This window comes from Cynara cardunculus (assembly GCF_001531365.2).
Source record: "Cynara cardunculus var. scolymus isolate 2C chromosome LG 10, CcrdV1, whole genome shotgun sequence".
Classification (NCBI taxonomy): Eukaryota; Viridiplantae; Streptophyta; class Magnoliopsida; order Asterales; family Asteraceae; genus Cynara; species Cynara cardunculus.
In genome coordinates, this window is record NC_037537.1 from 25,231,359 (window position 1) to 25,294,823 (window position 63,465).

General features: G+C 33.0%; 6 protein-coding genes across 7 annotated transcripts in view; 1 reads left to right on the forward strand and 5 right to left on the reverse strand.

Moving 5' to 3' along the window:
- Positions 1-3,404, forward strand: part of LOC112519461 (protein WVD2-like 4) — a 5,052-nt gene extending 1,648 nt beyond the window's left edge. Inside the window, exons 4-8 of the mRNA XM_025127591.1 lie at positions 127-207; positions 317-386; positions 462-533; positions 611-718; positions 2,790-3,404. Of these exons, the coding sequence (XP_024983359.1) occupies positions 127-207; positions 317-386; positions 462-533; positions 611-718; positions 2,790-3,200 (742 nt within the window). The 3' untranslated portion in view covers positions 3,201-3,404. The remainder of the gene's footprint in view (positions 1-126; positions 208-316; positions 387-461; positions 534-610; positions 719-2,789) is intronic.
- Positions 3,405-9,865: 6,461 nt separating this feature from the next.
- LOC112519554 (fasciclin-like arabinogalactan protein 16) lies at positions 9,866-12,358 on the reverse strand. The gene is made up of 3 exons (XM_025127748.1): positions 10,897-12,358; positions 10,292-10,427; positions 9,866-10,184 (listed from the first exon to the last, which is right to left on the reverse strand). Exons 1-2 carry the CDS (start codon positions 12,215-12,217, stop codon positions 10,372-10,374), a joined length of 1,377 nt encoding a protein of 458 aa, XP_024983516.1. The 5' UTR covers positions 12,218-12,358; the 3' UTR covers positions 9,866-10,184; positions 10,292-10,371.
- An 11,332-nt stretch (positions 12,359-23,690) lies between these two features.
- LOC112519802 lies at positions 23,691-24,954 on the reverse strand. Its single transcript, XM_025128081.1, has 2 exons — positions 24,002-24,954; positions 23,691-23,741 (listed from the first exon to the last, which is right to left on the reverse strand). Exon 1 carries the CDS (start codon positions 24,550-24,552, stop codon positions 24,067-24,069), a length of 486 nt encoding a protein of 161 aa, XP_024983849.1. The 5' UTR covers positions 24,553-24,954; the 3' UTR covers positions 23,691-23,741; positions 24,002-24,066.
- Positions 24,955-27,721: 2,767 nt separating this feature from the next.
- Positions 27,722-31,608, reverse strand: LOC112519430 (sucrose-phosphatase 1-like). Of its 2 annotated transcripts, none has more exons than XM_025127540.1 (8): positions 31,572-31,608; positions 30,854-30,934; positions 29,868-30,167; positions 29,129-29,230; positions 28,567-29,052; positions 28,275-28,461; positions 28,027-28,073; positions 27,722-27,915 (listed from the first exon to the last, which is right to left on the reverse strand). In XM_025127540.1, exons 2-8 carry the CDS (start codon positions 30,911-30,913, stop codon positions 27,820-27,822), a joined length of 1,278 nt encoding a protein of 425 aa, XP_024983308.1. In that variant the 5' UTR covers positions 30,914-30,934; positions 31,572-31,608; the 3' UTR covers positions 27,722-27,819. The 2 variants fall into 2 exon arrangements, with proteins under 2 accessions (XP_024983308.1, XP_024983309.1); XM_025127541.1 differs by lacking the exon at positions 31,572-31,608 and adding an exon at positions 31,440-31,500.
- Positions 31,609-32,673: 1,065 nt separating this feature from the next.
- Positions 32,674-38,406, reverse strand: LOC112519507 (ABC transporter G family member 22-like). The gene is made up of 10 exons (XM_025127661.1): positions 38,043-38,406; positions 36,835-36,902; positions 35,745-35,983; positions 35,501-35,656; positions 34,975-35,158; positions 34,587-34,895; positions 34,167-34,454; positions 33,756-34,040; positions 33,388-33,495; positions 32,674-33,112 (listed from the first exon to the last, which is right to left on the reverse strand). The coding sequence occupies exons 1-10, from the start codon at positions 38,404-38,406 to the stop codon at positions 32,900-32,902; spliced, it is 2,214 nt and encodes a 737-aa protein (XP_024983429.1). The 3' UTR covers positions 32,674-32,899.
- Positions 38,407-52,928: 14,522 nt separating this feature from the next.
- Positions 52,929-60,391, reverse strand: LOC112518899 (calcium-dependent protein kinase 20-like). Its single transcript, XM_025126682.1, has 7 exons — positions 59,527-60,391; positions 56,905-57,048; positions 56,646-56,798; positions 54,599-54,714; positions 54,296-54,463; positions 53,169-53,393; positions 52,929-53,083 (listed from the first exon to the last, which is right to left on the reverse strand). Exons 1-7 carry the CDS (start codon positions 60,389-60,391, stop codon positions 52,997-52,999), a joined length of 1,758 nt encoding a protein of 585 aa, XP_024982450.1. The 3' UTR covers positions 52,929-52,996.
- Positions 60,392-63,465: the final 3,074 nt, after the last annotated feature.

Consider the following 63,465-nt stretch of genomic DNA (forward strand, 5'->3'; position numbering starts at 1 on the left):
TTAAGGAAAAATATCGTTTGGTTTCTCCTAGTTATTTATTTATGGTTTTGACACACTGATATGCCGATGGAGTTACACCAGTTATTTGATAACCATAAAGATTTTGAGGTTGTTTTGCAATTGCAGATCAACTGATCAACAGTTAATACCAGTGAAAACTGCAGTGCCAGTCAGAGAGGATGATGACGCTCGTTCCACTGCCTCATCGTATATTTCTCTATTTAGTTGTCGCTTTTCTTAAATTGTTTGACTTTCTATTCTGGATTTCAAGAAATTGACTTTTCTGTGGAATTTTCTTTTATGACGTTGCTCCAAGTGGGCAACGCAGGAACAGCGCGTCCGGCTTTTCTTTCAGGTTGGATGAACGTGCTGAAAAGCGAAGAGAGGTACATATGGTGTTTCTTCAGTTACTTACTTAACAAAAATGGTAAAATCAACCATGTTCGATGTTTGTGCACTAGTTCTATTCAAAGTTAGAGGAAAAGACTCATGCAAAGGAAGTGGAGAAGACGAATTTGCAAGAAAAGTCAAAGGTTTTGGATCTTGAACTCTTTGCTCGATGAAATTCTTGTCAATCGATGATTTTAACTTAGTGGGGGTACGAATGCAGGAAAGCCAAGAAGCAGAGATCAAGAAATTGAGGAAGAGCTTGACATTTAAAGCTACGCCAATGCCAAGTTTTTACAAAACCCCCCCTCCGAAAATGGAGCTGAAGAAGGTATCTTACCATGGATTTGTTGTGTGGCTTAGCTTCTAGTTTTGAGTTATATTATACAAAGTCCAATTTCATGTCCTAAAGATGCATCACCCCCAACCCCCACCCTCACCCTCACCCTCCTCCTCCTGAAAAGATGCAATATAACTTTTAAGGTCAAATAAACAGGTTTCCAGCTTTTAAATTCTCATAAATTCCTTAGATATCATAAGAGCATATCTGGAACAGATTCTCTAAATCGGAGAAAATGGGGATTTCGGGCAAATTTTTTGCTCCAAGACTCCAAGAGATTCTCTAAAACTTCCTCCAAAATGGAGAAAGTAGGAGAGGAAGCTTGAAATTCTCCAAAAAGTCAAAACACACATAGAAAGTCTTGAGCTTTTCTGTACGTTCCTTCTCAGAAAGCATTATATTTGACCTAAAAGTCTAAAGTCGTTTACTGGACACTTACCCGGGTAAGTGCTTACCGAAAATATTCAACATTATCACTTCTTTACCGGGTAAGATTTTAGTCCACCAAAAAAGTATTCATGCAACAATTTACCTGGTAAGGGCTACCCGTGGTAAGAGTCGTCGCTCTCACTTACCGGGTAAAAATTCTTAGCCTTTGCCATATTCATCGGTAAGGTAATGTGACTTGTTAAGCGCATACCCATGTAAACATTTGGTAATCGACCCCTAAATCATCCCACTGGAAATTGTTGTATATAGGTTAAGAAACTTGATATTGATGGCAAAGTCTTCTTGACTCTTCTCACTTAAATGTGGTATCTATATCAATATTTGAGTTTTTGCTTTTATTGGCACATTGGAAAACTATACTATGTATATTTTGCCATTTTTCCCTTAACCGAGCCTTGCATCAAATTGCTATCTTTCCTTCTGCTATTTTGTGACTTGCACATTTGTGCGAGAATGGCTAGGTTTAGTCCTTAAATTGAAGGGTATGTTTGGCAACCATAAATTAACTTATATTAAGAGCTTTTTGAAAAAAGCTTTATTTGGTAAGCCATAAGCTAACTTATAAGCGAATTTTTTGAAAAGTCACTTCTGGTAGTATTAAGCTCGAGGTTTTTTTCCACCTTTTTCCAATTATGCCCGTTATATTTTACATAAATGTCTCGTAAACCTTTCACGCCCAATCATGGACCGATCCATGGTTTATATAATAAAACCTACAAAAATATAAAATTATAATGGTCAAATTTACTTACCATAACTAATAATAATTAAAAGGCAATAATTAAAAATTATAACAATAATTAGAAGTTGATAACTAATTTATGTTGGTAGAAGTTGGTAATTAATTAATTTTTTTTTATAAATCATGGGACGGTGGTATGAGATTTTGTCATTATGTTAATATTATAATGAATATAATAGAGGTGTCTCCACATTTTTGGTTGAAAGGAGCGGTCCTCGCAGAGCAAGAACCCATTGGCTTAATGATATGGAATATATACCCTTTTTGTGATTTACACATGTATGTAAGAGAGAAGATGTATATAGGGGAGGGAGGGAGCGTGGAGTTCAAGAGACCCTTGGTGATTTACTCATCTATGGGTCTGTTTGTTTGCAGCTTAATGAACTTAATGGGACTCGGCTTATTCGGTCAGCTATACATGACTTTTGGTAGTGGCTTATTCAGTTTCGGGAATATCCCCATTCATAGGTGAGAAGATGTATATAGGGGAAGGAGGTAGGGAGCGTGGAGTTCAAGAGACCCTTGGTGATTTACGCATCTATGGGTCTGTTTGTTTGCAGCTTAATGAACTTAATGGGACTCGGCTTATTCGGTCAGCTATACATGACTTTTGGTAGTGGCTTATTCAGTAAGCTTCTTAAGGGGGAAGCTTTATGTAGAAAGCCAAGTTTTTTTTCTTCCAAACATGTCCTTTCAAATTAAAATAAAACACCTCCTATCTATGAAAAACCCTCCGAAACAAAAATCTTCCTATCTACACAGACATATTAATCCGCACATAGCTTTATCGATACAGTTATTAATGGAAAACTAATCAAACGTCCCCTATGTGTATTTAAAATCATTTTGTGGTTTTATCTTCTTATGTAGATACCAACCACTCGTCCGAAATCTCCAAAGCTGGGGAGAAATAAGAGCTCTGTGGCTGCTGTAAGCCGGTCCCTGGAAGGAACCACAACTGGTGCGAGGCCACGAGTTAGGGACCAAACTACATCTTCATCTTCAAGTAAGGCCAATCTTGAGAAAGACACTGCTACTTCCAAGAAACCAATCAGAACATCCAAAACCAAAAGCCCACCTTCCAAGATTCAAATCGAACCAGAAGAAGATGAAGAAAAGGATGAGAACTTTGTGGAAGTTGCAGTCCCATCTGTAAATCCTATTGAAGGTGAAGATTGGATAGAAGTGAGTGCTGAAAAGAATGCAGCAGCAGCAGCAGCAGAGGAAGCGACCAATCAAGATATGACAGGTGGCGACAATGGGGTGGTCGTCGGAGGTTAGCATCATGTTTGAATAGGTGTAGTAAATAGGTTTTTGGTGTGAAGGTTTCTTCTGTGTTGTGAATAGAGTGAGGATTGTTTCTGTATAAGGAAAGGGGAAGTTTATATCATGATGTATGATGAATCTTTTGTTTGTTGATCTGCAAAAGCAGCAGCTTGTTTCTTGTTACTTCTCACAGGCATCAAAATTCTAACTTTTGGTTCTCTTGTTTCCGTTTGTTGGTTCTCAAGATTGATTCTTTTTCTTGATGAAATTAATACAATTCTTCTCCTTGAAAGTTCTTTTTCGAGTGTTGTGCTGGTAGACTTGTTATCTTAAAAGGGTTTAGACGCTTGTCGATCCTTACGCAAATCTCCGCTGCATCACTTGGTATCAGAGCATGATTCACTTGCCATTTTCACTAACTATGACAGATCAACAACCGTCTAACAAAGCAGATTTAGTCGAGATCACTGTGGCCATTATCGCGTCTCCAGGTGAAGGCTTCGCTCGACTCGACAACGGCCTTGGCCGGGGAAGAGAGCTACGTGAAGATTTAAGGGATGTTTGATTAAAAGGTATTAAACAGTAATTGATGAGAATGAAAAAAAAATTGTTTGATTTTATATAATATAATGGGCTCATTCTACTAGAAGCCCAATTTTTTATTCCAGATTAACCCAAAAAAATGAAAATTCATTCTCATTTTTATTCCTCAATATAAACTAAACAACTCTTTTAGTTTTTGATAACAAATATAAAATAACAATAAATTGTAAACCATAAAAACATGCAAAGGAGTACCCCAAGACAATTTAACCCAAATTTATTATCTTTGTAAAATTATGTTTAAAAAAATCCATGTGAATTGATGATTTAAAAGTTTAATTATTTTTTAAAAGAAAAGAATTAGAGATGGAAAAAAGGAGAGAAAAAGGAAAAGTAGGACAATTATTGTCCAATAATTAAATTAAAATATTTTTTCCTTCTAAAGTAAATATATTAATTTTGTTTTTTATTATCTTAATTAAATATAATTTTATTTATATCCACGTTTTGAAATTCTTAAAATAATTAATTTTTATTAAATTATGTTTTACACTTTCGTTAAATTGTTTCAAAAGTAAAATTTAAACGTTTTTAGTAAAATCTAAATCTTGATTTTTTTAATATCTATGCTTCTATCCTATATTAAAAACTAACAGATATTTTGAATTTTTAAGAGGTACAATCAATTAAAGATGTTGTAGAAGTTCTTAAAACTCACAATCTCCCATAATTTTCCATCAAATCATTTTCAATTTTAAATTACATTTCATACCCTTATAATCAGCGATTTGATTTTACTTTATATCTCCTACTTTTTTTCATTTTCATACACTTATCATATTAACATAAATAATCGTATATGAATTAAAATGCATTTATTTTTTGCAAATTATAATCATTTCGCTAATACCTTCAAATTGAGTTTAATATTGATTTTTTAATTTAAAAATACTATTAAATATCATGAATATTTACGGATTAATTTGTTTTATATTCATACATTTTCATTTTACACGTTTATTATATTAAAAATGTATAATCATATATCTATTATACACATAAAGCAAGGATAGTAGTTTCCTGTTGAGATTTAAATGGTACAAAGTTTCAAGCATCATGTACAACTTGTTAAGCTTGGTTAAACCTTAACGACCACCCCTTTGAATCTCTCCCGCCCTTGAGTACCTCCTAACCCCACGACCACATCCTAAAAGCTGCTCATAAACCCCACATCCCTTCCCTCAATTGTCCCCCTCCAATCAGCCTCCTTCAAAACCGCAACCCTCCTTAATGTCTCTCCATACCCACCACAACAAGAAATTGAGTGCTCTCTCTCTCTCTCTCTCTCTCTCTCTCTCGATACTAGTTCAGTTCCCTTCTCTAAGGTTCCGTTTTAGCTGCATGTCTGCTTCTTAAATCTTAACACCAAGGACTTGAAGGGTTAACTTGCTTTCTTCTCTTATATCTATTAATTTTTCCTGGTTTATGTACTAAAAGTTTGCATGCATTCCTACACATTAATTCTGATATGTAGTCATTAATTACCCTACAGGCAAACATGCAACCCTAATCACCATCGACACTCTCTTGATTACCTGTTTCTGACTGCTTACATAAAGGAAACAAACAAGTCCGAAAAGGGTCACTACATGAACAATGTTGGTCAATGGCAACGGATACAGATAAGAAGAAACCTGAAAACAAGTTTCCAGATCTCGTTGATGTGGTGTTTTCTTGGTCTCTTACTGATGTGCATGTCACATTTAACACAACTCCATTTCTTTTTCATCTATTCCTTGCCTGTTCGCAGAAATTCCTAAGACATTTTCATCTATATCTGAATATACCAACTCATTCATTTATCCTCTTATTGAGGAGACACATGCAGACTTGCTTTCAAAGATAGTAGGAGTCAAACGTTCTCCTACTGTAGAGATCGTTAGAATGCAAAGATCTAAAGATTTTAAGCTTCCCGGAGAATTATTTTACATCATCTCGCTTAAGAGGTTGCGTCAAGAATTTTTTTATACTTCTTAAATTGTTTGTAATTTGTTATAAAACCATCACAAACTGCTAAAAAACTGTTCTCACAAATGGTTGAGTGAAAGACCTCATAGTTATCGCCTTGGAATACATGTCTCGGGTCACGCTAATCCGGAAGAAGGATAATCTGATTGTAAATGTTATTTCTTAATTGCAAGTTGTAAAAACTATAAACCGCTAATCAATACATAAAGTCGACCTTAAAAAGTCAAGAACAACAAATACTTTGGGTTAAAAACATTGTTATTGAATTATTCTATTTCAAAATATTTGACTATTGAACATTTTAACTTTGAATTTATAAATCATATGATTTATGATTTAAAATCACATTAAACTATAAAATTAGCATCGAGAAGGACAAAGAATAGAATAAAATTCAAAACAATATTAATATATTATCTTGTTATCGACTTCATAATCAAAATGATTTACACAACAACACATGGATATGTTACAGTAACAATTAATGGGTATTGATTTCAGTTCATTTATTTTTTAAAATATATTTAATCAATTCAATACTTTTATTTAATTTTGTAACAAAATAAGAAGTTATGTAAACAATTCATTAAATTATAAAAATATATTCAAAGGTCATACAAATTATACCAAATTCGATATAAATTTCTCCTTATTTTTTTTAAAAAAAATCATGTTTTAAATTATATATTTCATTTTTAAAAAATATTTAGAATCAGAAGAAAACTTTACGATAAGGACCATTAACAGACACTTATTCAGTAAATGTTATTGATAAAAGTCATCTTACTTTTGTCGGGTAACATTTTCAACCATCAAAATAATTATGGTAAATATCTTTTACCGGATAAGATTCTTGATCTTTGTTATGTCTTTTACTAGGTAATATTTTCGATCATTACCATGATTATAGATAAAGTAAGTGACATCCATTCAATCGGTTATTAAAATAATTTGTATATATAGCACTAACCTAGAAATAGTTTGCTTTTTCTTAAATAAATTTTATGTATAAAAAGGTAATATTTCTTATTTTTAAAGCATTTTAAATTAAAAGAAAATTGAACGAACCTTGTTGTCCACCGACACTCCAAATTATTTAAATTAAAAAGGGATTTTTTAAAAAATTAAATATTTGGTCACTTTCTTTATGCCAATCACTCTATTTTGTCTTTTTTATTTATTTTTGTGTGATTATAAACATTATTTATTAATAAAAAATAATGAAATAAAAGCATTATTTATGAGGTTGGAATTAAATGAACGTAATTTGATCCATCTTTAAATTGTTACTTTGCATCTATTCAACCCAATTATACTCATACTTTTCCCTCGTTTCCTTTTTGGATTTTACCTTTTTACTTGTAGAATCGCTTCTTTTTTAAATATACGAGATTTTAATTATTTTTAAATAATAAGATTTAAAGAAAGTTGTGAACGTAAGCAAGTGGTTAAACTATCATATTTGATCTTTGTTTTTTTTTTAATTGTGATTATATGTGTGATTATAAATCCAATCTTATATAGGTGGAGGTACAAACGAGAACACTTTCATTTTATGAAAACGGAAAGAACGGTTTTATCACATGTGATAATACACGTGAAAGAACCTGGTGGCATGCCGACAACGTATCTTGTGACTTAGGTCGCGTCAAAGATTGTTCGTGTCAGTATCACATCAACAACACTATTATCTCATGTGATAATAGTCGTGAAGAGACCTAGTAATGTACAGACGACTTGACCTGCAAGCTAGGTCGGGCCAAAGGTTGTCAATAGTCTCTCGTTTGAACTCTTCCCTATTATATGTATGTGTGTGTATATATATATATATATTTATTTATTTCAGTTTAAATGATAAGATAATCAAAGTAACAAACCAATCACATGTTATTATATATAAGAGAGTTGGGGTTAAATTGCACACATATCCTTGGTTTTACCGTGTGCTTTGACCGTATACGTGTGTTTGTGTTTTATTACTTTCACCTTGTTTTCATTTTAGCAGCCCCTCTCTCTCTCTCTCTCTCTCTCTATATATATATATATGTATATGTATATATAGGGTATATTTCAAATGCAACCATRTCCATTTGTACAACCAATKYAACCCAATTAATTGAGATATTTATGGAAATAATAAGAGTTCATTTAYTATGATTTGAATATTTATGGAATATGAATATGGTTCATTAATTATGATCAATACTTGATATTAGAAAACAATCAAAACTTCTATGAAATCACATATTCATCAAATTAAATGGACGGTTAAGATTGGGTTGTATTGGTTGTACAAATGTAAATGGTATATATATATATATATATATATATATATATATATAGAGGATATATATATATATATATATAGAGGTTGGTTCAAATACTAACCCTTTTTTTGTGTTAACTATGCTAACCAACATCAACCAATCATGTTACATCTTTTAGTTATGTTCAAATGTAACTCACATATTAAGTGTAAGGGTATTTAGGTAATTTGTCATTTTTATGTAACTCCCTAATATTTTAATTGGGAGTTACAAATCTTAAAATATCACTAATTGATCTTCATGTAATAATGACATGAAGTTTCATATTTGTTCATCTTACTGATTTTTACATTTCATTCTTTCTACAATGATTTTGATATTGTAAATTTCAAAAAAGTTTTTTCTGTAAAAATTCCGTTATAGTCCGAGTAATATGAATAATCATAGAGTAAAACAGATCGACGACAATGAGAATGAAAAAGCTAAAAGCGTCTACGAATACATTCGGAATTCGAATTCCGAAAGTGAAGAAAATGATCAAACCGTTCACGCACATGTTCACTCAAGCGTCGACATATGTGTTCAATTGGTTCACACAATATGTCCATTTGGTTCACACACATGTTTCAGTTGTTCATTAGGTTCACACATTGTTTTGATGAAGATTATGAACCTAATTTTTCAATTGTTTATTAGGTTCACACATTGTTCATTAGGTTCACACACATGTTTCAATCTTATATGGATGCCGTCGCCTAGTAACCCTTCCAAATCCTCCATTGTTTTGATGAAGATTATGAACCTAATTTTTAGCTACTGATTTAAGATATTGATCGATGAGATTGACGGTTTCTTTAAGATCATTCACTTTTTACAATTCTACCATCTGAACCATTGTGAACTTAATTTTTTATTAATATGGTAATTAAATAATTAAATTTTTAGTCTCAATAAATGACAACCGTTGGATGTTCAAATCAACGACTAAGATCGGATAACAAAATTAACACGATAATCTTGGTTAATATTTGAACCAGTCTTATGTATATATATATATATATATATATATATATATATATATATAATTTAATTTTGCAATAGAAAAAGTGAAGGTATTAAATAGAGACACATGTAGCATGAGGTTATAAAGTGATGGAGTTAGCTTATAAGTGAAGTTGTGTTGATTTCCATGAATAAAAGGTAACATGTCATTGCCATCACAATCCACAATTATTGCCATCAAAGCCATCCACCAATCACTTTTCTTTCTCTTTCTTATTAATCAACAATTATTAAACATACAAATATAATCATCCAAGACAACCTTAAATATATATATCAAAATTTGAGTCATTATCAACCAAAACGTGTACACATTTTAGTTTGGTTCCCTTTCTTTGTCGATTAATAATGCTATATTTTGACAACTTCGACTAATATAATATTACTTTAACCATAATTTGAATATGTTGTTTGATTGGTTTTTCATTAAGTTTTGCCTGTATGAATTAATATGTCTGTATAGATTGAATAAAAATATTCTTTGAGAGTTTATAAATAAAAGGAACATGTTTTTTAGTTGAGAATGACATGTTTAAAAAAATTAGTTTTCTCTATAAAGTTGCAGAAAGCTCCACGTATAAGCTTATTGAATTAACATTTTTTTTTCTATCATTAAGTCATTACCAAACGGTCATGTATAACTAATCGAATAAGTTGTACGTCTCATTAAGCTGCTAACAAAGAGACTCTTAATCATTCTTAGTAAAACATAAATATGTCTTTCTTCATTCAAATTTATATCATGTTGGCACACTGCATTGCAGGGATACACAAGTAGTGTAACGCAAACAAATAAATATATCGATTACTACTAATAATCTGATTATGTTTTATTACAACTAATTATCTGATTATGATTATTCATTATCAGATAATTATTTTCAAAATACACCTCACGAGGAAAGATGGTATATTTATGCAAAACAAATAAATAAATACAACAAAAAATCATTTATGGTAATTACAGTATTTATAGTAATATAATTTTAAAAAAAAGAAAAAAAAAAAAGCAAACTTTGTTCATGTTTGGGGAAATGCAATCTTCACCGTCCATGTCCCTTTTATCTGTGGTATTTGGACAGAATCTTCCTATTAAAAACTGCAATAAAAAATAATATTTATTTATTATTTCGTGGTAAATAAATAATGAAAATATTATTATTTTTTTAATAGAAAAAGCATATTTAAATACAAATAAATACAAACCTTTTGCTGCATCTCTGTATTTGATTTCTTTTTCCCCCTTTTTGTCTTTGTGTAATTTTCACGAAAATAAAAATAAGACATCAACAACTATGTCCAAGTGCTCCAGCTATTTTACATCCCATTTCCATTAATTTCCCTGCATTTAATAAAAACAAAAATACAATTTAGAAGGATTATTCATCGATGCATGCACAATTGTACCACTAAATTAATAGAACATGACTTTTGTATCGTCTCAATGCACAATGAATAAGTCTTGATACATAAAGTACAAGACTTGATGCACAATGAATAAGTCTTTGATCCATAAAGTACAAGCCTTTATGCACAATGAATAAGCCTTTGATTCATAAAGTACAAGCCTTTATGCATAATGAATAAGCCTTAGGCACAATGAACAAGTCTTGATGCATAAAGAACAAGTATTGAAGGAGTATGAATGTGTGATATACAGCTGGGATTTGGGTGGATTTTTGGGGTGGTGATTTGTTTTCTTTTAGTAATGTAAATGTACAACTATGAATGAATGAAGTACAATAAACCACTGCATGAAAAAGGGTCCTATTTTGACTTTTCATAGTCAAAGGATCTCGAAAGAAACATACCTCTCCTTTGCTTTGAGACAAGCTTACGCGCCGTCGTCGGTGCAGCCTTGCTAGATGGAGCCTCCGCTGTGTCCTCTACCGGAAAAAGAACACCATCAATACCTTGCACCGATATCCTCCCGTCGGTATAAATGTCCGGGTCAAACAAATATGCTGATTCCTCTCCTTGACCAAACTTCACCGACCCATCGGCCTCCTCCGCCACCATCTTATGCGGCAGCCGGAGAGTATCATAACGGACCTTCCCGAACCGCCGTACTGAGTTATACATACTTTCTTCTGTCTGATATTCCGGTATCAAATGGTAGTACATTATCTGCTCCGGCGCACCAGGGTCACTGAGCTGGTCGGTGGTCAGCTTAGCCATGGCTTCGTCGTTCGGCGCTAAGACCGTTAAAACATAGCCCTCCGACACTAATTTCCCCATCTCCGTCGCTAACGACGTTAGATTCACCAAAATGTCTGCTAATTCGTTGTATCCGCCGTAATGGAGGAGGGTTTGGATGAAATCTTTCACCTGGCTCTCGCCATCGAAGTGGCGGCGGGCACCGCCGGGACCTGGGGCTGGTGCCGGAGCAAGAGATGGACCTGGAGCCATTGCGTCGTATACCGGAAGTGCCGGTGGAGCACCGGCGGGAGAAGGACTAGCCGGTTTTTTCAAGCGGTGGGTTCTCGGATCTACAACCGGAGCTCCTTCGGGTAAAACAGCGGAAATAGAACTCAAGCTTCTTCTCCGATTGAAGTTTTCTTGTACTGATCGAGGCACCAACAATCTCTCAATCCCATGGATCAATCCGTCGGGTCGGATGACATCGTCGGGTCGAACAACTCTAGCTAAACCACCGACCATTTTCTCGCCGGAATTTCCACGGGTCAGCGGCAAATGGTTGTCTGATTCATCAACACAAAGTGTTTTATGATGAGCAACATCTTTTCCGGGCCATTCATTTGACCCGACCCGAGATGGAATGATATGGTAAAGCAATAGATTCTGCAGAGACTTCAAATTCCGTGGCTCAAGTAAGAACCGTTTGAACTCAGGATCCATTTGTCTCTCAAGAGCTTCATTGTTTGGTGCAAAAATGGTGATATTATGATTAGAAACCGCTTGCTCAAGCGTCTGTAGAAGAAGGGCTTTCTCGACGAGCTCCGACAGCTCTGTGTAGTGCGAATCGAGAAGAGCTACCAGAACGGAGTTGGAATTGATCTGTGTCGAGTTTGATTTGGAATTCTGTGACGGCAATGCGTTTACATTAATGGCTGCCGGAAAAACCAGAAAGAAGAATATGAGATTTAATGCACCATAGACCTGAGAATCCATGGCGCTTAACTGAGAGAAGAAGATCAAGAAGTACAGTTTCTCTCTCTAGATGAAGTAAAATGTGTGATGGATCGTTCGAGTTTCTCTGACTAAAACGTGATGGAGAGTAGTTTCTCTCTCTAGGGTTTGGGTGGGATTAAAACTGGGAGAGAAGACAGGTGGTGGGAAGAGAGATGAAAGTGAAACGGCAAGCGGTGATGTCGTTTTATGAGTTAAGTAGAGGAATGCACAGGCTGGCTGGGGGCCACACGGTGGACAAAAAGACTTGTTGCGGTTCTCATACGGCTTGGCTTCACAAACGGCTTAACTACATTAGCCGCGATCATTCTCCCATTTCACCTGCTATGCCACTATCATTTGTGAAAGAAAATAAGAAAATTAAATTAATTTTTTAACCCTTGTAAACATAATAAAAAAAGCAAATTATGCTTTTTGTCATCGTGGTTTGTTAAAATTGTCATTTTCATTTTTATGGTTAGGGACGGACCTACTTTGGTGGTTAAGGTGGCACGTATTATTCCTCCGTCGAACGGTAAAAAAAAATTATGTTCATGAAATGTGCAACCATATTAATCGGTTGTGTGTCATCGTATGTATTTTGAAACTACAATGAGAACAAATTTTATTTGGTACAGTTTGCAAGGCTTTTATTCCACCCCATACCCAAGTTCGAATCGTGTTAATGTCATTTTCTTAGTCAAATAGTGTCACCAATTGAAAAGGTTTTGTGTCACCGTTTGAAATAATTTATGGGTCCGTCCCTGTTTATGATTTAGAAATTGTAGTTTTTTTCTCTATGATTTTGTTATTATTTTCCGCCCTCATAATTTATAATTTATTATTGTTTTGGTCTCTGTAATTTACAATTATTTACTGTTTTATCCTCTCTTATACTTAAAGATACGAATTAGTGCACAGATGAAAATAGGATAAAATACAAACTATAAAAAAATCCAAATTATCAACAAACCAACGGGACGAAAATCGTAACTTACTCTACAAGAAAATAAGGAAATTAAATTAATTTTTCAACTATAGTATTTTTATTATAAAGTAATTTCAGAATTTTTTTCCAAAAAGTTTAAAACCCTATTGTCTTAAATCTATAAATTAACTATCATTTTAATACATAATTAATTAAAAATTTAAAATATAGTATAATAATAACAATACATTAATATTAAGTTTAAATAACTACCATAAAATAATAAGCTTTAAATAAAATCACAAGTAAAAACGTTGAATAGTCCAAATCATATGTATAGAAACAAAAAGTCCCTATCTACACCCTATTTAATGCCTTTTATTCCTTGTTTATAATATTATATATTTATTTTTATAAATGTAAAATATTATTGTAAGTTAAAAATAAAGAAGTAATATAATTTAACATAAAAGTCATGAATTTTATAAAATATATATTATATTAGTATAGCTCTGTGCTTATTAGGGGGTGTTTGAGATTGTTTATTTAAAGTAACTTATGTTTTTTTTTTGTAAAAGTGCTTATTAATTTATGTGGTATTAAACTGGAGTTTTGTAAAATTTGTTTGGATTAACTTATAGTGGTACCAAAAAATAATAAGCTGATAAGTTATTTTTTAGTGTTTGACAAATTTTGTTTGTATATGTAAAATGATCAAAAAGAACAGTCTTACATATTATTGACTTATGAGAGTGTTTGGGATTGCTTATTAACTTGTTTGATTTTTTAATATGTAAAAACTTATTTTTCATCATTTATAATCATATATTTGACAAAAATTTATATCAATAAGATTAATAATTTATATCAAATAAGATTAATAATTAACAAACATTAATAAAACATGGATAAAATGGTAAACTGGTAATAAGCAGTTTTTCATAAGTAATGGAGGATTAACTTATCAAAAATTGCTTATTACCGGTTTGGCATTAGTATAAGCAGTTTTATTTTTTCTCATCCAAACACTAGCATTTAGCTTATCACCGGTGTCAAACTGAAATAAGTCAAAAAACACCTAAAATAAGCAATCTCAAACACCCCCTATGTATTAAATGTATTTATAAGTTAGTTTTATGGAGTTCAAATATGAAGTTTAAAAACTAAATTGTTACAATTTTTAATTAATAAAAATAATTTTACCCTTTATTATAGAGAGATAAATTTTCTTTATCACATAATTAAGGGTAGAACAAAAAAGTAGACATTTATTTTTAGATAAATATAAATAATAATATAAACATTTATTTTAAGGTGGAGAGAGTAAGGGGTCGTTTACCAAATGCCTACCCGAATAAACGCTTACCAAATCACATTACATTATCGGATGAATATGGTAGGGACCAAGAATCTTACCTAGTAAGAGCAAAACAAGGACCAAGAGTCTTACCCGGTAACTGAGGGCAACAACTCTTACCACGGTAAGTGCTTACCAGGTAAATTGTTGCATACGATGTCGTTTCGATGAACTAAAATCTTACCCGATAAGTAAATGATAGTATTATTTTTAGTCGATAAGCACTTTTCGGGTAAGTGTTTGATAAACAGCCCCTAAATGGCATAGATTATTGTAATTATTAAACTCAAATTAAATGATTTTCAACAACTTCTAATTATAGTTAATTACACTTATTTTAATATATATTACTTTTTGGTAATTTAATAAACATATTAATCAGTTTGACACAAAAAAAAAAAAACAATTTAATAAAGATTGGGAGACGGCTTGGCTTGAGCCAATATATGTGAGACCCGGCGTACATAATTGCGTTAGCTGTAAGGCGAGCTGTTCCTGTCGTCAGATTTATTGATTCTATTTTTATTGTATGCCAAGCCAAGCTACCACTTGCTTTACACCATTAGAAGCGCGTGTATCCAAAATTACAAAAACCACCCTTCATCTTTCAGCAAATGACATTAATCATCTACTTATGAGAATCATTAACATTGTATTCTAATGATATTTCATTTGATGGATTTAGGTATCTTAACTATTTCGCATCAAACTCCTAAACAGTTACAGATTTAGGTATCTTAACTATTTCGCATTTGCTATCAGATCTTTAAACAAGTGATCGTGTTGCATAAAGAAGTCAATAACAGTAATCCTAAAACAATAGCAGTTAATCAACGTTATATCATAGCATCCAGTTAATCAACACCATATCATAACATCCAAATGAGTCAAATGTTGGCAAACCATTGTCGAATACTAATAAAATCAACCACGCATGGTTGACTTGAAATAAACTAGCAAAGATTAATGAATATTGAATTTGAAATCGTTAGAAAATGTGAGCGAACCCTGTTTTAAATCCTCCTCTTTGTTGTTCTTGATGTCCATGTATGATGAAAAACGGTTTCTTCTAGTCCTTTTATACCCGTAGTGACAAGTATCGTCGATTTAGTGGGGTTAGGGCTCAAATTGGCGAAACTTGACAACTACCACGACCTAGCCTAGGGTAGTGCGGTCTTTCCAAATAGATGTAAAATCAAGCCCCATTACTTACATTGTGGCTAGTCTCGTACGGGAAGCTTTTTGGTCCAAAACCACCCCCTTTTCAACTGCTACACTTGTATGAAAGAAACATTTCTCTAAATAACTCGTAATGGCACTGAGGCTTGACTTCGCCGCCACGTTAACCCTTGTTTCTCCACTCTAAGGCTTGACTTCCGTTGTAACATGTTATGACGCAGTATTTTGTAAGACATGCGTTTTTTTACTTCTTTTAAACTCATAGCTTGCATTCTTCATATTATTTCTTTACAAGCTTGATATATTTGATAGAAAAGTTATCATAGGGATAACCGACTTGTGGCATAAATGGTTATTCTTTCCCATTTACTTTTATAACTTTAAATGAATTCTAATTGTTCTATGCTATTATTCAAAACATTAGTGCACACATGTGTATAAATATACATATACGTGTATACATGTATCGTCTTAGAGCACGCTTGAAAAACGTTGTGGCTTCGTTGTAACTTGTAAGATCTGAGGTCTGACCTTACCGTCACACTATACTTCACGTCATTTAGAACTTTGGAAAAAAAAGACAATTTCGGTGTTTTATCAACATTAATTTGTCTGCAAAGGGACATTTATCATTAATACATGTAACTTTGTTTACTTAAATTTCAAAACACTAACGATTAGTGATTTTTTTTTATTAACCTGTATATCTAACCCGCTATGCGAGTCGACTAATCTCAGGACGACCATCCGTTATGCGGGTAGTCCAGAGTCACTGCATTCGAACTTCTGTCACCACAAAATGGATTTTTATTCCTCTTTGGATTCGAACATGGGACTTTCAGCCACTTTTGACATTTGGAGCTCAAACTAAAACCAATCGGATACCATCTTTGTGGTTTTGAGTTTTGATGTTTAATCAAGTAGGAGTTTTAAAATTAAGAAAAAAAACACAAAAAAAAAATCTTTGGAAAATTCAAAATATTAATAAGAATACATTATTGAGAATATAATATTTCAACTTCCAAATCACAAAAATGATTTTGCAATTATTAATATTATTTACAACTTAAAATTATAAAATGATGGAAAATCAATGAGTACTCATTCTCAGTACCAGCGACCGACACATGATATTTTTTTTAATATCTGAATTTTTATATTATAATATTATTATTTATTAAATAATAATAAATGTAAAAATAGCTTTTACTTGAGTAAAGACGTACATGTCCCCCACCAACCAAAAAACAAGGGACTTTCCCTTTCATATTCAACACAAATCGGCCCAAAAAATATCTCTAAATAATTCACCTCCAACCAAATATTTTTGATCAAAGTTGTCTTTATGAAATATGTAGAATCACAACTTCAGAATTGCTGATTGGTTTGAATTTAGCTTCAAAGATTAAAATTATCTGAAGGTTTTAGGTTTAAATTCAAGAAAGAATAAAAATCTCTCTTGTGACCACGGAGATTTAATTGTGGTGACTCTAAGCTACCTGCAAAACAGATAGTTGTATTGAGATTAGTCGATTCACATAACAAGTTAAATATTCAGGTTAATAAAAAAAATTATTTTGGAGAACAGAGATAAATTAAAGTGTTGTTAACTGTTTTTTTTTATTTCTTTTCCAATTTCCAAAAAAAAGTGGCATTAATTACCTTTTGTACATATTTATAAAAATAATTGTTGAGAGATTAAAATAAAATGGACAAATTGCATGAAAAAATAACGTATTTTAACTTGATTTTTATTTTGAATAACAAACTTTCAAAACTTTCATTTTGGTATCTAAGATGTAAAACTTTAAACACATAAGTACCCGAGTAACCGGTTGAAGAATTAACCGGTTATCATGCTAATGTGATGAATGATGTGGTATCCAACTCAATATTATTTGTTGACATGGTTAGTGACACTGATTTTTTTTTAATCTAACATTAATCTTTTTTTTAATTTAAAATTAGTCTTCAACCTGTTACCCAGATACTTAAATGTTTAAAATTTTACATCTTAGATACCAAAATAAAAATTTTGAAAGTACGTTACCCAAAATAAGAATCAAGTTAAAATACGTTATTATTTTCATACAATTTACCCAAATAAAATTGATATTTTGTATTATGATTAATGATAACGTATTTAAAATGAAGAAAATATCGAAGCTCTTTTTTAAATTTGACTCTAAAATGAATAAATCATTTATGATTTTTTTCTAAAATCTTGGACATAATGCATGACAATTTAAAGAAAACATGTACACCATTTTATAATAATCTTGCAATAAATAGTTAATAATAGTTGTATGATATTTCAAGATTGTTGAAAAGCAATTTGAGATCGTAACCGTGGCTCAACAACCACCGATTGGTCCACGCCATTGTCGGTGGCCATAATGCGAACCACAAATGTGAAAATAGACCCCCTGGTTACTCTCATGCCAATAAGTGGGGTTAGTTGTTAGAGAATCCACAATTTATGCTAACTTGAAAGCACTGAAAGCTTATCGACCACATAAAACACATTTTCATTGTGCAATTACAAGTACACTTTTAGTTATTGGTTTACTTTTTTCTTTTAAATTTTTTCCAACATTCTGTATGTTTTTATTAATGATTTATCGTAAAAAAAACGAATTAAAAGATGAAACCCCTCTTGTAAGCGTCCTTGGAGGTGGGTTTCGTTTGGGACCAATTGAGGTTGTCGGTAATCAATTTTTGTTCAAGAAGATGAAAAAAACGAACCAAAGCTGCCGATTGCTGCTGCTGGGAAAGAGGGTTAAGAACCGGTACAAACCCGAGTATCATAGCGGGGTTGTGGGCCGAGGTTGGGCTGGGGTGTGGGCCGTTTAAGTCTTCCTACTGGGCTAATTATTTGTTTGGGTCGCTGTATTTTTAGTGGGCCGAGAATGAGCCCAGATCTGTTTCCAAGTGTTAATCAATTGATATCGCTATGATTAGTTTTAGTAGTTTGTTTAAATACGTAATTAGTTGAATTAATTCCATTTCTACTTCATTAATTACGTAATTAATTGAATTAATTTCATTTCTACTTCAATAATTACGTAATTAGTTGAATTAATTCCATTTCTACTTCATTAATCATGTAAAAACATCCCGTAATTTCTATTCAGTTACCTAATGTTTGTACTAGTATTATTATTCGTTTTATTTTGTCTTGGTCGATATTATTATACAGTTTTATGTGAATTTGAGAAAACGATGATGTTTTTATTTTTGAATAATATACAAATATGAGATATCATAAAAATTTATATATTGATATCAATACCAAACTAATTTTTTTTTTTGTGTAATCTCATTAATTCATTTTTTTTATTTTTGGTTTAATAATATAATTTTTTATAAAGTTAGTAATTAAGTATTTCTGTTAGAATTCAATGATTATTCTAATTATATTTTAGATTTTTTTATACATAAAATGAGATGTTTATCCTCTATGTGATTATTTTTACCTGTAGTTAGTTACACGAATTCAAACATGAAGTTTTAATAGGTTATACTTACGCAAAATTTACTTGTAATCTTGAATTTTAAGTAATTTGAATCAATAAACAATACTTCATGGATAAAAAAAATGTTTTTTAAGAGGCGAAAGGGGTGATCTCGTAGTTCTTGGTCTGTGAAAATGTATCGTTAGATGCTCCGTTTTATTTTCCCATTGAGGCCAAACCTTATTTGAATACCGATGTAAAGGCAACTTCCAAAATAAAATAAATGAACCTATCTACTGGGCAATTATAATAAATCCTATTTGGGGTTCACTCAAAATATAAAAGTTTATTGGGTTTTTTCTGGGTTTTCGTAAGTTTAAGGATTTATTTGTTAAAAAAATAGTTTAAGAACTTAATCACTCAAACATATGATAGTTCATTGGGTTTTTTCAAACTTTTTTTAAATAATCGCAAACATTTAGACTATTTTTATATCAGGCGAAGGATCGTGTGAGAAATATAGTTAAGGTGAAAAGCGCGAGAAAAGATCTGGATCTTTGATCATCTTTAATCTCAACTCACTCATGAATCGCGTTTGATATGATGATTAATCTGGTGCATCTCATCCTAATGTACATCTAAAGATGGATATCACTTTTTACACTTCTCACCTTAACTCTCATTCTCATCGAAACCCGATCTTTTTATATTAATTATTGTTTGAGACGAATGTTAATTTCTATTGCTTGAATTTTAAACTGAAATATATCATTATTAATGTATTGTATTATTTTATTTAGTAGTCATAGCTTGTAATTTTGAAATGTAAGAATACCCTTCATACTTGAACTTTTACTTGATAACTGTTATAAGCTACAGTTTTTTTTTCCCTACATCATACAGATCGATCCTTCAGACTTTCTTTTGTTTCCCCTTCATTTTGTTTAATATATCTGCTTTCTTTTTGAAAAAAACTACTATAAGCTACAAATCAAGCATGATAGTCTAACACCAACAGGTAGGGGTGCTCAAAAACCCGACCAACCCGATTAACCCAACCCGAAGTAACCCGATGTCTAATCGAGTTGTAAAATTTTTAAACCGTAGGTATTAGGTTGATATTTGGTTGCTATTATTTGAATCCAACCCAACCCGATGAACCCGATATCATTTTATTTCTTGGATTTAATATGATTGTTGAATTTATATTAATATATACATTAAACAATTACACTATCACGTATGCTTTTCATATACATATATTTTCAATTTATTCATATCTCTATATAACTCATTTACATGTTTAGTAAATGTGAACATATATATGTAAATTGAGAAATTGACTGAATGTGATATACGTAAGAAATATAGATAAGTTGTATCAAATGGTTGATGATGAAAAAAGAAATTATGAGTAGAGAAATAACATATTCGAGGTTAAAAGAATATTTTAATATACCAAAGTATCAACCCGATTAACCCGACCAACCCGTACGGGTTGGGTTGTGTTGCACTTTGGTTTAGGTTGGGTTGGGTTAAGATTTTTCTAAACCGCAAGCATTGGGTTGAGTTGTTCAAATGTGTTCAACCCGATCAACCCAACCCATGAGCACCCCTACCAACAGGATTAATACAAACCGAATTAATACAAACTTTTTAAAACATGTATTTTTTCAACAACTGACCTTTTTATCTTTTATTTATTTATTATTATCGACCACTTTTCATGACGTAAACATGGTTCATTTTTGTACAATCGACTTTAAAATATGACTAATCTTATAATATAAATGTTTTGATATGTCTGTTTTTTGACAAAATTTAACACGTGGTCGATTTTTTAGATGCGCTTAATTTTTAAAATGTGACTGCTTTTCTTATTTATTTATTTATTTATGAAAGCAATCGTTTAGAATGTGACATTTTTATAATAAGATTTTTTTTCTTCATAATAACCGAGTATTTTTATATATGATTACAGGACTATTTGATTGATTTTTCATTAAATTTTATAAAGAAAAAAACTATGTTTTTTGTATTTTTATATGATCGTCAAACCTAAAAGATTGAATCTCTTAATTTGATTTAGCCTATCACCTCATTTCATATGAACTGTGTTATAGTTAGTCCATAACTCAAATAAGTTTTTAGTAACTAACTCAAATAAGTGTATGGAGGTTTTAAGTTCGAATCCAAGGAGGAATAAAAAATCTCCTTGTGGCCATGGAGGTTCAAATGTGGTGGCTACGGGCTACCCGCGAAGTAGGTGGTCGTCCTGGGATTAGTCTGACTTGTATAGTGGGTTGAATATTCAGGTTAATTAAGAAAAGAATAGAAAATGTGTTATCATAAACAGATACATTCATAAAATTACATTATTGTTATATAATAATCAAACTGTTTAAAAACATCAGACTATATTGATTCAAACGTTTAAACTAATTGTTATATGTGTTATGTAGGATTGTATTTGAGATGCTAATTCATAAGAATACAACAACTAATTTTAGTTTTGCTGTTGTTTAAAAAAAAACACTGTTGTAAGATAATTTGCTATAAAAAAACACGAAGATACAACTATGTAACAATTGTATATACACAAAATCAAATTAACATCGTTTTAAATTCCGTTATGTTTTTGTATATCAGTATACACAAAGCAGAAAGTAGAAACATGACATCTTCTGTACCTCTTTGTATGTTTTTCTTGGCATAAGGTTAGAACTGCGTTGAGAAGCTTTTAGTATAAATCACTGCGTGCATTTATAACACGGAACTAAAAAAAGCCAACCAACTGGATAATTGTCGTTTTAAAAAAAAAATCGTGTTACAAATACAACTTCAAGAGTTATACTCACACATCTTTCATTTCCCTCCATACACACATATACGATAAGATAAGATAAGATAAGGGGTAGGCTAAATAAACTCCTATATATTGCTAAATGCACACTATCTACTAATTTTTCCTTTACACACACTAACATCAAGACTTAGAGGCCGTTTAGCAAACACTTATTAGGTATCCGCTTATTGGGTGTTGGTAGCCTTAGCAGGTGGCTTGACAATGACCAAGAATTTTATCCGATAAAAAACATAGCAATGACCGATAATCTTATCTGATAAATGAGGGAGAAAACTCTTATTTACCAACAAGACCTATAATCGGTAAGCACTTACTCCAATAAACAATTGATAAACGTCTGTATATGATTTAATCTGATTATAACATAAAAAGGCATACATGTACCATTCTGGGATGATAAAGTCGTACACTTGATGATGTGTTAAGCCGACAACCAAGTTTTTGAGGATAAACACATGAATAAATTCAGATATCTGAATGCTTAATTTCAACAAAAAACAGCCAAAGTTGGTTTTATTTTCTCATCATAACCAACTGTATTAATTAATGTTGTTGGATTTCTAGAAAGTAGAAATACTTTCAAAAGTCAAACATGCAAAAAGTAGCACAACTCTCATATCTTAATTTAATCTTTATCTAATAAGCCATATATTTTATCTATATCTTAAAATATATATTTTTTATAATATGATTGTTTTATATATATTTAGTTCATAATATAAAATATTTTTATATGTAATTGTAAAAACAGATATATTGTAAATAACAAATATATATGAATTAATATTTTAAATCATATTTTTAAATGAAAAAAAAATCATATATTCTTATACTATGAGTTCTATAAACAACTCATTTTTATCATAAATAGTTTTTGAAAACTATTTAAATAGATTTCTTTGACGCAATATCATGGTTTCTAGAATTCATTGACATCATGTTAACTTCTGTAACAACTGTTTAAGGCTACGCGTATTATATTGCATGAGTTTTATTTTGAAAGTTTATCTCATTTTTATGTTATTATGAGTTCTTTAATCTTTAAAGAAACGCTTTTTGTAAGCGTTATATCATGATATCAAATATATGAATTTCTTATTTTATATAAATTTTAATTCTTAATGTCGTTCATTGACTACATATATGTATATATATGACGAAAGATCGTGTGAAAATAGGAGTTCGGATGATAAATGTAAAAATAAATTTGAACCCTTAATCACTTTTAATCTCAAACCAATTCATAGAATTGCGGTTTTAGAAGAAAATTGATTTGGTGCTTCTCTGGCAGGGGGACCTACTCTATATAGCATATGGTAACATGGGACATCACTTTGTTGCTCCACCGTAATGTAATAAAATTACAGGGTCGTGAAAGGTGCTGCAACATCATTTTGTTGTGTGCGAGTTTGAATCTTGTTTGGCTCATTTTATTAATTTTTTTGTAATAAAAGACTCGAATACTGGATCTCATACACAAAAAATAAAGAACAAACCAACAAGACAATGATTTTATGAAAAATATAAATTATTTTAAAGTCCATTTTAAAATGTTTGAAGTTATAATTAAATGGCGTGTGATTATGAGTATAATTATAAATTTCAACCATAAGGGTGATGTCTGATTGATTTGAGCTTGACTCCAAATGTCAAAAGTACCAGGAGGTTTCAGGTTCAAATCCAAATAGGAATAAAAATCTTCTTGTGGCCACGAAGGATCAAATGTAATGACTCCGAGCTATCTGTAAAACAGGTGGTCGTCCTGTAATTAGTCGGCTAGAAAAAAGGGTTGAATATACATGTTAATAAAAAAAAAATGAACTTCTAATAAAATAGATATAAATTCCAAATTTGATAGGTGACGTGAATCGGAAAACAAAAATCCTCTATTTTTGATTTAGAGACAAATCCCTCACTTGAAATTCAAAGAATCTAAAGGGCAATAAAGTAAATATGTACATGAAAAAAAGGGATATTTCCTGCATGCAGTGCTGAATCGTACCGTACAATTCACATGTGCATGACTCATCAGGAGGTCGGCATTGATGTCGTTTCGTGATCATCAAATCAATCGACTCTTTGTGAAGCGCTTCTCCAAAACCCCGTTCCGTAGAACTTGTCCCACATTTCATTCTCTATTTCAATCACGTCACTATCGGCCGCCATCATAAATCTCTCCGCCGGAGAATCGATCAACACCTCCGTCACGTCGTACCTGATCGCCTCATGGATCAATAACTCCGCCGCGTCGTAGCTACTACTCCCACGGTGACTACTTACATCGCCATCCTGGACCAACAATCCTTTCTTCAAAAGCCTACGGCGGCGCTTCTTCCTTAACGCCTTCCGGCACAGCCCTGCCGGAACTCCGTACACCGCCAGAACCAACAAGTTCACCAAAGCGAACGGACAGCAACAACAGACCGCTGCACACTCAGCCGTCGTTCCACCAGCGACCTCCGCCAACCTATTGTGACTTGAATATTGTACTTCTAACAACGGCTGCGGTCGTTCCACCGTATACTGATGGATCACAATTTTTTGAATCGTCATAAGAATCCAGATTCAAGCTACCGATCTCGTTCTTCTTCCTTATGCAAACAGCGATCAAATCTAGATCTCAGAATTTGATGAAAGGATAATCCGGATCCGATCTCCTAAATCGCCGGAAAATGATTCGTCGCTGGCAAATTGAAGGATTCCGTTTCGAGATTCTCTCTCGTCTTCTTCCTCCCAGTCTATGCCATTGTGAAACCTTAAGGACTTATGGGGACCATGGAGGAAGGAGGGTATGAATGTAATAATGGAGTGGTCGTCAGGGCTCTTATTAATCTTTTGACTAAAATTACACTTTTAGTCCTTGTGGTTTGTTAAAAATTATGGATTCTTCCCTATGGTTTCAATATTTCGATTTTCATTCTTATGGTCTCAATTCATTGCTATTTTCATCCATGAAATTAGGGGTATGTTTTTTAGTAGCTTAACGAGCTTAATAAGACTCACAATTTATTCGATTAGTTATACATGATTGTTTGGTAGTAGCTTAATGATATCATAAGTAAGGGCTTGCTTACAAAAAAATATTGGGTAAGTACTGACTTAGATTGAAATAAAATGACTGACTGAATTAAGTGCTGATTAGAAACTAGTGTTTTACTTGATGTTTTGGTATTAAGTTTTGATCGAATAAAAATGACAAATATACCCTTATACAATTTAAAATAAACATTAATTTAAAGTATTTTATTTATAAAAGTATCGTTTTTTGCTTAAAAATATTAACTTCTTTCTTCCAAAGACCCGTATCCCTCTTTTCCTCTAATCCTCATCATTCTCGAGAGTACTTTAGTGAGAGTATATGCGTGTGGCATGGGAAAGAAGTTTGTACGGCTAGGTGTCATTGTTGTGAAAGAAAAACGAAAAAAAAAGTTGTAAGCGATGTAAACGATTGCAGGGTGTCACTGTAGTGAAAGAAAATGATTTTTAAGCGATGTAAAAGATCGAGGGAAAGGTAATTTAAGAATGTAGACTGCTGGCTGGAGTAAGCATGGGTTCTACCTTTTACTCCAGGCAAAAGCACAGTCATCAACCAAAGACAATTTTCATTTTATTAAACAAATCGCCTCTTAGATTCCAACCGGTAAGAGGTGTTAAAGCTTAGTAAACAACCTTTAACTTATTCAATAAACTTTTAGAGGGGAGATTTATACAAAAAAAAATCATGTTTTTCTTCATACACGTCCTTCCCTATTAAAAAAAATAGGCTCATTTCATCTATGAAAAAACCCTCCAAAATAAAAACGTTATCAATCCACACATAATTTTATCTATAAAAGATTTAATGAAAAAACCAACCAAACAGTTCCAACCCTTACCTTTAAATAAAACTTCAAAAAGTTGAAAATAATAATAAGTCATAAACCATATAAACGGAAAAAAAAAAAATTAAATCATAAACCGAGAAAATAACGAAATTATAAACTATAGGGATGAAAATTATAATTTTAAAAACATAAGAATGAAAATAGCAATTTTCATCAAACGACAGGGGTAAAAAACGAAAGTCAGTCTGCCATTTTCCGTGGAGTCCAAAAAGGACAGAAAACTACAAAAACCGTCTCGCTCGCTTTTTGTCCATATCCACGTTTTAAATTTTTTTTTTTTTTATGTTTTTCTGTTGTAACATCCAAATTTTAATCGGATATGCTTAGGATCCGATCAAATCAAAACCGAAAAATACAAGATATTGGTGTCAAAGAAAATTGGATCAATCTGAGTCGGTTCGATTTCGTTTAGATACGATTCGGCTATGTGATGTAGATACGAGCACATGACCTTTTTTATTTGAAAAATATGAAACAAAAACGAAACGACCTTCTTTTACGTATAAATGATCGATTAAAAATGATGTAGTTATGATTTTGAATCTAGAGCCCTTTTTGTTTACGTCTATTTAGAATTAGCCGTTAAGAATTAAGAAACAAACAGATTATAATCGGTTCTGATTTATACATTGCTAAATGCATATCTTATCTATTAATTTCCGTCTCACGTGTCATAATGAATTTTTTTATGTTCCGAATGTATGATTTGACTTGATTTTAATATAAATGATTGTGCATATAGCAAGCCAACACCATGTTGCCACCATGAATTTTTAATAACAAAATAGCCTATTGGTTCATGGTTGTGTAAATATCAAATTCACTTATAACGGTTTATAAGGATATAATCATAGTATATAGGCTTCGTTCAGCATTCAAAGGTGCCAGTTAGGTTATTCACACGTTTTGTTTGATATACCCCCTATTACATTGTTTCATGTATTTGACATCGGCTTTTTGGCAAGTCTCCTCTTCATAACGGTTCGATAGTCTACATTAGATGTGACAAATCAACTCTTTTATTTAGTAACGAGTCGTTTGGTATAAATTATATCTCTAGGTTCAAATTAAAAAATAAAACAAGTGAAATGGTTGAAAGTCGTTTAAAATGTATTCAAATGTTTATAGAACAAAACAAGAGAATATAATTTTGGTAGTATTATATTTTAATCATATTTAATACGTTAATTGTTTATAAATTCTTTTAAACATGGACAAAAAAAGCGTTCACATGTTGTGACAACTCTTTGCCAATGGAGATGCTCTAAAGACTGTTCCTTGTTTCGGTTCTCATGGATCCGATCCCAATGGTCAAAAGACTATGGTCCTTTACTCCTTCCCATGACAGTATCAGTTTTTAACCGATTCTTGGCCTAAAAACTAGAGATCGATTTAGACCAACAATCCTAACTTCTAGTGACATCCTTTGACTTTATCTAAACTACATGCATATGTTGCTTTCTTTAAACAACATCATCTTTATGGTGCATAACATTCCAATTGAAATATTTTATGGATGTCTTAAAGAAAATTGACTTCACTATTCTTTTCATATGCAAAAAGTAGATATAAATTGTGAGATCATGTGAGACCAACTTGTTCACCTGGGCTGAGACCCATAAGACCAGAAAAAACACTTTCACAACAAAACCTTGTGAAGGCACAGAAAGACATTAAACTTTCATAACAAAAACACTACGAAAGTTTGTTTCTATACCTACAGTGTTTTTGCTTTGAAAGTTAACATGTGTTTCTGTGCTTTCACAACTGATCTAACGAAAACAGGATAGTCTCGCACAAACCCAACCTCATATACATTGTAATGCAACGGATAATATGTGATAATAAAACTAAGAAAACAAATAATATTGTACATTTATTTTTAATGTAATTTATTGAATCTGAAAGGCAGGTGAGGTAGGCAGAAGGTACAACCTTAAAAGAACCAATCATTGCGACTATTCTTTGTCGTGCCCTCCATCCATGTCTGATGCACATGAAGCCAAGTCAGCCCTTCTGTAGGTTTCACTCCCTGATACCAACAAAACTAAATCACATCAACCATTGACCTCCACATAAACTGGGATTTACCGGTAACTCAGACCCTTTGGTATAAGAATGGTTTGCTTTTAAGAAACCTTACCTTTGAGCTAACTACAACTGTGGTCAAGCAACCCTGCTGCTCTTGACCTACACTTTCCACAATGGTACAACTTGTATCAAATGCTTTTCTCATAACATGATCACTGTTTTCAGATTTACTTCACAAGTGAATGATAATTGTTTTCAGATTTAATTCATAAGTGAATGATAACTGTTTTCAGCTTCACTTCACAAGTGAATGACAACTGTTCTGAAATTTACTTCACAAGTGAATGATAGATAACTCACCAGTTTGCTCCCACTTCTGGAACTTCACAAGCCACGTGTCCGAATCAATCTGTGAAGGGAAAACTTGATCAACCCAGACTCGATATTGTTCCTCCTTTTTATCGCCACAGCAATCTTTCAATTTATCAATGCAAACATGAAGAGATTGATGAACACCCAAGGGATGAACAAATACGCCAGAAGGAGACTGCATAAACAGAAAGATAATGGTTCAAAACCCTCAAATGAATACCTTACAAGTTGTATAAAGAGAACGAATATAAACAGTAGTTAACAAGATGAGTGAACATACGCAAACAGATTTCAGATTGCTCAGATAGACCTCGTGATTTTCAACTTCTGCACGTCTCCATCGCTCATAAAACAAGAAAAACTTCACTACTTCATACGCAGGATCAAAATGGTCCAACTTAGCATCTGAAAGATCCGTTACATCTCTGGACGATATATTTGGACCCAGCTTAAAATGACCAATAGCTTCTATGATACCTGCTGCACACCTTTCATTGGCATGAATAATCTTAGGGTTATTTTTGGCATTTTCAGCATGCCACTGCAACAATTCTTCCTGTGCATTCTTGACTATCACACCATGCACGTCTGGAATGGTGAATAGCTCGGCATCATTCCCAGAATCTCCACACGCAAGGGTATTTTTTGGTAATTTTCCCTTTTCCTTTAATTTTTTATGCAGATAAGCGAGAGCTTGTCCTTTCCCAGCACCTTTTGGCAATATATCCAAGTCCATCCCGCCACTGTAAATTATTTTGATATCTAGCTGACAACCAACAAATTCGTTAACCAACACATTCCTCGTTTACAGCTAAGATTTGAAGGAAATTTTCAATTCTCACCCCTCGTTTGGCTAGACGTTCAGAAAGAGTCTTCATTACTTCCTGCGCGTTTTCTTTTTTAACGTAGAAGCTAGCTTTGTGTCGACGTTGCTCAGTTTCTGACTGCATAAAACAAGACACATCAAAAAAATACCAGAATTTTCCACGTTCACAAAACACCAAACGAAACGAGCCTAGTATATCCCACCCGGAGGTGAGGTGAAAAGAGGTGGGGGGGGGGGTAGGCAGATATGTTTTCTATCCTCTACCTCTCAAGTCCCTTCCAGCCATCTAGATCGCCAAAAAACCCTTGTATTTAATTTAGGGTCCGTTTGTCAGTGGCTTAATGGTACTCCCAATTAGGTCAGCTGTACATGAATGTTTGGTAGTGGCTTAATGATATGAAAAGTGGCTTATTCAACAAGCTTCCAGGGGGAACTTTATGTAGAAAGCCAAGTTTTTTTTTCCAAACCTGTCGTCAATTAAAAACATGCTCTTCTATCTATGGAAAAACCCTCCCAAACAAAAATCTTCCTAATCTATACAGACAGATAAATCTACACATACATCTTTTTCCATACAGGACTTAATGGAAAACCAATCAAACAGCCCTTTAGTTACCATCAAACACAATAAACACCAAAATAAATCCAAACCGAGGTCATAACTTAGTGGAAATAAACATTTTTATAGCGGTGATAGCAATAGTGTAACTTGCATATGAAATCAACAATCACATGAGGCAATCTATGAATCATACCTGCATAGTGAGTTCAGAAAACTTGCTTGTTTCTTCTGAGACTATCTGTTTATCCCATTTCTGATTCAAAAACTCAATCCAACCTTCATCTTGCACCATATCATTACCATATGTTATCTCCGTTCCCACAGACATTATGGTTATGTCTGGGGTTAGCATTGGCTTCTCTCTCCTCAACTGCTTGTACAAAGTAGGTGATCTTCCAGTTGAGAAAACTAGCAGTGAATCTTGACGGTATTTAGCCTCCCATAAGGCATTAAACCTTAGTATGGAAAGGTTCTCAGGATCATGATGATCAACCTGCAACACATTTCTTTTCATAAACCACACAATACTATATAATGTGTTAGCATAACGGCATACTAACCAGTCTCAGGGGATGTTTACCAACCCAAATTTCTCAGGGGATGTTTACCAACCCAAATTGGGCAAGCTCTAACCGGGTAAGGGCCTGTTTATTAGCAGCTTAATGAGCATAATGGAACTCACAACTTATTCATCAGTTATACATGACTGTTTGGTAGTGACTTAGTGATATGGAAAGTGGCTTATTCAATAAGCTTCTAGGGGGAGCTTTAGTGGAAAGCCAAGTTTTTTTCTGAACATGTCATCCCAATTAAAAAGCACGAACCTTCCATTGAGAAAACCCTTCCAACCAAAAACATTCCTAATCTAAACAGACAGATTAATCCACAATTTTATCCATATATGACTTCATAGAAAACCAACCAAACAGCCCCTAAGAGTCCCACCCTGGACTTACCATATCGGTCAACATCATGGACCAATAAGAGGCTTGGTGAAGAGCAGCATCTCTGACTGGTAGTGGGTAAGCATCACTTACCCAATAAGCAGGTGGTAAACAATCCCTCGGTTCAATTTTAGGAATATGATATATCTAAATGTTAAAATTTGGACTCTATGAATGCGACACATCTTAGGTTGTCTATTAGACAAGTATTTTGTATTATATGAGTAGCACCTACCATAGTGTGGTCAAGATCTGAAACGATCATGAGACGTGGAGAACTCGAAAGCCGATCCATGATTCTCCTTGTCACTAAACCCTGTAAACCAGTAAATCACCAGTATGATTTAAGTCGAAAACCTGTAAACTGTATTCTTCTTGGCATTTTTACAAGAATTGTGGTTTCTTTTTGAACAAAATGTCAGAAGTCTATAACCCTTCAATGAAGTGCAATAAAAAGGCATACTTTCCTATTCACACGATTTCTGAATTATGCATCTAACACTGATTGAGATCAATCCCATCAATGGAGCCAGAAAACTGTGAATGGCTGAGAAGATTTACAACTCGTATTTCGAATTTGGGGATCCAGTCTAAATGATAAGATCCATTTTAGGTGTTTATAAGAAAAAACATATCAATGGCACGTTAATTAGACCTACATTTAAGACGATAACAAGTAATCAATCCTGATTAATACATGATGACATTAAACCAAAAATTCATTCGATTCAATTGCGGATTGCACCATTCATCAAAATCAAACCCAGACAGATCAAAGGGTTTCATCGATCTCACAAACAATTCATTTAGGGAAAACTAACCCACTGCCAGATTGGAAATCAAAGAAGTTTGTAGATATGAACAATTGAGATGAAATCGATCATCAAGATAGGTTTTCAGCATCAAGAAATCAAAATGCAAAATTGTATGTATCGGTTAGAGAGATTTCTTACCGGGTAGGCGGGTATATCTCGGGATGAGACAAGATGGCAGTGACAACGAGCGAATGGAAACCCAAAATAACGAAATCGATTGGTAAATTGTCAACCGTTAAATTTTGGTATATCCTGAAAGCGACGTTTTTGCAAAAAAAATTTCAACCTAAACTCTTACTCGGTAAGCACTTACCGGTAAGATTTAACACTATCATTTACTTATCATGTAAGATTTTATTCACTAAAACGCATTATATGCAATAAGTTATCCCGATAAGCACTAATCATGGTAAGAGTATTTGCCTTCACTTACCGGGTAAGACTCTCGATTCTTGTATTTGCTCTTAACGGGTAAGATTTTTAGTCATTGTCATATTCATCCGATAAAGTAAAGTGACTTAATAAGCATTTACTCGGGTAAGCGTTTGGTAAACGGCATATTATTATTTGCAAATCAACAAGTTAACAAGTATTATATAACTTTATAACGATAGTAATTTCATATATTATTTCAACATTAAATAAGGAAAATAAAATAAAAAGTATATAAAAGATTAATAAAATGTGTATAGAATTCAAGATAAAAACCAAGTTTTATTTTATAAAAACTCAAGAAATATGAGTTTCCATCTGTTCAAGGTTCTATTTTGTACATAACAATTATAACCACCGAGTTTATCAAAACTGATTTCTTATAGTCATAATTTGCAGGATTAGTCCAAGCATAACATGAGACAAAAAAAGCGAGAGTGACGACCGATTAATACTTGTCAGGTAATTATTGCATCCAATATATGGATTAAAAATCTTATCCTATAAAGTAAGTGGGAGGTTTGACTCTTTATGTAATTGCCTGCTGTTGAGTTTGGCAATTAAGGCTAGAAACCTGTTGTGGAATGATCGGCAACAAATGAGCCAATTATAACCAATTAAAAGCTTCTTTGATTTACTCACGATTTTACAGGCTTTTAATCCACCTTGAAAATACAAGCACTCGGAAAATTTCGTGGGTCCGCCGTTTGGTATCATTACCAACGACTTAAACCATGGTCACCGTTAGTTGTAGCTCTTAAAGTCTGTACATAAATAAACCAAACGAACCGAGTGTATACCACCGACATTTTTAACACGACGAGATAAACATCAATTCATTGATTTTGTTTTGTTACAACCCTCAATGGCCTAAAAATAGCAAGTAAACTTCTCCTTTTCATGTTACAATGCATTCATTCTGCTACATTGTGGTTTCACAACTTGATAGCAGAGGCTCTCAGAGTTCTTCTTCTTCTTCCCTTTTTTGCTTTGGTATCAAGTCAAAATATGTGGTTTTAGTTCATGGTATTAATTTAGCCAACTTTCATTCGCCGCAACGATATGTACGCCAGGAGACGGTAGCCGAAAACCATGATCGCCAATGCTGTAGCTTCCTTTAAACCGCTATCTAGTCTTATTCCATCGATCACGGGACTTATTGTTTCATACTGAACTTTCAGAAGAAGTCGATATGTATGATAGTTGAACGACAAGTAACGTAACCACGATATGAATATTGGAACATCCTGCAATTTCATCGATTGTTTACGTCAATTACGAATGATCGAGATTAAATGCCAAGATTCGAGAGTCCGCTTCTTTTACGAACCCGATAACTTGTACAGACTTACAAATCAGTTTTCATGTATGCAACATTCAAGACTTCTTTTCCACACACAGAACGGTTCTCCATGTTTCACATATGAAACAGTATTGTATAAACACCATAAGTTTCTACGGTTTAGTGGTTTTATAAATGATTATGTGTGTCTATAGATGTATGTATATATTTGTTTCTTACCTTCACGAAATACCCACCGGCCAACATGAAGGCCATTACGGTTACAGAAGCCAAAGTTGTTGCTCTTTTCAAGTCCGTTAGCGTAGCACCAATGGCGAGTCCAAGTCCCTGCCATCAGTTTTATATGACGTTAAGTATGTCTAAATGTCATAAATATAAATTGTTTATATGACCAAACAATTAACAATTGTAAGTCTGGTGTTGCAATAAGTTGATACGACGTTTTTTAAAACGATAAAAATGTATATTTTATGACACTTCTAAAAGTTTCAGCTTGTTAGAATGATAAATACAAACTAAAATACAATTATAATACATAAACTAAAGTTCTATAAAGCAGTCTATTAAAACATTTAGTAATGACATACCTGAGCCGCTACGATGCAGAGGAAGACGATGACCATGGTTAGGAAAAACGAGTCAACGGTTTGTCGGAGGCCTGCCATGAAATAAACAACAACTAGGAAGAGCATTGGAAGAAACAGATCGAGGGGAAGGTCGCTCGTAGTCCTTGCCATAAAATAAGCACTCAATCGATACATGTCCGCAGCTCTTTCCTTGTTCAACATCGCTCGTTCTTGAGGAAATGTGAAGATGGCTGTAAAAACCGGAAAAAAAGCCCAAAACACAGCAATGAAAAACAGCAATCCTGCCTGCAAACCACCATGAAACACTTTTACATATGACACATAATTGTTTGGTTCTATCAACTTAAGTCATATAAAACAGTGTGCAAGACATTTAAACATATTTGGCGTCCTGTAAAGCAGATTTTGTACTTGATCGTCAAGTTCTTTGGGGTTATGAACACTTGATTGCCACCAGAGAAGTCCCAAAATAACTGCGGTTACAAGAACTTGTGTGATTCTCAACCAGCTGAAATAATCGTGTTGCCGTTCTTTAAGCCCTCTCCAGAACAATATCGAATATTGCTCTCTCCAACTCGCGCCCCATTCTCGTTTCATCGTTTGCACACTCGATTTGATTTCTTCATCGAGGGGCGTTGGGATCATCAGCTCCTTCTTTGTTTCTTCAGCTACTCTTGTCTCGTAGGCCTCCACTAAATACTGCAAATCAAACAGTCTATTAGAACATTTAGACATATTTGAAGCTGGTTTTGTTTAGTCTATTAGAACATTTAGACATATTTGAAGCTGGTTTTGTTTAGTTTGATCATTGATGGTGTATATCATACTTACATCATGTACAACTGCTGGTGTAGGTTTCCCATTTTTTGTTTCTCTTTGAGAATTTCCGAGTTGTACCCGGTCCGCCAATTCCGAAGGAACGGAGACTTCATTCATGTTTCCGTTTGCAAGATCGAGTAAGAATTCGGCTGGGTTCATGGCGATCATGGGAGAACATCCGATGGATGAAAAATATACCATAGCTTCCGATGCTTTTCCGAAATAAAGCAAGCTTCCTTTCCCGAGTAGGATCAATTTGTCGAACTTGTGGAAAAGTCTGCTCGATGGCTGGTGAATCGTGGTAACCACCGTCTTCTCCGTCTGTGAACAATACAAAAACAACACAGATCAGCTAATAACCAGCTTATCAGCTACTTTGCCGAACCTAGCCTAAGCATACCTCGGCTATGTCTTGTAACAGTTCGATGATCCTGAGAGCAGTTGTTGAATCCAAGCCGGAGGTGGGTTCATCGAGGAACAAGACGGAAGGATTGATTATTATTTCGTTTCCAATGCACACACGCTTCCTTTCGCCACCCGAAACTCCCCGAACAAAGGAGCCGCCGATCATTGTATCTTGACACCTGTTTAACATAGCAACAGTTGGTTAAGCGGTCGTTAGATAAGCACTAGCTAGATAAGAGTGCAAGTCTGGACCGAGTAAATTAGGGTACGTTTGTTAATTGTTAGCAGCTTAATAAGCTTATGGGACTCGCAACTTATTTGGTCAACTATAATTGGTAGTGGCTTAATGATGTAGAAAGTGGTTTAATGATGTAGAAAGTGGCTTATTCAGTAAGCTTTTAGAAGCGAACTTTATGCAGAAATCCAAGTTTTTTTGTTTCTAAACATGTCCCTCCCTTAGCTTACCAGGTCACCATCATGGACCCGTAAGAGAGGTTTGGTATACAGCGGAAAAAAATTACCTCTCTAATCCAAGTTCGCGGATGACATCTGCTGCTCGTTTTTCTTTCTCTTGTTTCGTTAACGTCTTTGGCAGTCGTAGAAGAGCTGCGTACGTTAACGTTTCCTTCACCGTTAGATGAGGAAACAACACATCATCTTGAGTCACAAACCCAATCCTGCACACAATAATTTGCTGTTATTTAAGGTCCTTATTTTAGACTGCGACAGAATAGGATGTTAAATATGTCTGAATGTCCTAATAACCTGCTCTTTAGAAACTTGGAGTGTGGTTGGTCATTATATGTGATCGATCCCCCTGCCGAAGGAACCGTCAACCGGCCTCCGAGCAAACTCAGGAGCGTAGTCTTTCCGCTTCCGGAAGGTCCCATTAAGGCCAAAACTTCTCCTGGATTCACTGCACCACTGATTCCATTCAGAATATCCTTCTCTTCTGTAGATGTCGTCATTCCTTTAATGATTATCTTGTATGTCACTTCTGTAAACTGCATATCAATGTATTAGATCTTCCATTAGTTTTATGAGTAAACATCATGACATTGCAATAAAATCGGGTTTACAGGACACTAAAAATATCTAATAAACTTATTACAACACTTTTAGATATTACACACAAATGTTTGGTCCCATGAACTTTCTTATAAAGTAGTCTATTAGGACACTTAAACATTTTTAACGTCCTATAACCACGATTTTGTTGTACTGTGATTTCCTAGTCTGTTTGCTAAAACTGGACAAACTAATTGAGCAGGAGTGATGGTTGATATGAGACCATTTTTGTCTGTTTTCTTGAGTTCATGATATATATACACACACATGGACTTGGGATCATGTGAGACCAAGGGTTTTTCGTGAGACCTATAAGACCAATTCTCAACCCTTGGATTAGATCTACAATCTGAACATTCATAATCACAAAATTGCCACGAGACCTCTCAATAATCACAAAATTGTCACCGTGCAACTTTAGACCATTAGATTATAATTAACTTATAAAGTTGATCAATGAACATAAATTGGTCTTACGGGTATCACGAAAAACCTTTGGTCTCACGTGAACCCAACCCTATATATATATATATATATGTATACAAGTTTGGTTGTTGATATTATATTTTTGATGGATTTTGTTTGAAGTAGTAGTCTTGTACATAAATGCCATGGATATGAGACTCTGTACAAGACTACACCTGACTGATAGCCATAGCCTTGATCTCATAGATAAAACCTCCATCTTTGCCTGTTCAAATAGATCATAGTTGTAGACAAAATTAATCTGTTTATGCATACGGATTCGACATCGACTACTTGTTCTTATGAAAATGTATATATATACCTTTAGATATATTGGCAAGGTGGGTTCGGTTTGGAACTTCTTACGCGTCCCAGCTTCTATGTCTTCCGCTGTAAGAAGCATATATTAATGGCACATTTTTTGTATTCCAGAACCCTAAATCCATCATCATTTTGTTACTAAATGTTCAAAATTAGGTTCAGTTTTGTGTTCTCATCTTCGATCTCCATTGATGTTGCAGGTTTATGGAAAGTAAGATGAACAAGAGAAATGGGGAGAAGGGTCAAAGTTTTGATCAAAAAACTCCAAGTCATTGTAACAAAATTAGTTTTACAGTACGGTTTACAAGATCAAACCATAAAGCATCTTATCTCAAAGCGTTTTAATAGGTTTATAAGATGTTTTAGGCATTTTAACAAGTTTTTTTTAACTGTCGAATAAAATATTTGATACGACACTTTTGAGAAAGGTCTTGTAAACCCGTCTTTTTATAAAACAGTTGTGTTTACAAGACACTTTTTCAAATAGTGTCGTGTAAAATAGTTAATATGACACTCCATTCTAAAATCGTCCTAAAAGACTTCCTAAAAAGCCAAAAAATGTACGCTTAATTCTATTGTAACGCTTTTAAATTGGACTTTTTTTTGGTTTAGTCCTATAAAAGTCCTATGATATTGTTTAAGGACACTTCTATACTTTAGACGTCCTATAAAATCAATTTTGTTGTAATGATGGAACAAAAACCAAGAGCAACGGTTATGTGCGTTTAAAGCAGACATCCATGTTGACCTGATTGTAGGCAATGGGCCATATGGCCCACTTTCTACATTATGGGGCCCATTTACGTTGACACCAAATGAAGACTTTGGGCCTGTCCTAATAGTTAGCTGGTTACAGTTGGCAAACTGTGATATGAATAAATTCATATGAATCTTATTGTTATTTTGAAGATATATGAATAAATATATTACTAAAAATGTGAAATATATATGTGGAAAAATTGAAAACAGAGATAACCAAGGACTTTTTTGTCTTTTTGACAACCAAAAAGTATGAGCATGGGAGCATGGGAGCATGGGAGTTGCTACTTTAAACACAAACCCTACCCTCCAAGGGATAATGTGACCATTTTACCCTTAGATATTTTTTACTTGTTTTTTATGCAATAAAAGTTATACGAAAATATAAGTTAACTTTCTACACACGTAAAGAAAAAATCTTTTTGGGATTAATCAATTGTAAATACTTACGTATATCATCATCGCTGAAAGGTCTTGAATCCGCGACCTCATCGGGAGGCATGGTGAATCCGGTGAACGAGAAAGAAAACCCTAAACTAGCACTCGAAGCTCGACTTAAGGCAGCGCCACTACCAACGTCATCGAGTTCGAATTTCATCTGGGCGCTTCTCGTCTTTCTGATGTGTGTGTTTTTGCCGCTACTGCCACCACTCCGGCCAGGCGATGCAACCACCATTTGTCTGCTAGACTTTCTTGAATGTGTGCCACCACCCTCCGCCGGGGAAGCTTCACTTATTGGCATCTGGGATTTTATCTCTGCGAGCTGATCTGATTGTGTTCTCCATAACCCTAGATTCAAATTCGGTTTCTCCATCAATCTTTTCCCTATAAAATGACATTCAAAACACAACTGTAAACCAAGAATTAAACCAATAATAATCAAGGGAATGGAAACATTATATATATATATATATACACACATATGTGTGTGTATCTATATATAAAGAATTATCTACTGGTTTCAAATCATCGACACCACCTGAATGCAAAAGATTTGCTAAACACAGAAGAGAGAGAGAGAGAGAGAGAGAGAGTGTGTGTGTATATATATATATATATATATGTATATTAAAAGCTAAAGATTACATATCTGAGTCTTACCCATTTCACCAATGGATCGTATAGAAACAAAAAGGAACCATTTTTCAAGTTTATGTTAACAAGCACTTAAGTGAACATGCATGAAGATATATATATACACACACACACACACACACATATATATATAAGCTTTTGTACTTACCAAAGAAAAAAGGAAACTGAAATCTTGTTGTACCGAGAGAGGAGACCAAAGAGAAGTTTGATCGACTTACTTTGCTAGCTCGAACATTAAGCCCCTTTTATATGTAAAAAGAAACCCAATTATAGCAACCCTAGATGTGAAATGACGAAAATACCCTTGATCTTGATTATTAATTAATTAAAAACAAGAAAATGTTAGTAATTTCTATGATTTTGAAAACCACTTAACAAAGATACATGTATGTATAACGATGGTTATAGTTAAGTATGTGTATACATACATCAAAAATTCAACGTCAAATTACTCGGTTGCCGTACACGTGTTGAGGGACAAAATAATTAAGTGTTCGATTTCGGTTTATGTTTGGCTTTGTTTGACGAATTCGTTTTTATTTTTCGTTGATTGGTTTTTAGATCGATGAGTCGGTTTTTCGAACTTTTAGCTATAAATTTGGTGGGGTTGGAAGAGATGGAGTTGGAAAGGTACATGAGCCATGAGTCTGTAAGTAGTGTGAGGTCTTCATTCATTCTTAAGTTGCCTTTTTCTTAGGGTACTAAATATCTATTGGAATTTTTCTTTAAATCATTGCACATCATCATCATCATTTATTTTTATGATACGTATACGTATATATATACATGTACAAATACACTTACATACATACATACATACAAGAAGAAAACCATGCAATAAGTTAAACATTTTGCAAGAATGTGAGAAGTCCTGATATAAGATTACACTTCTTAAGGAGTGTTTAATCATATATGATTAAACATTAAACATTTATATATGTGTTGTCAATGCAACATGTGTTTAATCATATGTGATTAAACTTGTGTATCGTACGTGTAATCATATATGATATTGAGACTTCTCGTCTTCTCACAAAACGTTTAGCTTCTCGTTTAAATCTGTCACTGCATATATGTAATACTCCATCTAGGAATTGAAGTCCAATTATTTGAGAGAATTCTCATCATGCAATAAAGATATGTGTGCAATAGAAGCTAAATTTGGCATGGTGGCCTCAAAGGTGGCAATGTGGTGTTTAGTCGTTACCTCTCGTCGATTCGATGCTAGTTGTGTCATGTTATTTTATTGAAAAGAGAATTAAAAAATGTACCTAAACAAAGTATATAATAATGTGTTAGGAATTAATTGTTGAGACATATATATATATATATATATATAGAGAGAGAGAGAGAGAGAGAGAGAGAGAAAGAAGGGGTAGAGAGAGGGAGAAGGTTCAAACGTGAATGTTAACTATTTAAAAAACAAGAAAAAAAAAAATATATATATATATATATATATGTGTGTGTGTGTATGTAATCTGTAGACATATGTGTGTGTTGTGTGTGTGTATGTAATCTGTAGACATATGTGTGTGTTGTGTGTGTGTATGTAATATGTAGACATAGTATTTGTATTCTTAGTGATAGTATTTGAACAAGTATAATTGGATCTATGTTGATTCAACACTTGCTCATAATTATTAAGATATATACATGGAAGATGATAAGGTTTATTTATTATGTCATGACTTTTGATTATGAAACAAAATAGAATCTTATATCTCATAGACTAGACGAACGGCTAAGAACTGGTTTGTATAATTTGTTAGAATTAAAGGGTTTGTAAAATAGACTTAAACCCCACCATCGGGCTCTTCCTCTTCGGTTGCTTTGCTGCTATTTTGTTGGTTCGAGATTCCAAAAGTTAGATGCTTTGTGCCTTTTTTAGTTATGTGCATCCTTCTTGTGTTCTTTCAAAAAGCATTTGGTAGTTGGCTACTCTGGTATTGGCGGTGTTTGGGTTCGAGGCCTTCCGCTTTCACTTTTTGTTCATTTTTTGGTATGGTTTTTCTTGTTCGTTGGCCATGTTGTCCTTTTATGTGAATAGTTTTTTAGCATTTTGTTCTGCTTTTCTGCCTCTTGCAGAATGTTGTTGTCTGATCTCTTCTAGTTCTTGTTTTGTTTGATATAATCTGATTTGGCCTTTCAAAAAAAATCTAACAAATTATAAAAACCACATCTTAACCGTTATGATTCTGTTTTGTTTTCTAATCTAAAGTTATAATAATAATAAATGAATCTTATTATATATATATATATATATATATGAATCATAATAATTATTCATAAATATCTGAATTATTTTCTAATATAAAAATTGATTATGATTTGTTTATTTAAAACACCCATAAATATAATTAATCTTCTACAAATCGGTTTATTTTATTTATAATAAAATATTAACGGAAAATAAAAAAGTTAACGGTTTAAAGTGACTTGTACAAAGCTGTAGTGAAAGGACACGTGAAATGGAAGTGTTCTTCAACCCTTTTCACCTACCTTCCAAAAGAAAGAAAATCTAGTATTTTTAATTTATACATATATATATATATATATATATATATATATATATATATATTCTCTCTGATAAATATCCATTTTCAAACACTACAAAACTAAGGACTATTAGCAACAACAAAAAAACCGTTGCTAATGGTCGGATCAAGATGGATAGTCTCTGGGTAAAAGGGTCGTGGATGATACCATCAAGGACGGATTAGCGATAGAACTTAGCGACAGATCAGGGATGGACTAATTTTTAGTGACAGATTAATTCAGCGAAGGATGACGGATTAGCACCGATCAAATTAGTGATGGATTAGCGACAAACCAGGTTATCGCGAGGGTCTTTTAGGGACAAATTTCCGTCGTTGACTTGTCGCTAAATTTTAATAATTTAAAAGAAATGATAATAAATTTTCAAAAAATAATTAAATTTTTATTCATTTTCGAGTTCATCGTATCATATCCATAATACATATTATATTTTACCACAATATGTTAAGACTACTTCTCATTAATTAAGCCACTTCCATAAAAAAAATCTCAACACTTAACCTAACACACACACACACACACACACACACATATATATATATATATATATAGGGTTAGGTTCACGTGAGACCAACATGTTTTCGTGAGACCCGTGAGACCACCTTTTTACACTTGAAACTTCACAACAAAACGTTGTTAAGGTAAAATGAAAGTCGAACCTTCACAACAAAAACAACATTCACAGCGTTTTACTGTAAAGTTTTAAGTGTAAAAAAGTGGTCTCATTGGTCTCACGAAAACAGACTGGTTTCACAAGATCTCGGCTTGGGATCATGTAAGATCAATGGTTTTTCGTGAGACTCATAAGACCAATTCTCAACCCTTGGATTTGATCTACAATCTGAACATTCATAATCACAAAATTGTCACCGTGCAACTTTAGACCAATAGATCATTTGCTTATAAAGTTGATCAATGAACATAAATTAGTCTTACGGGTCTCACGAAATACCCTTGATCTCACGTGAACCCTGTATATATATATATATATATATATATATATATATATATATATATATATATAACTTTTTTGTGTAAATACAAGAGTGAAGATGAAAGTCAAAATGGAACAATCATGGGAAAAAATATTCAAATATTCATCGACAATGATAAATAAGAAGAAACGTCTCCGAAACTAATATATCAACATTTTATAATAATTAACAATTAAAACTGTATACTAAAACGATAAATGGGTGATGAATCGTCTTCGTTATTGTGTGCGTCACACTGACTTAGCTGATACATTGAACAAAATCAGAAAAGGACCATACACTTAAAAATTGATAAAATAGAATTTGATTCGTACGAAGTTGAAAAATAACAAACGCATAATAAAAAGAACATGTATTTGTTTATAGCATCCAAAAAAAAAAGAAAACCCCATTATTTATATATATATATATATATATATATATATATATATATATATATATATATATATGACATTCTCATTACCAAATATGTTGATAGTCAAAATGTGGTTGGAGAAAGTCATTTGGTATCACAATTCAAATGATTGATTTATAATACATTAAAATTTGATTTTTTTATTATTTATAATAATGGAAATTAGTTATTTTAATTGTATTATTAAATGTGGTCCTTGATGAAATTAAATTTGGGTAGAATGGATAAATGGTAGTAGACAGAGACCAATGATTTCTTGAGGTGAGTGCTGCTTTTGGATGCTAGTGGGAAAATTCACCAATTTTTTAATTATTCTCAAAATTATGAATTTTTTTTTAGTATATAATAATATTTATATACGGTAAATAAAATAAATAAACTTACATATTCTTTTTATTTTTTGTAAGGTTTAAACCCTTGACTTCCTAAGAGGCCAAGAACTCACATACCGTTAGACCAAAAACCTTTTATAAATTTGTTGCATAAACATTTAATTTTGCAAACTATGATAGTCATTTTGTAATTTTGAAACGATCATCGAAGAAAAGTATTATATTCGACAAATCAGAGGGATCAAATTTTGTAGTTTATTCTATTATTAATTTAATTTTTTATTTTTATTTTTTACTATAGAAAAATGTAATTATGACAAACAGAAACATATTTTTTTACGAAATGAATTTGGTGGCATATTTATAATGATAGTAATAGATTTGTTCTTTATATGCCAAGATTTTAATGCAAATCTTTTATCCATTTATTCATAAATATTAATAAAATTATATAAAAATTTATGATTAGTTTTATTTTTGTGTTCTTAATGGATGTATAGATATTTGATTTTTAATCAAATATCTATAATATTTTACAGTTTTAATAAAAAAAAATTGTTTAAAATATTATAACAAGCATGATTCATGAATGAGTTTGAGATTAAAGATGATCAAGGGTTTATATCTCTTTTTACGCTTCGCATCTTAATTTTTCCTTCTCACACGATTTGTCATATATATATATATATATATATATATATATATATATCAACCATCACTTGATTTGGCCCTTTAACCTTTTTGTTTTAGAGTTATAATAGTGGTCTGTGAATGATTGTAACAGAATGTAAAATCGAGAAACAACCACATAAAAGAGCATAAGAACGATCATATTGCATATATGCAACCATTATAGAACGACACTAACCTTGTCTTCATCATTCACATTTCTGTTGCAATAGATACATTGTTGTTGATGTAAAATTTGGCATGAGAGATTACGAGATCACTACTATAACTTTCCCATCTCTCGGTACATCCATGTGGGATTAAAATTGTGTTACAGTTCCATATAGGTTGTGCAATTAAGAACTTCTGTGTTTCCAAGAGCTTGTGGGATTAAACTTGTGTTTGCAGTTCCACACCACAGATCCTACAAGTAACCTTGATCCTCAAGACATTTCCGTTCCAAGTTTTATGTACAGGTCATCAAACCAGAAGACCCATACTTATATCACGTAACAGTATTCTACTCAAAGCCATCAATATGTCTGTTTAACTACAAGTCCAACTTATCACCTCCATGTTCAAGATACGCTGAACTTGCCCTATCCCTATCCCTATCCATCTACGTCATTATGGAATCCCCATTTACGCACGTATGCTCTAACCATGTTTCACCGATGGTGACAAAGAGAGGTCACAGTTCGATTCAACATTCAGGGACTTAAAATACCAATACAACAATCACAAGGACCATTAATAACTTGATTCAACCCAAAATTACCAAACTAGACACAATATACAAGTGGTGTATGAGTTGTCACAAATGGGTTGAAATGGAAACAAGGTGTCCCAATGGAGACAAAGTGGCCCCTAAAGGGACAAATTGATGGGTGTACTTTCCTAATTAATCACCTTATCTTGTCTTCAAACCTTTTTTTCCTACATTAAGTGAATTAGTTTTCATCTTTAAAGTAAACAAACATTCTTTCTTTTTTTAAACTTATGGGTGTTATATATATATATATATATATATATATATATATATATAATTGTTCAACTGACAATAAAACTTGAGTATTTAGTGATTCTGTTCAGAGATCACCAGTTCAAGTCATGTAATGGTGTTGGGAATTTTGCTGACTGTTCTCTAGAGTCCTTATGATTAGTTGAAGTACATACAAACTGTTGCGAACATCTATATTTTATATATATATATATATATATATATATAAACTATTTATTGTCATCATTTAAGCTTTAAGAGGGCACCTAAGTTCATATATTCGAATACGATTTAACTTTTGTCGTTTGCTTCATATTATTTGATATGGATTTATATTTAAATGATCAAATTTATGATGCATTTAATTTTCTTAGAGAATTTTTCGTGGTCAAGCATTAACATGAAAACAAATTAATAATTATGAAAATACGATAAGAATGATTTATTCTAGTTTATATGTATTAAAATCGACGTATCGTATTCATCAAGTCTTCGTTATACACACACACACGCGCACACACACACACACACACACATATATATATATATATATACTTATATATACATATCATAAAATAGATCGATGTACATATTGTTATATTTTTCATTTTAATTATATAATATACTAAAAGATTTATGTCGACATCACAATTATGCCATTTTTTAAATTATTAAGTACGTAAAATTAGTCCAACCTTACAAGTGTATGGAAACGATGAAACTTAACCACATGTTTATAAGCATATATGAATAATAAAAAGTTTAGGTTTATAATGCAACCGCATATTTAGAGCATCTTCAACAGATTTTCTAAAATCGAGAAGTAAAAAAGGTTAAAACCTTACAAAAATACTTTCATTTTCAACAGATTCTCTATTTTAGAGATTACACAATTATTTATATTATTAAAATATTCAATACAGCTCATAAAATATTATTTATCTCTCATAAACATTTAAATTCAAATAATTTCATTGATAGAATAAATAAAAAATCATTTTTATCTCATATATAACTCATAAGTAATCACTTTTGAAGAAATCTCTAGCTTAGAAGAATTTCATCCTCTCTTTCATACTTTATATATTTTGGAGAAGGTTTTAGGGAATCTGTTAGAACAAAAATCCTCAAAATCTCCATTTTGGAGAAGTCGGAGATGCTTTTAAAACTGTAACAATTGCATACCGTAAAATTCATCCTAACTTCTTTAAGCCATAGAGGACCGGAGATTCGATCAGTTTTCCCATATTTTTATGTATATAGATTTAGAAGCAATGTCAAGATATATTTGAGCAAACGGGTTATTACCGGCAATCCTAACCAGCATTATACGGAACCCGTCACCAAAGACATCAATGTGAGTTTCATTTGCTCACTCAATGGTTGAGGCTACAAAGACCCGAAATGTATCTTTTATTTAAGTAAATTCACTTGCTCTTTTGTCAACTGGGCCATCGCAATATATATATATATATATATATATGTTTTTCTATAATTATATTCATGTAGAAATTAGATAAAATTTGACTACTATCTCAAAACTTATCAATATAAATGTTAGTTATGTTTAAAATTATGTTGTACAAAACTTAGGGGTTGTTGATTCAGACAGAACAATGAAAATGACATAGAATGGAAATTAGAAGAAATTTGTATTCCTTTATTTTAATCGGAATGAAAATTTGGGCTTGTGAAAAGATGGACTCATTATCTATATTATATTATAAAGCATTTGACAAAAACTCTTAAAAACCATTTTTATGCATGAAGTACTGTTTAAATGTTTATTGATACATATTACTTAAATTCAGGATTACAAGTAAATTATGCATAAGTAAAACTTATTAAACATTCATTTTTGAATTCGTGTAACTATCTGCATATAAACATCACATTTTAAATCTAAAAAATCTAAAATATAATTAGGATAATCGTTAAGTTCTAATAGAATACTTAATTATTATATTTATAAAAAAATTATATTATTAAACCATAAATAAATTGATNATTTATAAAAAAAATTATTAAACCAAAAATAAATTGATTCATTATTAGACCTAAATTAAATTATAATAAAAAAGATTGAATCAAAGAAATTACACAAAAAACGATAACTTTTAAATAGTTAATTGACATTAATATCGATTTTTTTTTCAAAATTTTAATTACAATATCTACAAGTTTATGTTTTATTCAAAAATAAAAACATTATCACTTTCTCAAACTCATATAAATCTGTATTATATCACTAGACAAAGAATAAAATGAAACAATAAAATCGAAATGTATCTCGATGTCTTGTGCGAATTCCTTTCTAGTATTATATAAAATCAATAGTTTGTTTTATATTCATTATCATCAATGACTATTTAATACCACTAATCAAACACCTCCTTAGTCATATTTCTAAAAGAATCATAAAAATAAGACGCAACTATTTATTTATAGGATGTTTCAAATATAAATCATGTAAATGTTATGCTTGTTTATGAGCTCGAACAAAATCGATCAAGTCGATTATTTACTAAAGCTCATAAATTTTTATCTTTTGATTATATAATTTGGAAACATTATTTATATAATATATATAGACTTGAGAAAGGGTTTTTTATGAGACTCGTAAGACCAATTTTCAATCCTTAGATTAGATATACAATGAACATTCATAATCACAAAATTGGCACGAGACTTCTCAATAATCATAAAATTATCACCGTACAACTTTAAATCATTAGATTATTAGCTTATAAAGTTGATCAATTAACATAAATTAGTCTTTACGGTCTCACGAAAAACCTTTGGTCTCACGTGAACCCAACCTTATGTGTGTGTGTGTGTGTGTATATATATATATATATATATATCATTTGAAAAAATGTATGCTCGAATGACTCGACTTGTATAGTTTTAATTGAGGTTTCGAATTGAATCGAATGAAATATCAATATTATAAAGCTCAACGCATTGACTTAGACAATCTTTATTTTCTAGTCGAGATTTACTCAAACTCGATAATTATTAAGTTCGAACTCAAAATAAATGAACATAAATTCAAGTAGCTCGTTAAAATCTAAATTACAAACGGGATTACAAGAGATCAAGAAGACGGTGCCGGGCGGTTGAAGGTAGAGGGGCACGTGACAACGACACTAGATAATATGGACAAAAGTACGCTGTTTCTATGATTTCGTATGCTGTTTTTCAATAGACACGTGTACGACTAAGAGTGGGTTGCGGCTGGACACAGCTCACCTCGAGGACTCACCCTATTTTCCTCAACACGTGTACGGCCTGTGAAGGATCGTGCAGGAACCGCCCATGTCCCCACTCAGTATCTTTGATACTCCTCCCTCCAAACCAAAACCATGATTTTAAATTATTTTCGTTAACTAAAAATAATTTATATTACTATTTTAGTTTAATTTAATTTAAAATAAATGTTTATTTTTAAAAGTGAGAAATTGTTTACTAAATATCTATCCAGTTAGAAGGGTGACAACTCCAATAAATATTTATCAGGTAAATTGTTATATATGATACTGTTTTAATGGACTACAATCTTACCTGATAAAGTAAGTTATAATGTTGACTCTTACCAGTAAGCGCTTATCGGGTAAACGTTTGAGTAAACAACATTAAAGAGTCGTTTTCCTAAACATTTACCGATAAACGCTTACCAGTTAAATTCAACATTATCACTTACCTTACAAAGATAATATGATATATGAACCTTTTATTTGGTTAAAATCTAAACAGTTGATTTTGAGTTTTTGAATGAAAAGCAATATGAAAATTGGAAACCCTAATTTTAGGATGATAAAATTGGATTTCATTTCTTAGTGATTTTCAATGATTTTGGTGTTAAAATATCGATAATAAGCTTGTTTATTGCACTGATAGAAAAAGAACAATAAAACTAAATCGTTTTTAACATGATTAAGTTTTTAAATTTAAACAAATCAAATAATAAAACTATTTCTTATTTTATTCGCTCTAAATAAATAAAATAAGATATGTTTCTATAATTTAAATTTAAATTACATTAAAACTATAAAACCATATTTTTTCTATCATTGAAATAAATAATATTTTTTTAAAAATTTAAACAAATCAAATCATATAATAATATCTTGTTTCAATTATTTTGATATCGTCATGTGTGTATAGCTAAAAGTTATTTTGAGAAGTGATAAATATTTGAGAAGTAAGGAAGTGATTCTAGTTATTCATACGATCATGATTGGATTTGACTGATCAATAATTGCAGCTTTGACTGATCTAAAATTACGATTATGCCAAAAATAGATATGGTAGTTTCGTAACTTTTACAAATAGGTGGTAGACGGGTTCATATATGAACTATATGTTCATATATGAACTATATGTTCATATGTGAACTCGTGTAATTCACATATGAACTATTTTAACTGATTTACATATGCACTCGTGAGATTCACATATGAACTAGTTAACCGATTCATATATGCACCTGTGTGATTTACATATGAACTAATTACCTGATTCATATTTGAATATGTGTGATTCATATATGAACTTGTAGGTTCATATATGAATCCGTTTGCCGCCTACTTGTAAAAGTTACGAAACTACTCCTCTATTTTTCGCATAACCATGCAAAGAATTATCTAGTGATTCAGCGTCAAAGCCTCAAATATTGACTAGATGAAAGGCTATGATCACTTCTTTAACTATCAAATATCAAATCCATCCACATAATCGCTATCAACAAGACAATAAACAAGGATCTATGAGTTTATATTTTTTAAACATTTTGTATACAAAAATCAAAATTGTAAAAAAAAAACGCAAGTAGTTTATCGGGGATACAAAATAATTTTACATTAAAAGATCGATACTCATAAATAAATGTTACAGTTTTCTAGTTGTCGTAAAAATAATGAAATATGTATTTAGTAAAATCGAATATTTACGAATGCTTAACGGACTCTTTGAGTATCCTACGTTTATTTGTCGTTTTTCTCGTTAGAGATGTTTACTAGTTGACTTCTGCCATTTCACTACACATAATCGTTAATGTACGCTTTACATACCATACGTTTTTCTTGTTGTTGCCTCCAATCATCTTACGATGACTCACTCTGCTTCTGTGGACCCACTCACCACTTTACGTGTCATAATTCTCAGTAATTTTGGTTTTTTTTGGATGATTTCGAAAGGGTCGTTGATTTTGTGAATAGAATATTTACATTTTAAAGAAGATATTAGTTGAGATTTTAATTTAAAAAAATGAAAAATAGAAAAAGGTGGATTTTGTTTAAAAGCATAATAAGAGTGGATGATTGATTGGTGTGTTAGGTAAGGTGTCATGACTCATGTGCATTACCTCATCATCCCCTTTATACATCATCAACAACAACTGTCCTCCTTTCTTTCTTTCATATATATATATATATATATATATATATATATATATATGAGCCATCGAATGAAAACCGTCATCGTTTGTGTAAATCGTACAAACCACCTTCATACGTCCATTTTATTGTTTAATTTTATGAAATTTTTCATGAAACTGTTTAATCTTGTGAAATTGTTTCATATAATACTTTTTTTATGAATTTCTTTCATATATGGTTATGAAATTGTTTCATATAATATTTAATGAAATTTTAATAAAACTGTTTCATGTATTTTCTAAAATTAAAATAATGAAGACGATAATATCAATGATTAACATCATTCACAATAAAAATGGTTAATCAATCTTTCATAATTACAAAATAAAATAATTATGAACAAAATAAAATAATTATGATTGGTTGAATGTGGTTTTCACAGTTTATACGAATTGGGTGATTTTTATTTGAACGTTCCCCTATATATATATATATATATATATATATATATATATATATATAAAAGAATAAAAAATGTTTAAATCACATGTGATCTTATGCTAACATCACATGTATTTCACACAGCTTTAAGTGCAACCCAACATCGACTGCAGCCATTTGTATAGATCGTTAATGTAAAATTACATGTGTTCTGTACATGATTTGGTAAATATTATATTTTATTTATTTTCAATTAAAAGAAAGGAAATATTAATTTAAAATAAAATTGTAAGCCACCCATTTAATGAATTATAGATATTGTTTTAGATGATACATATAATCATCATGTGGTTATGTTTTGTCCAAAATCTTGTTAATTTTAGGCTTTGTTTGGTTCATGAAATCTATGGAATTTAAGGATTGTAGCATGCTCAATTATTTTGATTAAATTCCAATTTAATTTTTTTTTGTTTTTTAAATTCTTTTGAATTGTATAATTTAATAATTTCATCATTTTTTTTAGAGAAACGAATGAATTAAGTTTCGAAATGTAACATATTTTATAATTTCATTTAAGAAAACAAAAAAATAATCGTTCCATTCAATTTAACCAATTTTTCGCCGTCATAGTCGTCACCCACCCTACCCCCTTACTATTGTCACCATTAAAATCGGGTCTCGGGGATGGTATTGCACTCACCTCCCCGCCCCGCCCCATACCTGTATATATATATTAATTAATAAATTATATTATATATTATTATTTCTATAAAGTCAATAAATGGTAGTTTTTATTCCAATATATTTTGGATATTACTCGATATGTTTTGTTACACGTGACATTAATTTTTTAGATTAACATTAACATTCCAAGTCTGATTGGATTGCTCATCCGATTAGACCACATATTATTGCAATACGGATGACTTATTCATTTTTAAAAATGATTTCAACATTTTTTATTCATGTTCAAAATGATATCACTACAATTGTTTTACGCTAACTTTTATCTGAACTTATATTATGTTCACACCGTTGTGAACATTATCCGTCCATTGAGCGATTTTGCTCAGCCGAGGCAATTTCGGCAGGTTCAGGTTCAGGTTCCACTCCAAGGATGGTTTGAGAGATCAAGATATCATTGGAAGTAAAAAGAACCTAAGATCAACTTCTGTATATCGGGTTTGTATAATCTTTTGGGATCACTTTAGACGATAACATTTTGGGTTGGGGATGTGATCAAATTTCCTACGGGGATGGGGGCAAAGATGGCAGATCGGGGACAAGTATTGAGGTCCCCACCCCATTGCCATACCTACACATTATTACTTCCACGTCTAACATAAAACATAACATTTTTAACGATAAGAAAATTCAATTACGAAATCCAATTAAACATTGCATTAGTTTACGCCTGTTTCTCGTTCTTGCTCGAGAGCCAAAACTAGAAAATTAGTCAACCCGATACGATTTACTGTGTTTTTGCTTGATCCATATCTTAGAATTCTTTTGTGGGGGAAAGATGTCATCATGTGAAGCAATACAACACTTTTCATGTGACCAAAAGAATGCACATTGATGGATATGTATGATGTATAGCAAATGCAGCTCAGACAAGTGTGTGTTCCAACTGTTACGATATGTAGTAGCGATTATGATACGTTCTGTTCAGATAAACGCGTTTAAAAAAGTGATATTCACACTCTCGATTAAGAGTCAAACAAATAAAGGACTTGTTGCATTGATACGAGATGGCATAAAGTGAAGTTGAATGTCGTTATCACATTACCTAGAAATCAAGACATCTATCTATACACGAAAGAAATAGCTTTTAAGCATAAATCAGATCAAACCAAACAAACCCAGTAAATCTCATACAAAAGTAGGGTATGAGAACAAGTGTTCAAGAATAAACTTGCTAAAACACCACCAAATGCACTTTGAAAGTATAGATTTCAATACCCGTTTTTTAGCATAAACTAAACAAAACCAGTAAATCTCACATAGACATCTATCTATACACGAAAGAAATAGCTTTTAAACATAAACCAGATCGAACCAGACAAATTCAGTAAATTCCGCACAAAGGTAGGGTTTGTGGATAAGCTTTTAAGCATCAACTTGCTAAAACAACACCAAATGCACTTCGAAAATATTGATTCTAATCCCCGACTCCCCATTGTGTTGCTTGGTGAGATCGACTCGATGTACGGGGTAGATTGAATTTTGAAAGAATGGTTGAATCATGGTCTAACTTCGGTTTTCAGATATGTGAACATGAATACATGGACACATATCATGATCCCCTCGGGATTCTACACGAAAAGAAAGGGGTATTTTGGCCAAACCGGACCTTGAGTTTTGTTAGAAATCATGAATAATATTGATAGCCCGAAAATTGAAAGAATGACATAACAGGCTATCAGAACCGCGGTGCCTGATGTATCTTTACAAGGATAATGACTCGCTAATCGTTTGAATTCTTTTAAAAGAAAAAACTATGGGTGATCAAGAATTACCGTTTTACCTTAACCGAATGCTTTTGGTATGCTTCCCAAACTCGCCCTCTTTCATCATTGCCACAAATTCACTGTAATCTATCCTCCCATCCTGAAATAAAACAAGCTTGTAAGAGAATCGGACTTGTCTAATTTGGATAGGATAAGAATACGAGATTATGAGATTAAAGATGTACGTTATCCTTATCGATGTCACGCATTACTTCATCGAGGTGTATATCACCCAAACCGAATTGCTCACATGCCTGTTGGAGCTCATCTGCAGTGATGTATCCACTGCCATCTTTGTCAAAATAAGAGAAAGCAGCATACATATGATCCTCCTTATGGATTTTATTTATATGGAGCATGGCTGCAACAAACTCCCCATAGTCTATGGTACCACTGTTATCGATATCGGCCTGAAACATTCGAGTGAATACGTGTGATCAAAATGAGATAAAATGGATGTAAGATAACAAATGGCTGTGAAAATGGAGTTGGGTATAATGCCACAAAGGAGATAGTGTAACCATTTCACTAAGGGTGTGTTTGGTATCCTGACACACGCAAGACAGGATAGCGCTTGGTAAGACAGAATTGGACAGAACGGAACAGATAAAAAGAGCAATTTACCCCTAATGAGTTGTTTATATAATTTGATTAATTTATGTAGGGTATTAAATTATAATAAAATAAATGTTTTAATAACAAAATATATCATTAGAAAGTTTTCATTAAGACGATTAAGATGACAACAAAATAAAAGGTTTATGCAGTTTCTAATATATTTTATTATTATTAATATTTAATAAATTACATAAATTAACCAAAATATAGAAACCGTATTGAAATAATATTTTGAAGACATTAAAGTGAAAGTTTAAAGAGCATAAAGTACAATAATAAAATTTAAAGAATGAATAAAATGTAAAGAGGAAGGTGTATTTGATGTTTTAGAAGAGAGTTATGTTTTATTTTGAGGTTATATTGGTAAAATATAGTTTCACCCTTGTTCCATGGGGTGGGGGTGGAACACGCCTGTTCCACTTTGTTCCATATAAAAGTCCTGCCAAACATAGAACAGTGATCCCTATTCTGTTATGTCCGGTGTCCCACGCACCCTAACTGACGGGCTACATGCAAAGCCAAGCCAAGCCAAGCCAAACCAAAGGAGCCCAGTATATCCTACAGGACAGTGGGTTCTTTTTTTATTTTTGGGGGGGGGGGGGGGGAGATGTATGTAGACATGACCTCTACCATAAAAAGGTACTTCAAATCATGTATACTACTTGGAATAAATGAAATTGTAGACATAAATTACCGCTTCCATCAGGCGAACAATTTCTGAATCCTTCAAATCGGCACCCACTTTCTCCAAGCCTTTCTTTAGTTCCTCTAATGTGATCTGGCCACTACCATCAGCATCTATCATCTTGAACATTTCTTTAAGTCCTGCAATTTCCTCTTCAGATAGGTTCTCGGCAATAACCTGAAATCAGACAAGAAGGTGTTCAATCATAATGCGAAAACAACTAATAATATTCAAAAACTATTATTATAACACGCGGCACACGCCATGATTTATTGTTAAAGAAACCTAAAGAGAAAATAGTTACAAACTTACTCTGATGGCTATCTTCTTGATTTTGTTCATGGCAGAGAATTGCTTCAGTCGGGAAAGAACAGCAGAATCAAGAGGCTTATCTGGAGCCACACCATCAGCCTGAACCCAAGGGTGGCCTAAAAGAGAAAATGATGGTAAGGATAGAATTGGAGAAGCGGAAGAAAATAAATTCAATAAAATTAAAAAGACCATTATTTGAGAGTCATCTGAAGCAAGCATGATCAATAAAAAGACAATGCATGATTATTTGAACTTTTAGATGAAAATAATACAGGTATAGAGCAAAATGTGCACAACTGAAGAACAAGAACTCCACGACAATAATGTTAAGAGATGGAATGTGTTTAGGTTTCCTTTCTTGTAAACTGCAAGTTCAGAAATAAGTTAGGACTATTTTTGCGACTGACTCTACTATTATCTATTTTGAGAACTTTATCCATATTTTGCTTATCAAGTTTAGAACGACTGAGTTACGTTTTCTAATTGAGAAGTGCTGGTAGATGGAGCTATATTACATGCGAGAGTCTTCGTTATATGTCTTAGAATTGCATATCGTATATTATTTGTGTTTGCTCCAATCCCATACCTATGCATCTTAGGGGGCGTGTGTAAGGCAGGGGCGAGGTGGGGGTGGTAGCTGTTACGACGACAATAGTGGCATGGTGGTCAGTGGGGTGGGGCGGGAGGGAGGGTGGTGGTATTGGTGGTTGGGGAAGGGGGCGTCATCTAGTTGTGAGTCTCTGACGATGACAATAGTAGCATGGTGGTCGGTGGAATGGGGTGCGGAGGGGAGGGTTGGGGGTGGGTGGTAGCTATGACGACAATAGAAGTGGCATGGTGGTCAGTGGGGTTGGGGTGGTAGCTTTGACGGCAACAATAGTGGCATGGTGGTCATTGGTGGGTTGGGGTTGGGGTTGGATGGGGGTGGGTGGCGGTTGTGACGACAACAATAGTGGTTTGGTAGTGGGGGGTAAGGGTGGGGGCGTGATGGTAGTAGCATGATCGTGGTTGGGGCAGGGGTGGGCGATGTTGGTTAAATAGGATACAAAGAGATGGAATTCAATTCCTTCGCTTACGCCAAGGAATGATGAATTCTTTAATTTGTGGAACCCAATGGAATTCAAAGGATTCTTACATTTTCATTATGTGAACCAAACCTAGGATTTGGAATTTGGTCAAAGGAATTATCCATTCCAATTCCTTCAAAATCATGAAACCAAACCCACCCTTATTTTCTGTATTTGGCAGAATGAATTACTGTGCTTATTTTTATCAACAATAATGATAATTATAACTGTATTGATACTATGAGTTCAATTCAAATTTCGAACAGTGTAATTTTTTTTACACAAGCAGTTCCAAACACCTGACATCTTCGTCAATCAATCCATAAATGGACACTTGTCAAGTTTTTAAAACAGCCCGTGTAAAAAACTTCTTGCAAATGATAATGTGTTCAAAAGTTTCTCTATTTATTATTATGAACTTTTATCACATTGTGTACAATTTTTTTTCACACAAGAGGCTTTCAAGACTTGATAACTGCCATGAATGAATTGACTAAGGAATCACATTTAATAAATTAAATACTGAATAGATGCATGCTATCCTTTAAGAGCCACTTGTTGAAAAAAATACATCATTAATTATGTAGAAAACATACTCTATATTAATAATCATAGTAATAATATTTAGGGGCTACTGAGATGGTTTTCCATTAAATCCTGTATAAATAAAGTTGTTTGTGTGGATTAACCTGTCCGTATAGATTGCGAAGGTTTTTTTTTGGGAGGGTTTTTTCATATATGGAAGGAGCATATTTTTTAATTGGAAGACGCAGGTTTGAAAAAAACTTGGCTTTCTGCACAAAGTTCCCTCCTAGAAGCTTACTGAATAATCCACTTTCTATATCATTAAACCACTAAAAAACAGTCATGTATAGTGGACCAAATAAGTTGCGAGTCCCGTTAAGCTCATTAAGCTGCTAACAGGCCCTTAGATAACAAAAATTAGTATTGCTTTTAAATTGGTAGGGATTTATACTCACGAAGAACTTCAGGTGCTGTCAGCCTCCTTTTGGGATCTCGCACGAGCATTCTTCTTACCAAATCTTTTGCACTTTCAGATATGCTAGGCCATGGTTCTGATGCAAAGTCAAGATCACCTTTCAACACCTGCTCAAATATTCCTTGTTCCGTTTCTGATTCAGATCACAATTCAACAACAAAAAAGTAAATGCAACTTAAAAATTGTATCGTCATGAAGAGCTGTAAAAACAACAAAGCAGAAAATGATAAAGTCCTCACCATCCCAGAATGGTGGGACCCCACTTAGTAAAATATATATGATAACGCCAGCACTCCAAATATCACATTCTTGGCTGTAAAATTTCCGCAACACCTCTGGGGCCACGTAATAAGGGCTCCCGACCATATCAGTGAACATCTCACCTGAATGAATACAGTTAACAGACATCGGTTCAGTTTGGTTGGAATCCTACTCTTTGCAGCTATATGGAGAAGAATGCAGCATACAGTAATATCAGAAAAAGCAATAAACTTGGTGCAGCTCTCACGCTCTCAAGGAATCTATCATGAACAGAAGCTTTCCTAGCATCTCATTCACATGTGCATACTTGTAAAACCTTAACGTTGCAAATTATGTCTTAAAACAGATAAAGGTGGCGAGATAAGCCATGGATTCCAAATCTACCCAATAGAAATACCAATGTATCCAAAACTCTCATCAGCTCCTATAGACTCTCCAGAATAATCAACTGCTGGGAACTGAAAACAACACATGGACTACTAAGCAAGCAAAAGAACGAGCAGTCTCAAATTGAACATTGAGGAGCCCAAACTCATTGTATCAATCTTGATGAAGAGATGATCCTAGAACACCCAAGTTGTCAGAATTTATAGCTTTAACAGCAATGTTTAAGAATTCAAAGCACGTATTCATAAAACCTCATCATCAACAACTCAGAACTATTACTACACTTCAGGAAGCCCCACATTTGACCCGCAGCGACTGCTTTATCTAATAAAAGCTCTATAAGCACTTGGCTCGCAACAGCTCGCATGAATAAATGTGATGTGACATGGAGAAAGAAGAAATAAATCCAGACTATACCAATAAACTACAAAAGAAAGTTTTAAATGATCCTAAGCTTAAAATACCAACAGTCAAAACATTCTAACGCTATCAGAATAGGAGACTCTATGGTCTCAATTTATCACACAAGGAAAGCATCCCACCATGAAAATGAATATGAGTTCTACCACCCTTACTTAGGAATAGGCAACCTGTCATAGCCAACCAAACAAAACAAGTTCACAAAAGGGGAAAGAGAACCAGCAATAAAAGATTAGATTGAAGAAATAAAACGAATGGAGGCGAAGGTTAGGTAACAATGTAGCAGAGGAGCTGAAAAGCGATGGAACCACATGAAGGAATCAAATAAACTAAGAAAATTTGACAGGTAGCAAAGAGAAAATGGGAACCTAAATCTCCAAAGAGTCACGAAATGACAGTAGGGTCATAAGGGGAGAAGATTTTTTTTTTTGATTAACCTGGATATCCAACCCGCTATGCGAGCCGACTAATCCCAGGGCGACCACCTGCTTTGCAGATAGCCTGGAGTCACTGCATTAGAACCTCCATGGCCACAAGGGGATTTTTATTACTCCTTGGATTTGAACCTGAGACCTCCTGGGAAGAAGATTGTTATTACCACATTCAATAACAACTGCCAACCACAAAGTCAGAAGCACAGATAGATATTTACTTGGATTGAATTAGTAATCTATTGAAATTGGAGGGCTTTACTCCAATAATTCCACTTCATTTTGTTCAAAAGCATGATTCTTATGGAATTTTGTACAGTTTTAACCTTGGATCAATTAGATTTTTTGTTACTTAAATGCTTCACAGAGTTCTGTGTATACAGACAGAGAACTGATGCTGATGACTTAACTCAACCCAGTCACCTAAATGGACTCGCTCAATCATATGATCTGCAGTAGCCTCCCTAGTACCTTCATTGTTGCTTTACAAGACATGACTTGCTATAATCAATCCAAATGATAGGCATGCTAAGTGAACTCCTGTAATGTTAAAGCTAAGAAACCATTAAAGTCTAAACAAGCATACTGCAACACAAGAAAGAGTTGAAAGAAAGCTACATTAGCATGCTTAAGTTTTGTTGTGGAAGTGGTTTGACCAAAAACCGGTTGTCAGATAGCACTTTGCTTCAATTTTCATTTCAGCCGGAAGATGAAGAACCATGAAGTATCAGAGGAAGCATCGGACATTTAGGCTTATAGCAATCACTTTTGAAAAATCATGTCCACCTTCAAGCTGGCTAATTATAAGCTGATTATCCTATTTTTGTCTGACTTGAAATTAACCCACCCAAAATTTTACTGACTATATGTAGACTTCTGCTCTTTTCTAGGGGGTTGTTACAGTCGCCTATAACAGGAGCAGACCTACTCCATTGGATACGATGGCACAGGCCGCCGCTTTGTTCATCCGTCTTAGTGTAAAATATTATTGGGTTGTGAAAAGTACCCACCGTATCAATTTGTTGTTTGTCACCGTATATATTTTGAAATTACAATGAAGACACAAGTTTCCCTTGGTAGAGTTGGTTTGCAAGGCTTTTCTTCCACCCCAGACCCGAGTTCGAGTCCACAGTCATTTTCTTAGTTTTTAGCTTTTTAATTTCAGATTTATTATTATTCTGAAAAAAAAGTTGCAATAAGGGTCTTGAACATATCCATATATTTGTTTCTTACAATCAAATGGTGCCACCATTTGGAAAAATTTCTAGGTCCATCTCTGACCTATAATCAACTTTGTTACATCATTCCACATAATTCTTAAAATCATCCAATCAGATATTATACAAACACTCAAGGGAATACCTGGCTTAAAGAACATAGAAAGCCCAAAGTCAATAGTTTTAAGGGGTGCCTCCTCTTGCTCGTTAATAAATAGAAAATTTTCGGGCTTCAAGTCTCTATGCATAACCCCTAAAGAGTGGCATGATTCCACAACCCCAACTATTGTCCTAGCAAGCTCAGCAGCTTTCTTTTCTGTATAATGCCCTCTTTGTATAATCCTGTCAAATAGCTCCCCACCTGCACAAAGCTCCATAATAACATGAACAGCCACAGCATCCTCATAAGCACCCACAATCGATATCACATGCGGGTGCCCTGCCAAGTGATGCATTATCTGTATCTCCCTCCTAACATCCTCTACATCCTCCTTCGTTGTCAACTTCCTCTTTGCTATTGATTTACAAGCAAATTCCTTTCCTGTTTCCTTCTCTACACATAAAAACGTTGTCCCAAATTGACCTTGTCCTAGTTTCTTACCCACACTATAAACATCCTTCAAATTGCCTGTTTTCCTCTGCAATACCGAATTAGCTTGAAGTCCTGCACTCGCCATCCGTTTAAAATTATTTGCTGCCTTTGGCTTTTCCTGACCCTTAGCCTCCGCTGCCTTGGCTTTTTCTGCCGGTTTAGCCGCCTCCTGCCCTGACATTTTAACAGTATCCGGTGGGGTATTTTGCACAGAACGTGGCTTTTCAGATCCCTTAGAACTCGGATCATCTGTTTTATTCTCATTGGCGTTGTTATTATTCGTGTTGTTCTTGTTCTGGTTGGATGAATCGGGAGGCGGAAGAGTGTTCTCCGCTGGCCGGTTTTTCCAGACCGCGGCTGTAACAGATTGTAAGAAGCCAGTACGCCCCATATTGGGTCCGACGCAATTATTTCCCATTCAAAATTTGCACCAATTCCGAAACCGAAACCCTAACCCTCTCAGATTTAACCGTCCAGGTCGCATTTGCTGTTCTCGTCGAATCGATAGATTTCGACAATGTCGCAACACAGTTGCAGCTGTCTGATCCGATGATCATGCACCTCAAACACACAATATTGTTATTGAACTAACGCAACCCCTGATCAAACCAGGGGGATTTCTTTTCCGTAGGTAAAATTCTCATGAAATGATTTAGCATTTACTTCCAGGAGAAAAGAAATTCGAAACTCCCAAATGTTAACACGAAATTGATGAAACTTGTATAGTAATTCTGTGAGAATTGAACGTTAGTACCAATCAGAAACCCTAATTCCCTGAAAAGAAATGGAAATTGGCAGATTATTAGTGCCGGTAAAAGGAGTTGAAATTAGGGAAAATGGGAATCGAGAGAATTGGAGGAAGAGAAAATGGGGGGGAAATGAGAAACAGCTCGGGATACTCGACGAGTTAACTCTTTGAATTATTTTTAGAGTAAATTACGTTTTTAGTCCCTCTGGTTTTTTCAAAATTGATGTTTCCGTTCCAATGATTTATAATTTATTGTTGTTTTTATCTTTATAAATTACAATTTGTTATTATTTTTTCATATGTTTTACATTTTATATTGTTATTTCCGTATGATATTCATGATGAAAATTGCAATGAATTGACAAATCATACGGATTAAAACTGTAGAATTCACATGCAGGGGTCGTTTGATAAGACTCTCAACTCTTTCATATTCATCCGATAAGATAATTTGACCCGGTAAAAACTTATCGGGTAAGTGTTTAGTAAACAGTCCTGTAATGATGGAAATTTTATCCGTCAGGTCGGATACGTGCCTCTAATAATACCTTATATGTGTATTTAATATATAGCAGAGTCGGACCAAAGCGTTGGCTAGGTAAGCGCCCTAAACCCTAAAGGAATGCGCTTTGGGTTACACAATATTAAATAAAAAATATATAAATATGAAGGAACGAATTGGACTTTATAAGCAGTCCTCATTTAGTTGAGGAATGAAACAGTATCAATTGTTTTATAGATCGTACTGTAACGCATCAAGGGTTTGTATGTTCTTTGTACATAAACCCTTTTATTATCTGGTACTATGTGTATATCCACTAAAAAACCAGTTCATACAATATGAATTCCCTTTTTTATCTTTTGTTTTCTGACAGCAATCGAATCCTAGTTGTCATGTATATGGTTTTAACTTTATTCATACCGGGTGAACATGACAAGTAATGAGAATCTTACCTGTTAAATGTTACCTGTTAAATGACTGAAAATCTTACCTGTTAAATGTGGTGGTTACTCTTCTATTTAGTATTTACATCGTAAAAGACGTTTATCAACGACCTTCCTATGTTACTTTGATGGTTAAGAATCTTACCTGGTAAGCACTTACTTGATTAACAGTGGATAAACGATCACTAAAAGTACTAGCTGATTGTGAAGTCGGAGATGGTGGACCGAGAGTCCCATAATTCGGACGATGAAGATGAGAATATTAAGGTGGAGCGGGTTTTTGTTTTCTAAAGCTTCGAGATTTGTACCGGTTGCTTTGTTATATGTACTAGATAGCTTCTTTATATTTGATCTGATTAATGTGTTTGTTTCGGCCTCAGGGACTAAAATGGAAATTAATTTCAAACCACATGGATGAAAATCGAAAGTTTAAAACCACAGGGACGAAATCCACTGTTTATAACAAACCACGGGGACGAAAAATGTAATTTACTCATAAATAAATGTTATTTATAAATAATAAAATATACACATTCGAAGAGATGAAGCGGTTCATAAGGAGAACCCAAACATAAGCATAAACCACTCCTTCCCAATAGTGGTGAAAAAAAGAAATCCGCTTTGAAACTTGGGTTGTAAACGAATCGAACGAATAGATGTCTGCTTATGTTCGTTCGTTTAACTTAACCGAACAAACGAACGAATACGAACAGTAAATGAACGAAAATCTTTGTGTTCGTGTTCGTTCGTTTAGAAATCATGTGTGTTCGTGTTCGTTTATGTTCATTCGTTAACATATTAAACAAATGTAAACGAACAAGTCTAAAAAGTTAAAACTTAAATAAATATTATTTGAATTCAAACTAAATAAATAAAAGATTATATATATATATATATATTAAATTTAATATATAAACGAACGTAAATGAATGAATGTGCATAAACATAAATGAACGAACGAGACTCTTGTTCATGTCCATTCGTTTGTTTAACTAAACGAACAAAAAAAACTATTCATATTCGTTCATTTATTAAATAAATGAACATAAAAGAACTTCCCGCCTAACAATTCGTTGAACGTTCGATTCATTTACACCCTTATTTAAAACACCGGATGAAACCACTAACAATTATTTTGTTGTTGAGAATTATGATCGTGTCGTGTAACGCGTTAAACCATGTACCATGACAAATACAAGACTCGAGATTCAATGTCGAATTATTGATTAATATTTTTTTTAAATTAGAGTTTAATTTAAAAATAAAAATATAATTTACATTGACTGAAAACTCGTTGTTTGACAAATGTCTATGTAAGCACTAACTGAAGAATTGACCAAGTAAGAAAATAACGCTTTGCTTACTGAGTTAGCATTTTAGTCAACATGTTGTGTGTCGGAATGTGTTGGTAAACAACATTCGTTCTTAGTTTTTACTAGTTAAGCACCTCTTACCCGGTATGAGGCAGTCAATAGGCTACCACGACTCGCTTCACTTTTGTTGCAAATGTCACTGCTTTTGAGTAGTACTAGAAGAGTACTTGCGCAATGCAACGAGAATACATCTCGATTTTAATGTTCTACTTTATTTTGTCTTTGTCGATATTATAATACGATTTTATGCGTTTTAAAGAAAACAATAATGATTTTATTTTTGAATAAAATATAAATTTGAAGATATCATAAAATTTTGAAAAAAATTATATTAATTTTAATATCAAATCAACTATTTAAAAGTTTTATTTTTTATGTAATTTCTTTAATTTATTTTTTTATTATAATTTAATTTAAGTTTAATAA

Bases quoted from the DNA above. Each gene is read 5' to 3' on its own strand.
- LOC112519802 (XM_025128081.1), bottom strand. From the start codon at position 24,552: ATGACGATTCAAAAAATTGTGATCCATCAGTATACGGTGGAACGACCG.
- LOC112519507 (XM_025127661.1), bottom strand. From the start codon at position 38,406: ATGGAGAAACCGAATTTGAATCTAGGGTTATGGAGAACACAATCAGAT. The intron at 35,657-35,744 runs GTTATTAGGACA...TATTGTGTGCAG, and splicing joins TCCAAGTTTCTAAAGAGCAG to GATTGGGTTTGTGACTCAAG. The intron at 33,113-33,387 runs GTAAGAAACAAA...ATGAAATTGCAG, and splicing joins CCGGTGGGTATTTCGTGAAG to GATGTTCCAATATTCATATC.
- LOC112519554 (XM_025127748.1), bottom strand. From the start codon at position 12,217: ATGGATTCTCAGGTCTATGGTGCATTAAATCTCATATTCTTCTTTCTG. The intron at 10,428-10,896 runs GTATGTTTCTTT...TATTAAATGCAG, and splicing joins TGTCTCAAAGCAAAGGAGAG to GGAAATTAATGGAAATGGGA.
- LOC112518899 (XM_025126682.1), bottom strand. From the start codon at position 60,391: ATGGGAAATAATTGCGTCGGACCCAATATGGGGCGTACTGGCTTCTTA. The intron at 54,715-56,645 runs GTGAGTATAAAT...TTTCTCTTTTAG, and splicing joins GACAGCACCTGAAGTTCTTC to GCCACCCTTGGGTTCAGGCT. The intron at 53,394-54,295 runs GTAATTTATGTC...CGAATGTTTCAG, and splicing joins TTGTTCGCCTGATGGAAGCG to GCCGATATCGATAACAGTGG.
- LOC112519430 (XM_025127540.1), bottom strand. From the start codon at position 30,913: ATGGATCGGCTTTCGAGTTCTCCACGTCTCATGATCGTTTCAGATCTT. The intron at 29,053-29,128 runs GTGAGAATTGAA...GTTGGTTGTCAG, and splicing joins AACGTCTAGCCAAACGAGGG to CTAGATATCAAAATAATTTA. The intron at 28,074-28,274 runs GTGAGTTATCTA...TGGAAAGTGTAG, and splicing joins CCAGAAGTGGGAGCAAACTG to GTCAAGAGCAGCAGGGTTGC.